This window comes from Acomys russatus, chromosome 13 (genome assembly GCF_903995435.1).
Source record: "Acomys russatus chromosome 13, mAcoRus1.1, whole genome shotgun sequence".
In the NCBI taxonomy this organism is placed as follows: Eukaryota; Metazoa; Chordata; class Mammalia; order Rodentia; family Muridae; genus Acomys; species Acomys russatus.
The window spans coordinates 50176563-50248651 of record NC_067149.1 but is presented as its reverse complement, the minus strand read 5'-3'; the positions used below and the strand labels follow the sequence as shown (position 1 = coordinate 50248651).

Here is a 72089-nt window from a genome sequence, read left to right as displayed (position 1 = left end):
TCATGGGACGTTTAAACAAACTTGCCTATATTTATAGTGAAATACCAGGATTCGTGGTGCCATCTGGAGTGGAGGCTTATCTGAAGCCACAAATCTGCTACCAGGCTATCCTTAGTGAGGCATCTGGAGGTCCACAAAGGTATTTATTAAAGCCATAAACTAACTTTAGCTTTTAAAACTATTTGAATCAAGTCAGAAATTCCATAATCAGGGACTAATTCATCTTAATAACAAACAGTACATCTACAACATGATCCTGTAGGAAGTTTGCTCAATGAGAGCTGGTCAATACCCAGAACATAACAGTTCATAGCAATGCCAGATGTATTTATCTACTTTTGGTTTTTCAAGACAGGGTTTCTCTGTGTAATCTTGACTGCCCTGGACTCGCTTTGTAGACTAGCCTGGCCATGAATGTAGTCTTGATTGTCCTGGATGTGCTTTGTAGACCAAGCTGGCCTTAGACTCACAATGATCCACCTGCCTCTGCCTCCCTGGGTACTGGGATTAAAGACATGCACCACCATGCCTGGCTCTAATGCCAGATTTTAGAGAGATGCAGCAAAGCACAATTGACAGGGTAGTCAGGGGTTGGAAGCAATTCTAGGGTACATCACAACACCGACCTTGCAAATATTGGATCACCCCCAGAGATCTCTCATGCCTACTGGACTTCCCCAAATCAATGTCTCCTGACAGCCTGTCAGAGGTTGGAAGCAGTTTGAGAGTGCATCATGGTATAAGGCCTTGCAAACACCAGATCACTTCGTAGACAGCCTACACGCCTAGTGAGCTCCCTTAACAGGGAGGCTCTTGGCATCTCTCCCTTTTTAATTAATTAAATGAAGAGTGTGAATTTCTCTCTGGGTGGAACGGACCATAGCTCCTAGTTGTCTGAAGATGACTGGAAGAATAAACAAAAGTAAGAGGATTAATCTCGTGATTTATTCTTAAGTTTATAGCTAGCCAGTTCCTTAGTGGAGGATCCGTGTATGAATGACTGATAGCACTAGTTTGAGAATGAGGTGTTTCCAAATTAATTGCAAGTTGTGAACCATTCCAAATGCCTCAAAGGTATGCCTGTATCTGGTCCCAGGACATGTCTGACCTAACAGACAACAGAGGAGTAACACAAATCTATCTATAATCAGCATGACATGAAGTAGTTAGACATGTCTTAAGATATAGAATCTGAGTTAGATGATGACTTCATCTAAGGCATTACTTTTATCTGTAAAACCTTGATCAATATATCCTACAATTGAGATGTAATATGAATAAATTAATAAAATATATATTAAAATGTATTCTGAGAAATCAGAGCTAAGGAAACATTTGAGTCAAAAAAATATATACACAATTAGCAGAGTGAGTCTGTTGAGCTAGAGAGGCAGCTGAAGCTGACTGGCATACAGATCCTATTATCCAGAATAAGGCCAGTAATCTCTTTGTTTGTAAAAAAAAATCATTAGTAATCCAACACAATGCATATGTAGTAAAGTTTTCATATCAAAGCTGTAAGAGAACATAAGGTGAAAGAAATTCAGATGAGAAAAGACATTAGGGCTTATAGTGGAACTTATACAACAGCCAAATAGCATTTTTATAGAAATGTTGCACATAGATCCATATATGTACCTTGTATTTCCTGAATATATAATAGCTGAAGCTGAAATAACACAAAATCAGAGTCCATCAGGATCATCAGGAACTGTGTCCTCAGTGTCTTTTTCTGCTGGGCTATCCAGTGATGGATGAGGTGGGCATAAAGAAGGCAACAAAGGGAAGTCTTCGAGCTGGAGAGGGGCATTCTTGGCATGTGTCTGGTCTGGGACTGGTCTGCTATGTTCAGTTGGTGGGTCTGGAACTCATGAAGATGGAGCAGTGTCCTGTGAAAACATAAACAAAAGTTCTCCCCTGCTGGATGTCCAATCCTTTCTATCACTTGGTTAGTGGTCACTTTACTTCATAAGATGTATAAGACATCATTTAAGTATGATGAAGAGATGAATATCTACAATCTCCGATTTGTAATTTTACATGTTTGTGTATTTAAGACCAATGAGCTTGCTCCACAAAAGCCCGTCTCTGTGGGTTACAGAGAGACCAGCGGAGTATGATGTGTTAAAGTCAGATATCAAGTTTTCAAAAGCCTCTGAAGTACAATCTGTAAGGTGTTTAAAGTTCTAGGCATATCCAAGATGACAAAACAGTAAAATAAATGCTGTTCCATAACCTTGAAAGCATCTCTAGATCAGGCAGAGATATGAATATATGAAAATAGGTATCCATACACATACCAGCAATCAAAGCAGTCTTTTTTGAAGCTGAACCATCAGTGTAAACCAGCACTGCTTTGGAAGGTAGTGGCCTAATTGTGTAAACTGTCATTTCTAGGTCTTTAAGATAAAACATTATGTTAATCTATAGTATAAAGAATAATGGATAGGGGTTTCTAATTTCTTGAATCCAAAAAGCTTTGTCACTTAAGGCAATACTTGTAGCTCCGGGTGGAGCCTGAGTAGCTGGCCTACCTGAAACCTGTTATGGGAGTAAAAGCAATTGAGCAATGCTCTGTCCTCAATGAATCTGAACTGTTTTTGCAGGGGGCTGAAAATAACCTTAATTTCTCCAATAAAGTCAGAATCAATTATCCCAAAGATCACATTTATTCCCTGCACAGAAGTAAAATTTTGCCCTGAGTCCTAATGTCCCTTAGGCAGGGGACCATAGACTCGTGCGGGTAGGCAAATGACAGACGAATCAGAACTTAATATTATTGTGGAGATGGCACAGACATCCAGTCCCACACTGTCTGGGGTTGCTCACTGCAGCTGCTGGATTGATCTTCACTGACAAAGGGATTGGTCGCTTGTGGCAGTTGCGTGACCTCAAATGTTTGAGGGACCTGAGGCAGGCCCCTGACTCAGCTTTCCAGTTTCAATGGTGGTTTTTTTATTATTAGGGTGTACAGCAATACTAGGTAAAGGAGTGCCATTTCTATGAAAATGAGACTAGCGTTCTCTTTGCCAGTGATATCCTCTCTGGCAGCGAGGGCATGACGAACCAGGCAGGTTTGGGTTTGTACCTTGAGTGGGATTAGAAGTATTAAGGTTAGTGAGATCTCTTGTCTCATTGGGACACTGTATGCTAACATGTCCAGGCTGGCCAAATGAATAGCATTTGTAGGTCATGCCTCCCTGATCAGACTTTCTGCTTTCTTGGGTAGCTGGAAATCGAGGACTTTGGAGAGCTGCTGAAATTGCTATAGTTTGGACGTAAGAGGGTGTGACTTCAGCAAGGCTTTAATAAAATAAGAAATGTTTCCAGATTTTTTTATTGGCCTCAGCAATGACTTGCAAGCAGGGTTAGCACTCTCAAAGACCAATCGTTTTATTTTTATTTTTTCTTTTTATTAATTTATTCTTGTTACATCTCAATGTTTATCCCATCCCTTGTATCCTCCCATTCCTCCCTCCCCCCACCCCATTTTCCCATTATTCCCTTCCCCTATGACTGTTCCTGAGGGGGATTACCTCCCCCTGTATATTCTCATAGGGTATCAAGTTTCTTCGTGGCAACCTGCTGTCCTTCCTCTGAGTGCCACCAGGTCTCCCACTCCAGGGGACATGGTCAAATGTGAGGCACCAGAGTACATGAGAAAGTCATATCACACTCTCCACTCAACTGTGGAGAATACTCTGACCATTGGCTAGATCTGGGAAGGGGTTTAAAGTTTACCTCCTGTATTGTCCTTGGCTGGTGCCTTAGTTTGAGCGGGACCCCTGGGCCCAAATCTGCCTATCATAATGTTCTACTTGTAGGTTTCTAGGACCCTCTGGAACCATTTATTTTGCTATTCTCCCATGCGTCTCTCATTTAGAGTCCCAATAGGATGCCCTTCCCTCTGTCCCAGTTTCCTGGTAAGTGAAGGCTTTTGTGGGACATGCCCCTTGGGCTAGTATGCAGATATAAATGAGTATATACCATTTGATTCTTTCTGCTTCTGGGTTAACTCACTCATTATGATCATTTCTAGCTCAATCCATTTATCCACAAATTTCGGGAATTCCTTGTTTTTAATAGCTGAGTAGTATTCCATAGTGTATATGTACCACGGTTTCTTTATCCACTCTTCTACTGAGGGACACTTAGGCTGTTTCCATGTTCTGGCTATTATGAATAAGGCTGCTATGAACATGGTTGAGCAAATTTTCTTGTGTGCTGGAGCATCTTCTGGGTATACTCCAAGGAGTGGAATAGCTGGGTCTTGAGGAAGCCCTATTCCCATTTTTCTGAGATAGCACCATATAGATTTCCAAAGTGGCTGTACTAGTTTGCATTCCCACCAGCAATGAAGGAGTGTTCCTCTCTCCCCACATCCTCGCCAGCATGTGGTGTCACTTGAATTTTTGATCTTAGCCATCCTGATGGGTGTAAGATGGAATCTCAGAGTTGTTTTGATTTGCATTTCCCTGATGACTAAGGAGGTTGAGCATTTCTTTAAGTGTTTCTCAGCCATTTGATATTCCTCTGTTGAGAATTCTCTGTTTAGTTCCAAGCCCAATTTCTCAATTGGGTTGTTTGGTTTGGTGGTGTTTAATTTCTTGAGTTCTTTATATATTTTTGATATTAGACTTTTGTCAGCTGTAGGGTTGGTGAAGATTTTTTTCCAGTCTGTAGGCTGTCGCCTTGTTCTCTTGACAGTGTCTCCTGCCTTACAGAAGCTTCTCAGCCTCATGAGGTCCCATTTATTAATGGTTGACATTAAGGCCTGGGCCGTTGGTGTTCTGTTCAGGAAGTTGTCTCCTGTGCCAATATGTTCCAGGCTCTTCCCCACTTTTTCCTCTAAGTGACTTAGTGTCTCTGGTTTTATGTTGAGGTCTTTAATCCACTTGGATTTGAGATTTGTGCAAGGTGACAAATATGGGTCCAGTTTCATTTTTTTACACATAGACCTATAGTTAGACCAACACCATTTGTTGAAGATGCTATTCTTTTTCCATTGAATGGATTTGGCTTCTTTGTCAAAAATCAAGTGACCATATGTGTGTGGATTCATATCTGGGTCTTTGATTCGATTCCACTGATCAACCAGCCTGTTGCTGTGCCAGTACCATGCTGTTTTAATTACTATTGCTTTATAGTACAGTTTGAGATCAGGTATGGAGATTCCTCCGGAGCACCTTTTATTGTACAAGATTTTTTTTAGCTATTCTGGGTTTTTTGTTTTTCCATATGAAGTTCAGAATTGAACTTTCAATGTCTTTAAAAAATTGTGTAGGTATTTTGATGGGGATTGCATTGAATCTGTAGATTACTTTTGGTAGGATGGCCATTTTTACTATGTTAATTCCCCGATCCATGAGCAAGGAAGATCATTCCATCTTCTCAGGTCATCTTCAATCTCTTTCTTCAGAGTGTTGAAATTTTTTTCATACAAGTCCTTCACTTGCTTAGTTAGGGTAACTCCTAGATATTTTATATTGCTTGTGGCTAATGTGAAGGGTGTGGTTTTCCTAATTTCTTCCTCTGCAAGCTTGTCATTTGTGTATAGGAAGGCTACAGACTTTTTTGAGTTAATTTTGTATCCAGCCAATTTGCTGAAGGTGTTTATCAGCTTTAGGAGTTCTCTGGTGGAGTTTTGAAGGTCATTTATATACACTATCATATCATCTGCAAATAGAGATAATTTGACTTCCTCCTTTCCCATTTGGATGCCGTTGATCTCCTTTTGTTGTCTTATTGCTCTGGCTAGAACTTCGAGTACTATATTGAAGAGATATGGAGAGAGTGGGCAGCCTTGCCTTGTTCCCGATTTTAGAGGAATTTTCTTGAGTATCTCACCATTTATTTTGATTTTGGCTATTGGCTTGCTGTATATAGCCTTTATTATGTTGAGGAAAGTGCCTTGTATCCCCGATCTCCCTAAAACTTTAAACATGAATGGGTGTTGAGTTTTATCAAATGCTTTCTCTGCATCCAAAGAGATGATCATGTGGTTTTTTATTTTCAGTTTGTTTATATGGTGGATTACATTGATGGATTTCCGTATATTAAACCATTCCTGCATGCCTGGAATGAAGCCTACTTGGTCATGATGAATGATATCTTTGATGTGTTCCTGTATTCGTTTTGCAAGTATTTTATTTAGTAATTTTGCATCTATGTTCATAAGAGATATTGGTCTGAAATTCTCTTTCTTTGTTGAGTCTTTGTGAGGTTTAGGTATCAATGAGACTATGGCCTCATAAAATGAATTTGGTAATGTTCCATCCATTTCTATCTTTTGGAGTAGCTTGAAGAGTATCGGTATTAGCTCTCCCTTGAAGGTTTGGTAGAATTCTGCACTGGGCTTTTTTGGGTTGGGAGACCATCGATGATTGCTTCTCTTTCTGTAGGGGATTTGGGACTATTTAGCTTGTTTATCTGTTCTTCATTCAACTTTGGCAAGTGAAATTGATCAAGAAAATCGTCCATTTCCCTTAGATTTTCAAATTTTGTGGCATATATGCCTTCAAAGTAGGATCTTATGATTCTTTGAATTTCTTCAGTGTCTGTTGTTATGTCTCCCTTTTCATTTCTGATTTTGTTGATTTCACTACTGTCTCTTTGCCTTTTAGTTAGTTTGGCTAACGGTCTGTCTATCTTGTTGATTTTCTCAAAGAACCAGCTTTTGGTTTTGTTGATTCTTTGGATTGTTTTCTTAGTTTCTAATTTGTTAATTTCAGCCCTGAGTTTGATTATTTCCAGGCGTCTACTCCTCTTGGGTGTTTCTGCTTCTTCTTTTTCTAGGGCTTCCAGTTGTGTCGTTAAGATGCTTATGTGCAATGTTTCCAATTTCTTTTTAAAGGTACTTAGTGCTATGAATTTTCCTCTTAGCACTGCTTTCAATGTATCCCAGAAATTTGGGTATGTTGTTTCTTCATTTTTATTGAATTTCAGAAACTCCTTGATTTCTTTTTTTATTTCTTCTCTGACCCAGGTGTCATTTAGCAGAGAGTTGTTTAGTTTCCACGTACGTGTAGGCTTTTTGTTATTTCTGTTGTTGTTGAATTGCAGCCTAAGAGCATGGTGATCTGATAAGATACAAGGTATTATTTCAATCCTCTTGTATCTATTGAGGCTTGCTTTGTGACCTACGATGTGATCAATTTTGGAGAAGGTTCCATGGGGTGCAGAGAAGAAGGTGTATTCTTTCTTGTTTGGGTGAAAGGTTCTATAGATATCTGTTAGATCCATTTGACCCATGGCATTGGTTAATGATGTTATTTCTCAGCTTAGTTTCTGTTTCACTGACTTATCCTTCAGTGAGAGTGGGGTGTTGAAGTCTCCCACTATTATTCTGTGGGGATCGATGTGTGGTTTAAGCTTTTTTAGGAGATCTTTTACAAATGTGGGTGCCCTTGTATTGGGAGCATAGATGTTCAGAATTGTGATGTCATCTTGGTTGACTTTACCTTTGATGAGTATGAAGTGTCCTTCCTCATCCCTTTTGATTAATTTTGGTTGAAAGTCTATTTTGTTCGATACTAAAATGGCTACGCCTGCTTGCTTCTTGTGACCATTTGCTTGGAATATTTTTTCCAACTTTTTACCCTGAGGTAATGCCTTTCATTATGGGTGAGATGTGTTTCTTGAATGCAGAAGATTGTTGGATCTTGTTTATGTACCCATTCAGTTAGTCTGTGTCTTTTTATTGGAGAATTGAGGCCATTGATGTTGAGAGATATTAATGACCAGTGACTGTTAAGAGTCTTAATTTTGATGTTGTTTCCAGTCGAGCGTTTGTGTAGTTGTGTTTTTGCCATGGGATAGTTATCTATTTCCTGGGTAGTTTTGGTTGTAGCTTGACCCTTTGGGATGGAGTTTTCCTACTAGTGCCTTCTGTAAAGCTGGGTTTGTGGATAGGTACTGTTTGAATTTGTTTTTGTCCTGGAATATTTTGTTTTCTCCATCAATGGTTATTGATAGTTTTGCTGGGTAAAGTAGTCTGGCCTGGCATCTGTGTTCTCTTAGGGTTTGCAGGATCTCTGTCCAGGCCCTTCTGGCTTTTATGGTTTCTGCTGAGAAGTCGAGTGTAATTCTGATAGGTTTACCATTAAATGTTATTTGGCCCTTTTCCCTTGCAGCTTTTAATATTTTTTCTTTGTTCTGCATGTTTTGTGTTTTGGTTATTATGTGGTGGGCAGTTTTTCTTTTCTGGTCAATTCTATTTGGTGTTCTTTAGGCCTCTTGTATGTTTATAGGCAGTTCTTTCTTTAGATTGGGGAAATTTTCTTCTATGATTTTGTTGAGAATAGTTTCTGGGCCCTGGAGTCTGATATCTTCTCTTTCTTCAATGCCTATTATCCTCAGATTTCTTCTTTTCATGGTGTCCTTAATCTCTTGGATGTTTTGTGTCAGGAGTTTTCCAGATTTGGCATTTTCTTTAATGGTTGATTCAAGATCTGTGATTGTATCTTCTAGCCCTGAGATTCGTTCTTCCATCTCTTGGATTCTGTTAGAAAAGCTCACCTCTGTGTTGCTCACTTTCTTCTCTGAGGTCTCACGTTCTCGTTTTTCTTCTGTCTGTGTGTTTATCATTGAATCCATTTTCATTTTCAGATCTTGAACTGATTTTTTTATTTCTTTCATCCGATTTTTGTATATTCCTGAGTTTCTTCCATTGCCTCTTTATAGGTCTTCAGAGCTTGAACCATTTTATTTCTTTCTTTCATCTGGTTGTTTGCATTTTCCTGCAATTTTTCCAGTTCCACTCTATGTGCTTCTTTTATGTCTCTCACCTGTTTGTCTGCGTCGTCCTGCATTTGATTACGAATTTTATTTGTTTCCTCCATTATCATCCTCATTACTAAGGATTTGAGGTCATTTTCTTGTATTTCCGTTGTATTTGAATTCTCTGGGTTGTTTTCTTTGGGAAAGCTGGAAACTGGAGACGCCATGTTGTTTTGGGTTTTTTTTGCGTATGCTTTTTCGCTCTCCTTTAGACATCTTGCCATCTTTGTTTTTGTTGGGTAGCTTCCAGAGTTGGATGGAGGGAGTCTGATGATAGATTCACTTGTTTTCTCATGATTTCCCTAGGCTGGGAGCCCAAAGCTTCACTGTTGTGGATGTTAGGAGGTTAGCCCTGTTCTGGTCTCTCACAGCCAGTGATCTTCAGCACCCTGTGCTGTGGGTCCTGCAATTGTTCTGGATCTCTGAATGAGCGTTGAATCAGACCAAGTTATCCACAGCCTTCTGTGTTCCCTGCCAAGTCCAGCCAGGAACACTGGGCCCGAACCACGGGCTGAAATCAGCTAGATTCTCAAGGCCTGAACCATCTGCCGAGCTCAGCTAGGGATTCTGGGCCCAAAATGCACACAGGGTCCAGCCAGAATTTTTGGGCTGGGACTACGCACCAAGCTCTGCTAGGGCTTTTGGCCCAAAGTGCATGCTGCGGTCAGTTATTGACTCAGGGCCCGAACTGTCCACTAATCTCAGCTAGGAATTCTGGATTCAAACTGCACACTGTGTCCAACCAGAGTCTTAGACCTGGTGGAACGGAGTGCTCTGTCCAGCCTGCGTCACAGCAGGAGAACTGCGGCTGCACTGAGTCAGTGCCGGTGTTGGAACTGAGCACTCTGCCCAGACTGTGTCACCGTAGGGGAGCTGTCGCTGAGCTGAGGTGGTGCCTAGGATGGAATTGAGCACTCCACCAAGCCTGCGCCACAGCAGGAGAACTGTGGCTGCTCTGAGTTAGCGCCAATGGCAGAACCAAGTGCTCCGCCCAGACTGTGTCACTGCAGGGGAGCTGCCGCTGAGCTGAGGTGGCGCCTAGGGTCGAACTGAGTGCTCGGCCAAGCCTGCGCCACAGCAGGAGAACTGTGGCTGCTCTGAGTTAGTGCTGGTGGTGGAACCAAGTGCTCCACCCAGACTGTGTCACCACAGGGGAGCTGCCGCTGAGCTGAGGTGGTGCCTAGGATGGAACTGAGCGCTCGGCCAAGCCTGGGCCACAGCAGTAGAACTGCAGCTGCTCTGAGTTAGCGCCAGTGGCGGAACCAAGTGCTCTGCCCAGACTGTGTCACTGCAGGGGAGCTGCCGCTGAGCTGAGGTGGCACTTAGGGTGGAACAGAGTGCTCCACTAAGCCTGCGCCACAGCAGGAGAAATGCGGCTGCTCTGAGTTAGTGCTGGTGGTGGAACCAAGTGCTCAGTCCAGACTGTGTCATCGCAGGGGAGCTGCCGCTGAGCTGAGGTGGCGCCTAGGGTGGAATTGAGCTCTCCACTAAGCCTGCGCCACAGTAGGGGAGCTGTGGCCAAAGCTGAGTTAGTGCCTCGGGCAGAATTGCTTGCTGGGCTGGGCCGGTACCCAGGACTCTGGGGCCGAACTGTCCACCGAGTCCAGTCTGGGTCCGAAGGCTCCATGCGACCCAAATCCTGTTCTGAGTCCCCTCTCCCGCATCAACTCCCACCAGCAACCACACCAATCGCCTCCACTGGAAGGCTGTGAGCTGCAAACCTCAGCCACCGCCACTGGTGCCGCTGGTGCTGCTACCTCTGCTGCTGCCGCTCCGATCAGAGAAAATCCACGCTCCTCCCGTGTGCAGGGGCATGCAGGTCCTCCGCACCCTGGTCCCTCTGAACCGTGGAGCACTCCCGCTGCCATGATTCTTGGACCTCGGTGTTCCTGGCTCAGAAATCTGTGCAATTCCCTGAATTGTTCACCGGAGCCTCCAAACGTGGTCCACACTGGTCGCCGCCATCTTGGATCTCGCCCCAATCGTTTCAAAAGGATATTTTTTGCTTCAGTGGTAGGAACCATTCTCCCCACCATTTCTGTTAGCTGACCAATAAATTCCTCAAAATGTTCCTCTGGTTTTGTTTTATACTAGAGAGATGTCTGGTACTTGTATCTCCCACAGGTATACATTCCATGCTTGTATAGCAGCAGCCATAACTCTCAGCAAAGCTTCTCCAGGCAATTTTAGCTGAGCAGATGCTCCAAACCATTCTCCCACATCCATAAGCATATCATATGTTAGTTCTCCCTCCGCCCCTTTTCCATTCATCTTAGACAATTCTCTTCAAACTGAGTCCTCATATTCAACTTTCCAAAGTAAAAAACTGCCTCCTCCTAAGCAGCCTTTAGCCACCTGGAACCAATCAAAAGGAGTCATCCATTAGAGGCTAAACCTTCCACAAGAGTGAGAGTGTATGGAGAAGTGGGTCCATAGGCAGATGTGGCCTGTGTTGTCTCCTTAAGTAGTTTAAATGGCGGAGCCTCCCATGAAGGCTCCTCCTTTCATTTATCATCTCCCATAATCACAGGAAAGCACCTCAGTGGTTCATCCTGTCATTGGGCCTGCTTAACAGCAGCAGAAAATCCCACAGGTCCTTTTGGCTTCTTCTTTTTTTTTTTAAGGGATCCTGGGGGTGGCTTATGACCAAATGCTGCAATGAAGACCACTTTGAGTTATGATGTATTTTAGTTTCCCTTTCTAAGTCAAGTTCTTCCTCTGAGGCCAAATTTTATTCTCCTGTTTCATCATTATCCTTCTGAACTGCTTTCCTGGTGCTCTTCTACTAACTGATAAAGAGCTGGGCTTCAACAAAAACAAAAATAACAAAAAGCCTACACACACATGGAAACTAAACAACTCTCTACTTAATGACACCTGGGTCAGGGAAGAAATAAAAGAAACTAAGGACTTCCTGAAATTCAATGAAAATGAAAGAACAACATAACCAAATTTGTGGGACACATGGAAAGTGGTGCTGAGAGGAAAATTCATAGCACTAAGTGCCTTTATAAAGAAATTGGAAACATCCCATATAAACAACTTAACGACACATCTGGAAGCTCTAGAAAAAAGAGAAGCAGAAACACCCAAGAGGAGTAGACGTCTGGAAATAATGAAACTCTGGGTTGAAATCAATAAATAGAAACAAAGAGAACAATTCATGGAATCAACAAAACCAGGAGCTGGTTCTTTGAGAAAATCAACAAGATAGACAAACCATTAGCCAAACTAACTAAAAGGCAGAGAGACACTATCCAAATCAACATAATCAGAAATGAAAAGGGAAACATAACAACAGGCACTGAAGAAATACAAAGAATCATAAGATCCTACTTCAAAGACATATATACCACAAATTTTGAAAATCTAAGGGAAATGGATGATTCTCTTGATTGATTCCACTTGCCAAAATTGAAACAACATCAGATAAACAAATTAAATAGTCCTATTTCTCCTACAGAAGTAGAAGCAGACTTTGATAGTCTCCCAACCAAATAAAGCCCAGGACAAGATGGTTTCAGCGCAGACCTTCAAAGAAGAGCTAATACCGATACTCTTCAAGCTACTACAAAAAAATAGAAATGGATAGAAGATTACCAAAACATTCTATGAGGCCATAGTCACATTGATACCTAAATCTCACAAAGACCCAACAAAAAAAGAGAGAGAGAGAATTTCAGACCAACTTCTCTTATGAACATAGACACAAAAATACTCAATAAAATACTTGCAAAACAAGTACAAGAACATATCAAAGATATCATTCACCATGACCAGGTAGGCTTCATTCCAGACATGCAGGGATGGTTTAATATATGGAAATCCATCAGTGTAATCCACCATATAAACAAACTTAAAGAAATCACATGATCATGTCCTTAGATGCAGAAAAAGCATTTGACAAAATCCAACACCCATTTATGTTTAACATTTTGGAGATATTGGGCATACAAGGCACATACCTAAACATAATAAAGGTTGTATACAGCAATCCAATAGCCAACATCAATTTAAGTGGAGAGATACTCAAGGAAATTCCTCTAAAATCGGGGACCAGACAAGGTTGCCCACTTTCTCTATATCTCTTCAATATAGTTCTTGAAGCTCTAGCCAGAGCAATAAGACAACAAAAGGAGATCAAGGGGATCCAAATGGGAAAGGAGGAAGTCAAATTATCCCTATTTGCAGATTATATGACACATAAGTGACCCCCAAAATTCCATCAGAGAACTCCTACAGCTGCTAAACACCTTCAGCAAATTGGGTGGATACAAAATTAACTCTGAAAAATTATACATCAGCTTCAAGGTCATATCAAAAGATCTTTCAAACCTATACATAGTATCCACCATATAAATAACTCAAGGATAGATATAATTTGGCTTCCGCTTCTCATCAGATGTAGAGAGGAACTTTGATTTCTTGTTCTAATTTCCTAATTCAAATATCTAATATTCTATGCCTCAGTTCATTTGTTAAGTTCCCTGTTACTAAATTACTCTACAAGATGAGACAGAGAAGAGGAGATTGTGGAACCCTGCTAGTAAGGACAAAATTTGGCATTTCTGGATAGCCCAGAGAGAAGTATAAAAACAATTGATTCTCTCAGCAGGGTCCCATCTTCCCCTGATCTTGAGAACCCCAGATCACCTAAGGAGCATTAACTAGCCCTCAGGGGCTTACCTGATGAGCAACTTGTGCAGAATGCACTTGAGGATTCCTGAAGATACCTACCTTATGCTAATAAGATGTCTTGGTGTCTTGGCTTTCAACCAATGACTTTTAATTTTACCTGGAGATTCTCCCCAACACATTGGATAAGTAAGTACTGCTTTTCCATTTGATGAGAGGGCTGTTTTGTTACATGTGGATTAAGTATCATTGGCACCACTAGTCAGGACGAATCAAACATATTCACTCTCAAAACCTCTCATGCTGCCCAAGGTTTCTAATGTCTCTGATTCGTGAAAATAAAGGCTCTCTCTCCCTCCCCTCCCTCTCCCTCTCTCCCTCCACTCCTCCTCTAGGATCATTTAGTCTGGAAAAGAATTACAACTGGTAATAGTATTCACAAGTATTCATTGGTATAGAAATTTGTATATTGATTCAAAAAAATTATTTATTTTGATACATTGCTATAGTATTGAAATTTAAGATTATTCTGCACACACACACACACACACACACACACACACACACTATATATATATATATATATATATATATATATATATATATATATACACTCTAATATGAGGTATTGTACCCATACCACTCAAATAGAAAAATAGAATACAATATTTACCTCCCATACCTTGAAAGTGCTATTGCAGGCTGTTTAGGATAAGTAAGTTAGACAAGTTAATTGCCAATTGATCGAATCATGGTCATGTCAATTACTAGTCTATTTATATCACAAGAATATATATCCTAGATGTAACAGATAGGTATGATCCTATAGACAGACAAGATAAAATACATGGATAAGGTCTTCAAATACCTCAGAGTCTTACAGAATATGGCACTTAAAGATAATTTTATTGTTTCAAGGATTCTTTGACAATAAGACAGGTAAATTCCTGGCAACACCCAGCCTACCTCAAAGAAGATGATGAACATCCAAGAACCACCTTATGGAGATGGCTTCAAATGTGGCAAACAAGCCAACAGGCAGAATGTCCTCATTTCAACCACTGACAGAATTCTGCGTAAAAATAGGCAAGCTTGGATGCAGGGAGAGTTGACGGCCAAACTCTGCCAAGACAGGGTAAGCAAGTCCTCAATCATTCCTGCCTCACAAATATGTCTGTCAGATATATTGTGCCAGAAGGCTGAAAATGATGCTTTAATATTATAGAGATTTCTGGGTGAGTGTTCAGATAGCAAACTGTCTCTGTCATTTTTTTTTTTCAATTTGGAAGCTGCTAACCTGTACTTCCTGTTTACTCAGGTAATTAATTTTATTCCTTCTCAAATCTCTGATGAGGTTGAAGACCAAATAGATTAGTTTTAATTAAGCTTAGTTGTTTAGGGCTTAAGGTATTTTTAGGTCTAGATAGATGTTTTAAGTTGACAGAAATGAGATATGATAGATATTGATTTACATTCAGAATTTTAGACTCACCAATATAGGAAAATGTTTTCTTCAAGGTTGTCAAACACAAATAGCCAAAACACTGTGAATGTAACATTAATGTAATTCCTGATTGTTTTGTAGTTCTTCTTGCTCTATGTAGTTTATTTTGTATATGTATAATGAAATAAATGCACAAGGGAAAGTATTTTTTAAAAAAAGAATCACCACTAGATGCCTGGGGCTTGACTGCTGGTCAGGTAGTGATGGCCAAACTGCCTTGGCAACTGCTGAAGTCTACTCCATCAAGGTGAACTGGGCACTGACCACCGGGCCTGTGTCTCACCATGCCTTCAGGCTCACCACACCTGTGTCTCACTGGACCTGCCTTCTGGCTGGTTTTGGGTGTCTGCCAGCATCCTATGCCGTGCTTAGCATGACAGTTTAACAAAGGGATGTAACACTTTAGGTATCATCATGAGCTTTTGGGATTTCTGAGTTTGCATGCTGTCTGAAATAACAATCTCATTTAAAAAGAGCTAACTGTGACACCCAGTGTAAAACTCCTTTCCTGGTGAGTGGTAGTTGTGGTTTCTCCTTCAAGAACCATAACTTCACTAGCATGGTGTAGTTGGCTAATGGTGCTCTGGCTTCCTTTTGTTGAAATATATTTAATTGCTGCTTCTATCTCATCAGTTGTGGTGATCAAGTTTAAATTGTCTACTTTATTTTAATTTAACTTTAGCAAGTCATAATCATCTAGATATTTGTTGATTAAATAAATCAAAAGGAGAAAATAAACTTTTAAAGCAATAAACAAAAGTCATATTACACTAGATATAATAAAATAAAAATCATAAGGAAATACTATTAAGAATTATATTACAATAAATTGAGTAATCCATAAAAGTTAGTAACTCATGTACATATATACCCTAATGCTGGGTGCTATAGGACATACCTGTAATTCTGGCATGTAAAAGAGCAGGAAAAGAGGATCCAGAGCTCAAAGTCATCATTGATTATTTAATATGTTCAAAGCCAGTTGGATTACATGTGAGACCATGTCAATAGGAAAGAGAGAAAGAGAGAAAGGAAGGGATGAATAAGGGAAGGAAGTAGGCAGAAAGAAGGAAAGGAAACAGAAATTATAATTTCGAAGACTTAATTAGAAATAGAAACTAGGAAAAAAAAACAGTGAGTAAGGAGTTTGAATGGTTTAAAAACTAATGTATGTAACACACACACACTGAGCTTCTGGTATGCTGTGGCTTCTTCATTAGAGAACCTAGCACACCCATCCTAGCTTTATTGTATCCGTGTTTTTCTATGTGAAACAACTCAAAGAAGGATTGGTACTAATGATCTCGCTTATAAATGATGTCTGAAAAGGTGAATCTCAGGGGTCAGAGTGAAAAATATGTGCTTGTAAAGGGCGGGGTGTTGTGATGTTGACATGTTGATGAAAGGGAGCAAACTGTCAGACAAAATATAAGTAAATACTGAGGACCCGAGGTTCATTAGAATGACAATATTTACCACCATCCTGTGTATCTGAATTTTCTTTAGAATATAAGTGTTCTTAACACACACACACACAAACACACACACACACACACACACACACACACACACACACACACACACACCTGTTGATCTTCCTGCTCACATGGAGCAGTATCCTGGGACTCAGGAGCCCAGGAACCACACAGATCTGAGAGAAAGCCTCCTGAGCAGAGGCATTGTTGCTCCCAGGAGAGGGTATCCCCAGCTGAGGGGAGGATCCTCAGCTCCATTCCACATCTTGGCTTCTTCCTTTTCTCTCTTCATTGTTTTTTGGTTTCTTCCAATAAGAGAGTCACATCAGGCAGCAAGTCACATAAAAGAGATTTATTGGGAAAGTGCAGGGTATAGAGGGACAGATCCAAGATTGGCTGCCCCTGTTCCCAGGAGAGGGCAGCAGGGAACTGAGCAAACACAGCCTTTATATAGGATTCTTAGGCCACGGAGCTCTCTAGGGCAGAAATTTCTGGGGTGTTGCTTGGTGAGATTTCAAGTCCTGAGCTAGTGGGAGCTTAGGGAACTGAGAGTTTTCCATTTCAGTGATTGGTGGCTTTTTGTTCAGACCTTTCACTTGAATTAGCATAATCTGGTCCTTTTGAGGGGCTGTAGATGACCTTTCTGATAGTTACAGAGGCTGGAAACACTGTTATGACAGTCAGGTCTTGTGAGGGGGGCTGGCTGCTGGAGCTTCTCAAGTAGGCTCCTAGCCACTTTCCTACCCTGAGAGTTTACAAAGATTCCAAAGTTTACAAAGGGAGTCCACAGAAGGGAAGCTTTTGCCAGCCACAGGAGTTTATGCAAATAGCCAACAGCAACTACCCTAAATATCAAAAGGACCTGTGAACGTGCTTTGGATAATTAGTTTATGGTAAGGCAGATTAAAAAAGAGAAACAACAGATAGAGAGAACATCTACAATTGTGTGACTCAATGAAACTTTGGGGGATTGTCAGCAAAGCTCCATGTGTACACAAAAGGGTCCCCTCGTAGTCCCTGGCACATGAAAAATTCTAAACAAAAGGTCATTTTATTATGAATAAAGTGGATGAATACACAAGTATTTGTGGACCTGTGTTTTCATTGGTATAAACCTTTGTAGATTCTTATCTTCTGTGGACACATGAATAACTTTCCAGATGTCCATGTAACATGGATAACAATGCAATCCCATGCACATGGAGAATGTGTGATTCATAAGTATATTTTCTTCATCTGACAAATTGAGTTTTCTTTCAAACTGCAAAAGGCATCATTCCAGCGCCAAAGAAAATGTCGATACCTCCAATAAGGTCGATCCCTCGAAAAATGTTGATCCTCCAAAACCAGTCGACTCTCTAATGTAACACATTGTTCCTCGTCATTGTTGGGCTCACCTTCATGCCAGAATCTGAAAGAGAGGAAAGAACATGGTTCCTACAATAATGCTTGAGGTTGGAATTTGTGAAATTCAGACTTACGTATGTACAAATCAAGCCTTCTCTGTCACCCATATCTGGCCTTTCCCTAGGTAAAAGTGCCCACAACACTCAATGTGATATTAGTGTGGCACTAAGCCATTCTTCCAGCACACACCCCACATGCTACTATTTCTTCATCCCTATGCCTTTGTACCAGGGCACAATCAACCTGTGGTGATTATTTATATGCTGAAAAGTTCTGTCCTTATTTCCATGTACTAATATAGTTTTCTTCTGAATGACAACAGAACTATATTAGAGACTGGACAACTAGATGAAATCTGTAGGTAACCTACTTATTTCTGTCATCAAAAGCAAATAATATATAATCCCAGATCCCTAGTTTCCCACTTTGAAAATTGAGAACAATAGCCTCACTATATATTTCTCACAACAGGTATGAGGATAGAATATGGAAACATACTAAAATATAAGAGTTTTAATTTATGTTTTTGTTTTGTTTTATTGGGATTTTTTTGGAGACAGGGGTTTTCAATGTCGACTTGGCTGTTCTGGTCTTGCTTTGTAGACCATGCTGGCCTTGAATTCTCAAAGATTCACCTATCTATGCCTCCCTCAAGTGCTGGGAACACAGGTCTGTGCCACTGTGCCCGGAGAGAGTTTCTAAATAATTACATAAATATGAGACACAAAAACATTATAATCGAGGGCTTCTGATATACGAGAAATAATCAGATGTGAACATGACATCAACTTTTATTAGAAAGAGAAAAATGAAGACTAGAGAGGTAGATCAGACATTAAGAGTGCTTGATCCTTTTCCAGAAAATGTGAGAATTCGGTTCCCAGCACCTGTATTGTCAAGGTCATACAGCTCCGTGGGAACCAATACCCATTTATGAGTTCTGTGGAAACCCAAAGCCATTGCAGATACTCACAATGGTACCCATATATACACACAAATAAAAATAAATTAAGTCCTATTTTTAAGGATATAGATGGGAGACTGACAGGATAATAAAATGCATCTATGTGTAAAGATGTTGATTGGGTGCCCTGTCTACTTATCATTGTACAGTCTTCAAACTCAATTTCCTCATCTCTACTGGGAACATCAATAATGTGTGTCTCACATAACTCCTGTAATTAGTAAATGGAGAGTAAAAGTAACTCCATCCCCAGCACTTATGCCAGGAGTGAGCTGTTTTAGCTTCATAACCGACAGCAGGAACACCCTAAATTCACCTCATGCTACAGGACCCAGGACCCCTCTAAGTGACTCTAGACTCACGTGGCACTCTTGTTGTATGATGTCTGATCAACCCATCGCCATTGTCTATCACCTTCATCCCGCAGCCCTATAAAATAAGCAGCAGAAGTATCCAGGATCCCGGTGATGAAATCCTAAGAGGGAAAAAATGATATATCTTTCAGCCTGGGTTGAGTGTTTCTTTTTCTGTTATATAATTTTTGTATAGATTTAAAATAATATTCTAATGAAACAAAATTATAGGGTTCAATATGATGCACATACGCAAATACATAATAATCAAATTCTAGTTCACCTCTTTAGGCCCTTAAATAATTTTCAAATTTCAAATAGAAGATTTACACCTCCCACCCCCAGGAGTACATATTTTCTCTGTCTGATCAGGACAAAAAGTCATTGCTCTTATTTTCATGACACTACAAACAATCTGTAACCATGATCATAATGGATTCTCATCTAAGACTCATTCTTGTCTTTTCTTCACCAACACCATTCTTGAAAGTTGTGCATGAAAGAAATTTACACATTTAGTCTTTTTCCATTTATAACTTCAGATATTTTTGTTTCTGATGGTTGGTTGTGACTCTCCTGATTTGATCCTGTTTCCCCACACCCTTCTCTGCTAGACAGTTGGTACTATAGGAAGCATTAGACTCCTGAAATCACAAACTGATCTCTCAGGCAGAGACATTCCATCCATCCTTCCACCCTTGTGTGTTGCATTTCTGATGTCACTGTTCCTTTGGGGCTGTTTAAGTCAGAAGTGAGGGCAAGGTGTAGAATACAAAGTCTAAAACAAAATGTTCTTCCTATCTGATGGAAAGCCTTCTTCCACAGCACCAACACCCATGCCAAAAAAAAATTTCTTCTTAGTAAAAAGAGGCAGACAGTAGGCTGGACTCAGGCCACACTCTCTCCCAGGATGCACCTGCTCTTCCTTGCTGTGGATCACCAGCAGATGAGCACCCATGCTGGAGCACTTTGCCTCACTCTCATTCCAAGATGCCAATGAGTCAGTCGAAGTAAAGTAGCAGTTGGAACCAAATGGCTTCCAATTCATTGGGCAACAGCTCCAGACTCTGTCTTTGGAGGGAAGAAGGAAATATAAGTGCAATGTAATAACATCATTTTTAAAATTGCTTGAACTAATTAGGGAATTGAATAAAGCCTGTATGGAATTACAGGAAGATGCACCCAAACAGATGAAGAAATTGAATAAATAGTGTAAAGAAATACAGGAAAATTCAATCAAACAGGAGAAAGAAAAGAATAAAACTATTCAAGACTTAAAGAGGTAATTAGAAGCAACAAAGAAAACATAAGATGAGGCAATCTTAGAGTTCAAAAACATAAGGAAGATAACAGGAACCACAGACACAAGCAACACCAACCAAATATAAAAGATGGAAGAAAGAATCTCAAGAGTGGAAAATACAATCCAAGTTATCGATACATCAATCAAAGGTAATGTTAAAACTAAAAAATTTCTGACACTAAATATCCAAGAAATCTGGAACAATATAAAAAGTTGAAACCTAATAATAGTAGGAATACAAAAAGGAGATGACTCCAGCCTCCAAGACCCAGAAAACATTTTTAAACAAAATCATAGAAGAAAACTTTCCCAACATAAGGAAAGAAATTCCCATAAACATAAAAAAAACCTACAGAGCTTAAAACAGATTAGACCAGAACAAAAAATCCTCCCACAACATAATAATCAAAACATTAAATGTATAGAACAAACAAATGAAAGCTGCAAGAGAAAAAGGCCAAGTCACATGTAAAGGCAAATCCATAAGTATAATACCTGACTTCTCAACAGAGACTATGAAAGCTAGAAGGGCCTGGATAGATATCATGCAAACACTAAGAGACCACAGATGCCAACATGGAAAACTATACCCAACAAAACTTTCAATCACCATAGATGGAGAAAACAATATGTTCCATGACAAAACCAAGTTTAATCAGTACCTAGTCACAAATCAAGCCCTATAGAAGGTACTGAAGGAAAACTCCAACTCAAGAATGCTAACTACACCCAGAAAAAATGAAAGAAATAAATGACTGCACATCCACAAATCCAAAGAAAGGAAAAACACACATACTCTACCACCACCAACATCAAAACCAAAGGAACTAATAACCACTGGTCTTTAATATCTCTCAACATCAATGGTCTTAACTCCCCAGTAAAAAGACACATGTAGACAGAATGAATGTGAAAACAAGACCTATCATTCTGCTGCATACAAGAACACACCCTCAGCAGTAAAGATAGACATTACCCCAGAGTAAACGGTTGGAAAACTGTATTCCAAGCAAATGGACCCAAGAAGCAAGCTGGGATAGCCATTACAGCATCCAGTAAAATGACTTTCAACCAAAATTAATCAAAGGAGATGGGGAAAAACACTTCATCCTCATCAAAGGAATAATATGCCAAGATGGTATCTCAATTCTGAACATCTACCATATTTTGGACCATATGGTGAACTTTTCCCACCTAAATTTGGGGGGAAATTAGGGTATGCATTTGACAAAATCCAACACTGATTCATATTAAAAGTCCTGGAGAGAGCAGAGAAAGAAGGAGAATGCCTAAACATAATAAAGGCAATATACCACAAGTCTAAGGCCAACATCAAACTAAACAGAGAGAAACTCAAATCAATTCCAGTGAAATCAGGGACAAGATAATGCTGTCCATTCTCTCTTTATCTCTTCCATATAGTACTTTAATTCCTAGCGGGAGAAATAAGGCAATTAAAGGAGATCAAAGGGATACAAATTGGAAAAGAAGCAGTCAAACTATCACTGTTTGCATATGATATGATAGTATACATAAATGACTCCCCTAAAAAAATCTATCAAGGAACTCCTATAGCTGACAAACACCTTCAGCAAAGTGTTTGGATACAAAATCACCTAAAAATAATCATTGTCTGTCCTGTATACAGGTGACAAACAGGCTGAGTAAGAAGTTACGGAAACTACACCCTTCACAATAGCCACAAACAATATAAAGCATTTTGGCATAAGTATGATGAAGAAAGTGAAAGGGCTGTATGAAAAAACTTTAAATCTCTGAAGAAAGAACTTGAAGAAGATTTCAGAAGATGGAAAGATCTCTCATGCTTGTAGACTGGGAGAATCAATATAGTCAAAATGGCCATCTTAACAAAAGAAATCTATAGTTTCTATGGAATCCCTATTAAAATACCTACACAATTCTTTACCAACCTTGAAAGATCAAATCTTAACTTCATATGGAAAAACAAAACAACAACAACAACAACAACAACAACAACAAACCAGAATAGCTAAAATAATCCTGAACAATAAAAGATCTTCTGGATGAGTCTCATATCTCAAGCTGTACCACAGAGCAATAGTAATAAAAATAACATAGTACTGGCATAGAAATGGGCTGGTTGTTTAATGGAATCAAATTGAAATCCCAGAAATCAACCCACACACTTTTAAATGCTTGGTTTTTTACAAAAAAGTTAAATCCATATATTGGAAAAATGACAGCATCTTAAACAAATGGTGCTGGCCTAACTGGATGTCTACATTTAGAAAAATGGAAATGGATACAATTCTATCACCCTGCACAAAACTGAAGTCCAAATGGATTAAAGACCTCAGCATAAAACCTGACACATTAAATCTGCTAGAAGTGTAGAAGAGCATTCAGCTCATTGTGCAGGAGACAACTTCCTGAACAGAACACCAACAGCTCAGATTATAAGATGAACAATTAATAAATGGGACATTATGAAACTGGAATGCTTCTGTAAGGCATATAACACTGTCAACAGAACAAAAGAACTGCCTAGAAACTGGGAGAAGATCTTCATCAATCCTACAGCTGAAAAAGGGCTAATATCCAAAATATATAAAGAACTCAAGAAATTAAACACCATCAAACCAAATAATCCAATTAAAACTGGAGTGTAGAACTAAACAGGGACTTCTTAACTGCTGAGAAACACTTAAAGAAATGCTCAACATCCCTAGTTATCAGGGAAATCCAACCCAAAATTCTGAGCTTCCATCTTACACGTATCCAAATGGCTAAGATCAAAAACTCAAGTGACAGAACATGATGGCGAGGGTTTGGAGAAAAGGGAAAACTCTTCCATTGCTGATACATGTGCAAACTTGTACAACCACCTTAGAAATCAATCATGCACTTTCTCAGGAAATTGGGAATAATTATACCTCAAGACCCAGTCCACTCCTGGGAATATACCTGAAAGATACTCGTACATATAACAAAGTCATTTGCTCACCTATGTTCATGAGACCTTTATTTGTAGTATCTAGAGTCTGGAAACAACATAGATGCCCCTCAACTGAAGAATGGATAAAGAAACTGTGGTATGTTTACACAATTGGAATACTACACAGCTATTAAAAATAAGGAAATCTGTCATTTTGTTCTGTTGACAGTGTCCTTCACATTGCTGAGGCTTTTCAGTTTCATAAGGTCCCATTTATTTATGGTTAATCTTATACCCATATGATGCTCCACCATATAACAAGGATATTTGCTCAACAATGTTCATAGCAGCCTTATTTGTAATAGTCAGAATCTGGAAACAACCTAGATGTTCCTCAACGGAAGAATGGATAAGGAAACTGTGTCACATCTACACAATGGAAAACTATTCAGCTATTAAAAACAAGGAAATCTTGAAATGTGTAGGCAAATTGATGGAACTGGAAAAGATCATCCTGAGTGAGGTAACCCAGACCCAGAAAGATACACATGGTATATACTCACTCATAATCGGACATTAACCACATAATACAGGATAACTACACTACAAAACAGAGGCAGAAGCATCAACCAAGGACCATGTATGATGTAGACCTAGACCCACTGTTTGGATGTGGTAGCACAGTCTCCTTGTGGATCCCACATGTGGAGAGTAAGGACTACTTCAGGCATGCACTCTGGCCACCAAACTTAGATCACTTTCCCCTGGCAAGATGGCCATGCCAGGCCACAGAGAAAGAGGTTACAGATAATACAGATGAAATTTGATAGGCTGAGGTCAGATAATAGGGGAAGAGGGCTCCCCTGTCTGGGTGCTAGGGGAGGGAGAGATAGGGGATGAGGGAGGGAGGGGGATCAGGAGGGAATGAGGAAGGGGCTACAATCAGGATGTGAAGAATTTAAACTGCAGAACAAGCAGGTAACTTATGTTGTTAATCCCACCATATGGGACTGGCTCTGAGACTGGCTGAAACGTGAAAGTCAAGGCATAGACAATGCTTCTTGTTGACTACGGAACCCCTATGAATTACTATTACATGCCATTCTTCCTATGGCACGAATGAAGATTTACACATGTCTTCTTTTCCTACTCACATAAAGAGCAGAAATCCAGCCTTAATTGTTCCATGCATCATGCACACCTTTTATACATTTATACCCTTAGGACTGTAGAATGGCCATCTTACCAAAAGAAATCTACAGATTGAATGAAATCCCTATCAAAATACATACACAATTCTTTACCAGCCTTGAAAGATCAATTCTTAGCTTCATATGGAAAAACAAAAACACCAGAATAACTAAAACAATCCTGTACATCTTCTAGATCTTCTAGAAGATTCTCCGTCCCATATCTCAAGCTGTACTATAGAGCAACAGTAATAAAAGCAACATGGTACTGGCATAGAAGAAGGCTGATTGATCAATGGAATTGAATTGAAGACCCAGAAATAAACCCTCACAAATTTAGACACTTGATTTTTTACAAAGAAGACAAATCCATACAATGGGGAAAAGGCAACATCTTAAACAAATGGTGCTGGCCTAACTGGATGTCTATATTTAGAAAAATGGAAATAGATACAATTTTATCACCCTGGACAACACTGAAGTCCAAATGGATTAAAGTCCTCAACATAAAACCAGACATACTAAGTCTATTAGAAGAAAAAGTATAGAAAAACCTTGAACTCTTTGGTGCAGGAGACATCTTCCTGAACAGAAAACCAACAGCTCAGGCTAAAAAAATGAACAATTAATAAATGGGACTTTTGAAACTGAAAAGCTTTTGTAAGGCAAATAACACTGTCAGCAGAACAAAATAAAAACTTTGAAACTTGGAGAAGATCTTCACCAACCCTATATCCAACAAAGGGCTAATATCCAAAATATATAAAGAACTCAAGAAATTAAACACCATCAAACCAAATAATCCAATTAAAACTGGAGTGTAGAACTAAACAGACTTTTTTATTATTAATTTATTCTTGTTACATCTCAATGGTTATCCCATCCCTTGTGTCCTCCCATTCTTCCCTCCCTCCCCTTTTCCCCTTATTCCCCTCCCCTATGACTGTTCCTGAGGGGGATTACCTCCCCCTGTATATGCTCATAGGGTATCAAGTCTCTTCTCGGTAACCTGCTGTCCTTCCTCTGAGTGCCACCAGGTCTCCCCCTCCAGGGGACATGGTCAAATGTGAGGCACCAGAGTACGTGAGAAAGTCATATCCCACTCTCCACTCAAGTGTGGAGACTGTTCTGACCATTGGCTAGATCTGGGTAGGGGTTTAAAGTTTACCTCCTGTATTGTCCTTGGCTGGTGCCTTAGTTTGAACAGGACCCCTGGGCCCAAATCTGCCTATCAAAACAGAGACTTCTTAATTGCTGAAAAACACTTAAAGAAATGCTCAACATCCCTAGTTGTCAGGGAAATGCAACTCAAATCTCTGAGCTTCCATCTTACCCCTAATCAAATGACTAAGATCAAAAACTCAAGTGACAGCACATGCTGATGAGGATTTGGAGAAAGGGGAGCATTCCTCCATTGCTGATGCATGTGCAAACTTGTACAACCACCTTGGAAATCAATCATGTGCTTTATCAGGAAATTGGGAATGATTCCACCTCAAGAATCAGCCCACTCCTGGGAATATACCTGAAAGATGCTGCACCATACAACATGGACATTTGCTCACCATAGCAGCTTTATTTGTAATAGCCAGAATCTGGAAACAACCTAGATGTCACTCAACCAAAGAATGGATAAAGAAATTGTGGTACATTTACATAATTGGAATACTACACAGCTATTAAAGATAAGGAAATCTTTAAGTTTTTAGGCAAATGGATGAAACTAGAAAAGATCATACTCAGTGAGGTAACACAGACTGAGAAAGACACACATGGTTTATATTAACTCATAAGTGGATATTAGACACAATACAGGGTAATAACATTACAACACAGAGACTGATGCACCAACTAAGAACCATATAAGATGTGAACCTTGACCCTCTGCTCAGATATAGTAGATAGGCAGCACTGTCTCCTTGTGGGTACCACAGTATGGAGTGTAGGGCCTACCTCTGACATGGACTGTGGAGCCCCAAAATTTGATCATTACCCGCTGGCAAGGCAGTCTTTCCTGGCAAGAGGAAGAGGATACAGGTAGTACAGATGAGACTTGATAGGCTGAAGTCACTTATTAGGGGCCATTTCTGAGCATGAGGACAGGAAGGGAGAGGGGATTATAGAAGGAGGGTGTGATGCAGAGGTGATGAGGGAGGGGGCTACAATAGGGATGTGAATAATTCAAACTGCAGAACAAGCAAGTAACTTATATTGCTAATCCTACTACATGGGGATAGCTCTGAGACTGGCAGAGACATGAATGTGTTGTGGTTAATTTACCAATAAGGGCCTCTAATGATGTTTAGTATTAGGCCTATAATTATTATTACAGCAGGATTTTCTAACCCTCTAACAATCAATAAAGACACAGACACCTGTTATATTTAGAAATAGCCCTACTTAACCTGGAGCAGGGCAGATAGTAATCCCCTAAACTACTTCCCATAGTGGGGCAGGTATCCCATGTCCCCATGTCATCTGCTTCTAAAAATTTCTATCAAGCTACATCCAATCTATAACCCCAAATACTTGCTAATTATCATCATCTGGACCAAATCTCCATCTACACTGGCCATGTGCTTCTCCTCCACCTAACTCATGATGGCACCACCTTCTTCTCTTCTCCTCTCCTCGGGTCTCTTTATCCCAAGATTCTCTCTGTCCCTCCAAGCCCTGGAACCCAGCCATGCCTATCCCATATGCCCTGGCCAGGTGTGATAGCCTTTTATTGGTCAAACAGGTTAGGCTCTTAAGCCTAACAGAGACAGCAAGATGTAATTAGCATCAAAATACATCAGACCAACCTCCAACATGAATGTCTATGCATAGACAATGCTTCTTGTTGGCTACAGAATTCTTGTGAATTATTATTAGATGCCATTCTTTGTATGGCATAAATGAAGAGTTGTAGATGTCTTTCTTCTGCGCATACAAAGAGCAGAGAAATAGCCTGAACTGTTCTGTGCATCACACACACCTCATACATTTATAATTTTAGTTCTATATGATGCTTGTGAGAAATTATATGATTTAAGAATAAAAGAATCAGACACTGAAGCTGGGTCAGACCTGACAGGATTAATTCCTCTCAGCATGCTGGGCACCGACATCCTAAATCCTTCCTATTCCAGCACCAACTGCTTCAGTTGCTGCTCCTCATCAGAATAGGACAGCTTCGAAGAAAGCTTCCAATTCCAGTGGGTCCAGCATTCCAGACTGTCCTACAGAGGACTCTAAGCCTGGAATTTCTCAACATTTAGAAACTAGACCACAGATGCTATTCCTAGCTTATTTAACCATTTTCCCAAACTTTATTTGGGCCCCTACAAAGGCATTATTCATCCCAAATCAGCCAGAAGAATTCTTAAGAGAATGATGTCCTATTTCCCTTTAGTAGAATTGGGTAGGTTTTAGGTTGCTTTCTTGGGTGATAGGTGTTTATTTTCATTGGGAATTGGTTGTAAGTTATTATTAGTCTTATTTAGAGAGAAAACAAGGTTAGATTCAGAGATGTCTCTCTTTTCCTTTCTCTTTCCTTCTTAGGTTTGGAGAGTGGGGTTGAAAAGAAAGAAGGGGCTATATGGAAATATATAGGGATGACAGGACAAAAAGTATATTAGAGAATCTACCCCTTAACTTAATGCCTCAATTGTTACTCACAAGGTTATTTTTAATTCGCTGGTATAGAATTTTGTATATTGATGCAAAATAAGTTTAATTTTGATACATCCACATAGAATTCAAATTTAAGCTTATTCTGCACACCTGTGTGTGTGTGTGTGTGTGTGTGTGTGTGTGTGAATACATATATATATTCTAGTTGAAGTATTGTACCCATACAACTCAATTATGATTTACTTCCAATAGTTTGAATTATGGTCGTATCAATTGCTAGTCTATTTTTATCACAAGAATATACATGCTATGTGCAACAGATATGATTCTATAGAAAGATAAAGAAAAATATAAGGTCTCAAAAAACCTCAGAGACATACAGAATGTGGCATTTAAAAATGTTTTTATTATTTCAAAGATTCATTGACAATGATAAAGGTTAGCTCCTAGCAACACCCAGCCTACCTTAAAGAAAATGATGGCCATCAAAGAACCTCTTTAAGGAGATGGTTTCAAATATGGCAAACAAGCTGTTGGGTAAAATGTCCTCATTTCAACCACCAACAAAAGTCTGCCTAAAAGAGGGCAGCTAGGATGCAGGCAAAGTCAACTTCCGAACTCTGCCAAGACAGGGTAAGCAAGTCCTCAATAGTTCCTGTCTCAAAATATGTCTGTCAGATATATTGGGACAGAAGGCTTAAGATGATGCCCCCATATTATAGACAGTTTTGGGTGACTGTTCAGACAGCAAACCATCTCTGTCATCTTCTCATTTGACTAAGGTAATTCATTTTAATCCTTCTCATGTCTCTGATGGGGTTGAAGACCAGATAGTTTAGTTTTACAATAAGCTTAGTTGTTTGAGGTTTAAGATATTTTTAGTGGATAAAGATGAGATATGATAGGTAGTTATTTACATTCAGAATTTTACACTCACCAAGATAGAAAAGATGTTTTCTTCAAGGTTGCCAAATACAAATAGCCAAAAAACTAAGAATATAACATTTATATAATTCTTGGTTGTTTCATAGTTCTTCTTGCTGTAGGTAGTTGATTGTGTATATGTATAATAATATAAATGTATTTGTAAAAAAATATTTAATAAATAAGAAAATCTAAAAGTTGCTTGCTTGCTGAGTCCACATGAAAACGGGGAGCCCCAACCTCTCCAGATACAAGGAAGAGCCTGTCACCCCTCTGATATCAAGGAATCCATATCTACCTCTATGGCCAGTAATGTCAGGGCCCATTTGTCCTTCTGAGATGCTGTCAGGAAGAGCCAGAAAAACAAGGTGTAAAGAACACTCAGACTCTGAGGATATAATGAGAAAAAGTCGGAAGATGGCAAGATCTCCCATGCTCATGCATCAGTAAGGTTAACATAGTAAAAATGGCCAACTTACTAAAAGCAATCTATTGATGAAATGCAAACTCCATCAAAATTTCAACACATTTACTTAAAGTCCTTGAAAAGACAATACTCAACTTCATATGCTAAAACAAACAAATGAGCAAACAAACAAAAAACAGAATAGCTAAAGCAGGCCTGTACAATAAAAGAACTTCAAGAGGTATCACCATCTCTGATAGCAAGCTGTATTACAGAGCTATAGTACTGAAAACTGAGTGGTATTTGCATAAAAAGACAGGTTGACCAATGGGGTCAAATTAAGGACTCAGATGTAAATCCATACATATATGGATGCCTGCATTTTTTATAAAGAAGCCAGAAATATACAATGGGGAAAAAAGTATCTTCAACAAGTGGTGCTGGTCTTACTGGATGTCTGCATGTAGAAGAATGCAAGTCCTCAAGTCCAAATAGACCTAAGATCTCAAAATAAAGCAATATAACCTAAACCTAATAGAAGAGAATGTGGGGAAGAGCCTTGAATGCATTGGCACAGGAGACAAGTTCCTGAGCAGAACACCAACAGCTAGGCACTAAGATTGATCATTAAAAAATGGGACCTCACGAAACTGAAAATGTTCTATAAGACAAAGGACATTGTCAAAAGGACAAAAATGGCAGCCTACAGAATGGGAAAAGATGTTCACCGACTCCCCATCTGATAGAGAGCTAAAATTGAAAATGTAGAAGATATCGGAGGATGCAAGATGTGAAGATATCGGAGGACCCAAGATGTGAAGATATCGGAGGATCCAAGATGGCGGCAAGCAGTGTGGACCGTGTTTGGAGGCTCCAGTGAACAATTCAGGGAATTGCACAGATTTCTGAGCCAGGAACACCGAGGTCCGAACATCACGGCAGCGGGAGTGCTCCACGGTTCGGAGGGACCAGGGTGCGGAGGAAGTGCATGCCCCTGCACACTGGAGGAGCATGGATTTTCTCTGATCTGAGCAGCAGCGGCAGAGACAGCAGCTCCAGCGGCACCAGCAGCGGTGGCTGAGGTTTGCACCTCATAGCCTTCCGGTGGAGTGATTGGTGTGGTGGCTGGTGGGAGTTGCTGCAGGAGAGGGGACTCGGGGAAGGATTTGGGTTGTGTGGAGCCTTCGGACCCAGACTGGACTCGGCGGACAGTTCAGCCCCAGAGTCCCGGGTACCGGCCCAGCCCAGCAAGCAATTCTGCCCGAGGCACTAACTCAGCTTCGGCCACAGCTCCCCTGCTGTGGCGCAGGCTTAGTTGAGCGCGCAGCTCCACACTAGGCAGCACCTCAGCTCAGCGGCAGCTCCCCTGCAGTGACACAGTCTGGACGGAGCACTTGGTTTCACCACAGGCACTAACTCAGAGCAGCCGCAGTTCTCCTGCTGTGGCGCAGGATTGGCCAAGCACTCAGTTCCACCCTAGGCACCACCTCAGCTCAGTGGCAGCTTCCCTGCAGTGACACAATCTGGGCGGAGCACTTGGTTCCACCATTGGCGCTAACTCAGAGCAGCTGCGGTTCTCCTGCTGTGGCGCAGGCTGGACAGAGCGCTCGGTTCCACCAGCTCTAAGACTCTGGTTGGACACAGTGTGCAGTTTGAATCCAGAATTCCTGGCTGAGATTGGTGGTCAGTTCGGGCCATGAGTCAATACCTGACCACAGCATGCACTTTGGGCCAAAAGCCCTAGCAGAGCTTGGTGCGTAGTCCCAGCCCAAAAATTCTGGCTGGACCCTGTGTGCATTTTGGGCCCAGAATCCCTAGCTGAGCTTGGCAGAAGGTTCAGGCCCTGAGAATCTAGCTGAGTTCAGCCCGTGGTTCGGGCCCAGTGTTCCTGGCTGGACTTGGCAGGGAACACAGAAGGCTGTGGATACCTTGGCCTGACCCAACGCTCATTCAGAGACTCAGATCAATTGCAGGATCCACAGCACAGGGGGGCTGTAGATCACTGGCTGTGAGAGACCAGAACAACAGGGCTAACCTCCTAACATCCACACCAGTGAAGCTTTGAGCTCGCAGATGAGGGAAATCATGAGAAAACAAGTGAATCTATGGTCAGACACCCTCCATCCAACTCTGGAAGCTACCCAACAAAAACAAAGATGGCAAGATGTCTAAAGGACAATGAAAAAGCATACGCAAAAAACCCCAAAACAACATGGCGTCTCCAGTTTCCAGCTATCCCAAAGAAAACAATCCAGAGAACTCAAATACAATGGAAATACAAGAAAATGACCTCAAATCCTTAGTAATGAGGATGATAATGAAGGAAACAAATAAAATTCGTAATCAAATGGAGGAAGACGCAGACAAACAGGTGAGAGACATAAAAGAAGCACATAGAGTGGAACTGGAAAAATTGCAGGGAAATGCAAACAACCAGATGAAAAAAATAAATAAAACAGTTCAAGCTCTGAAGACCTATAAAAAGGCAATGGAAGAAACTCAGGAATATACAAAAAATCAGATGAAAGAAATCAAAAAATCAGTTCAAGATCTGAAAATGAAAATGGATTCAATGATAAACACACAGACAGAAGAAAAACGAGAACGTGAGACCTCAGAGAAGAAAGTGAGCAACACAGAGGTGAGCTTTTCTAACAGAATCCAAGAGATGGAAGAACGAATCTCAGGGTTAGAAGATACAATCACAGATATTGAATCAATCATTAAAGAAAATGCCAAATCTGGAAAACTCCTGACACAAAACATCCAAGAGATTAAGGACACCATGAAAAGAAGAAATCTGAGGATAATAGGCATTGAAGAAAGAGAAGATATCAGACTCCAGGGCCCAGAAACTATTCTCAACAAAATCATAGAAGAAAATTTCCCCAATCTAAAGAAAGAACTGCCTATAAACATACAAGAGGCCTACAGAACACCAAATAGAATTGACCAGAAAAGAAAAACTGCCTGCCACATAATAATCAAACACAAAACATGCAGAACAACAAAAAAAAAAAAATATTAAAAGCTGCAAGGGAAAAGGGCCAAATAACATTTAATGGTAAACCTATCAGAATTACACCCGACTTCTCAGCAGAGACCATAAAAGCCAGAAGGGCCTGGACAGAGATCCTGCAAACCCTAAGAGAACACAGATGCCAGGCCAGACTACTTTACCCAGCAAAATTATCAATAACCATTGATGGAGAAAACAAAATATTCCAGGACAAAAACAAATTCAAACAGTACCTATCCACAAATCCAGCTTTACAGAAGGTACTAGAAGGAAAACTCCATCCCAAAGGGTCAAGCTACAACCAAAACTACCCAGGAAATAGATAACTATCCCATGGCAAAAACACAACTACACAAACGCTGGACTGAAAACAACATCAAAATTAAGACTCTTAACAGTCACTGGTCATTAATATCTCTCAACATCAATGGCCTCAATTCTCCAATAAAAAGACACAGACTAACTGAATGGGTACATAAACAAGATCCAACATTCTTCTGCATCCAAGAAACACATCTCACCCATAATGAAAGGCATTACCTCAGGGTAAAAGGTTGGAAAAAAATATTCCAAGCAAATGGTCACAAAAAGCAAGCAGGCGTAGCCATTTTAGTATCGAACAAAATAGACTTTCAACCAAAATTAATCAAAAGGGATGAGGAAGGACACTTCATACTCATCAAAGGTAAAGTCAACCAAGATGACATCACAATTCTGAACATCTATGCTCCCAATACAAGGGCACCCACATTTGTAAAAGATCTCCTAAAAAAGCTTAAACCACACATCGATCCCCACACAATAATAGTGGGAGACTTCAACACCCCACTCTCACTGAAGGATAAGTCAGTGAAACAGAAACTAAGCCGAGAAATAACATCATTAACCAATGCCATAGGTCAAATGGATCTAACAGATATCTATAGAACCTTTCACCCAAACAAGAAAGAATACACCTTCTTCTCTGCACCCCATGGAACCTTCTCCAAAATTGATCACATCGTAGATCACAAAGCAAGCCTCAATAGATACAAGAGGATTGAAATAATACCTTGTATCTTATCAGATCACCATGCTCTTAGGCTGCAATTCAACAACAACAGAAATAACAAAAAGCCTACACGTACATGGAAACTAAACAACTCTCTGCTAAATGACACCTGGGTCACAGAAGAAATAAAGAAATCAAGGAGTTTCTGAAATTCAATGAAAATGAAGAAACAACATACCCAAATTTGTGGGACACATTGAAAGCAGTGCTAAGAGGAAAATTCATAGCACTAAGTACCTTTAAAAAGAAATTGGAAACATCGCACATAAGCATCTTAACAACACAACTGGAAGCCCTAGAAAAAAAAGAAGCAGAAACACCCAAGAGGAGTAGACGCCTAGAAATAATCAAACTCAGGGCTGAAATTAACAAATTAGAAACTAGGAAAACAGTCCAAAGAATCAACAAAACCAAAAGTTAGTTCTTTGAGAAAATCAACAAGATAGACAGACCGTTAGCCAAACTAACTAAAAGGCAGAGAGACAGTATTGAAATCAACAAAATCAGAAATGAAAAGGGAGACATAAAAACAAACACTGAAGAAATTCAAAGAATCATAAGATCCTACTTTGAAGGCATATACACCACAAAATTTGAAAATCTAAGGGAAATGGACGATTTTCTTGATCAATTTCACTTGCCAAAGTTGAATGAAGAACAGATAAACAAGCTAAATAGTCCCATTTCCCCTACAGAAAGAGAAGCAATCATCGATGGTCTCCCAACCAAAAAAAGGCCCAGGGCCAGATGGTTTCAGTACAGAATTCTACCAGACCTTCAAGGGCGAGCTAATACCGATACTCTTCAAGCTATTCCAAAAGATAGAAATGGATGGAAAATTACCAAATTCATTCTATGAGGCCATAGTCTCATTGATACCTAAACCTCACAAAGACTCAACAAAGAAAGAGAATTTCAGACCAATTTCTCTTATGAACATAGATGCAAAAATACAAAATAAAATACTTGCAAAACGAATACAGGAGTACATCAAAGATATCATTCATCATGACCATGTAGGGTTCATTCCAGGCATGCAGGGATGGTTTAATATACGGAAATCCATCAATGTAATCCACCATATAAACAAACTGAAAATAAAAAACCACATGATCATCTCCTTGGATGCAGAGAAAGCATTTGATAAAATTTAACACCCATTCATGTTTAAAGTTTTAGAGAGATCGGGGATACAAGGCACTTTCCTCAACATAATAAAGGCTATATACAGCAAGCCAATAGCCAAAATCAAAGTAAATGGTGAGATACTCAAGGAAATTCCTCTAAAATCGGGAACAAGGCAAGGCTGCCCACTCTCTCCATATCTCTTCAATATAGTACTCGAAGTTCTAGCCAGAGCAATAAGACAACAAAAGGAGATCAAGGGTATCCAAATGGGAAAGGAGGAAGTCAAGTTATCCCTATTTGCAGATGATATGATAGTGTATATAAGTGACCCTCAAAATTCCACCAGAGAACTCCTAAAGCTGATAAACACCTTCAGCAAAGTGGCTGGATACAAAATTAACTCAAAAAAGTCTGTAGCCTTCCTATACACAAATGACAAGCTTTCAGAGGAAGAAATTAGGAAAACCACACCCTTCACATTAGCCACAAGCAATATAAAATATCTAGGAGTTACCCTAACTAAGCAAGTGAAGGACTTGTATGAAAAAAATTTCAACACTCTGAAGAAAGAGATTGAAGATGACCTGAGAAGATGGCATGATCTTCCTTGCTCATGGGTCAGGAGAATCAACATAGTAAAAATGGCCATCCTACCAAAAGCAATCTACAGATTGAATGCAATCCCTATCAAAATACCTATACAATTATTTAAAGACATTGAAAGGTCAATTCTGAATTTCATATGGAAAAACAAAAATCCCAGAATAGCTAAAACAATCTTGTACAATAAAAGGTGTTCTGGAGGAATCTCCATACCTGATCTCAAACTGTACTATAAAGCAATAGTAATTAAAACACCATGGTACTGGCACAGCAACAGGCTGGTTGATCAGTGGAATTGAATCGAAGACCCAGATATGAATCCACACACATATGGTCACTTGATTTTTGACAAAGAAGCCAAATCCATTCAATGGGAAAAGGATAGCATCTTCAACAAATGGTGCTGGTCTAACTGGAGGTCTATGTGTAAAAAAATGAAACTGGACCCATATTTGTCACCTTGCACAAAACTCAAATCCAAGTGGATTAAAGACCTCAACATAAAACCAGAGACACTAAGCCACTTAGAGGAAAAAGTGGGAAAGAGCCTGGAACATATTGGCACAGGAGACAACTTCCTGAACAGAACACCAATGGCCCACGCCTTAATGTCAACCATTAATAAATGGGACCTCATGAGGCTGAGAAGCTTCTGTAAGGCAGGAGACACTGTCAAGAGAACAAGGCGACAGCCTACAGACTAGCAAAAAATCTTCACCCACCCTACATCTGACAAAGGTCTAATATCCAAAATATATAAATAACTCAAGAAATTAAACACCACCAAACCGAATAACCCAATAGAGAAATGGGGCTTGGAACTAAACAGAGAATTCTCAACAGAGGAGTATCAAATGGCTGAGAAACACTTAAAGAAATGCTCAACCTCCTTAGTCATCAGGGAAATGCAAATCAAAACAACTCTGAGATTCCATCTTACACCCATCAGAATGGCTAAGATCAAAAACTCAAGCGACACCACATGCTGGCGAGGATGTGGGGAGAGAGGAACACTCCTTCATTGCTGGTGGGAATGCAAACTAGTACAGCCACTTTGGAAATCTATCTGGTGCTATCTCAGAAAAATGGGAATAGGGCTTCCTCAAGACCCAGCTATTCCACTCCTTGGAATATACCCAGAAGATGCTCCAGCACACAACAAGAAAATTTACTCAACCATGTTCATAGCAGCCTTATTCATAATAGCCAGAACATGGAAACAGCCTAAGTGTCCCTCAATAGAAGAGTGGATAAAGAAACTGTGGTACATATACACTATGGAATACTACTCAGCTACTAAAAACAAGGAATTCCTAAAATTGTGGATAAATGGATTGAACTAGAAATGATCATAATGAGTGAGTTAAACCAGAAGCAGAAAGAATCAAATGGTATATACTCACTTATATCTGCATACTAGCCCAAGGGGCATGTCCCACGAAAGCCTTCACTTACCAGGAAACTGGGACAGAGGGGAAGGCATCCTATTGGGACTCTAAATGAGAGACGCATGGGAGAATAGCAAAATAAAAGGATACAGAGGGTCCTAGAAATCTACAAGTAGAACAATATGATAGGCAGATTTGGGCCCAGGGGTCCCGCTCAAACTAAGGCACCAGCCAAGGACAATACAGGAGGTAAACTTTAAACCCCTTCCCAGATCTAGCCAATGGTCAAAATATTCTCCACAGTTGAGTGGAGAGTGTGATATGACATTCTCACGTACTCTGGTGCCTCACATTTGACCATGTCCCCTGGATGGGGAGACCTGGTGGCACTCAGAGGAAGGACAGATGGTAGCCAAGAAGAGACTTGATACCCTATGAGAATATATAGGGGGAGGTAATCCCCCTCAGGAACAGTCATAGGGGAGGGGAATAATGGGAAAATGGGGGGGGGGGAATGCGAGGATACAAGGGATGGGATAAACATTGAGATGTAACAAGAATAAATTAATAAAAAAAAGAAGAAAAAAGAAACAAACAAACAAACAAAAGAAAATGTACAGGAATGCAAACTAGTACAACCACTTTGGAAAGCTATCTGGCGCTTTCTCAGAAAAATGGGAATAGGGCTTCCTCAAGACCCAGCTATCCCACTCCTTGGAATATACCCAGAAAATGCCCTGCCACACAACAGGGACATATGCTCAACCATGTTCATAGCTGCTTTATACATAATAGACAGAACATGGAAACAGCCTAAGTGTCCCTCAGTAGAAGAATGGACTAAGAAACTGTGGTACATTTACATGATGGAATACTACTCAGCTATTAAAAACAAGAAATTCCCAAAATTTGTGGACAAATGGATTGATCTAGAAATTATCATAATGAGTGAGTTCACCCAGAAGCAAAAAGAGACAAACAGTTTATACTCACTTATATCAAAACACTAGTCCAAGGGATATGTACCATGAAAAACTTTACTTACCAAGAAAGAGGGTCAGAGGAGAGGACATCCTATTGAGACTTTAGGCGAGAGAAGCATGGAAGAATGGGGAAATAGTAGGACCCACAGGGTCCTGGAAACCTACAAGAAGAACTTTGATGGGCAGATCTGGGTCCTGGGGTCCTTCTCAAACTATGGCACCACCCAAGGAGAATATAGGCAGTAAACTTCGAACCCCTACCAAGACCTAGCCGACGAACATGATATTCTCCACCGTTGAGTGGAGAGTGAGATCTGACTCTCACACGAACTCTGGTGCCCCTTTTCTGACCACGTCCCCTGGATGGGGAGGCCTGGCGGCACTCAGAGGAAGGATAGCAAGTTACCAAGAAGAGACTCGATACTCTAAGAGCATATATAGGGGGAGGAGGTCTCCCTCAATCACAGACATAGGGGAGGAGAGAAGGGGGGAAGTGGGAGGGAGGGAAGAATGGGAGGAAACAGGGGAAGGGCTAACAATCGAGATGTAATATGAATAAATTAATAAAAAATAAAATGTATATAAAAACAACAACAATAAAACCTTAGGAAAAAAGTATCAAAAAGCCAAATAAGCCAAATAAAACATGGGGTACAGATCTAAACAGAGAATTCGCAACAGACGAACCTCAAATGGCTGAAAAACACTTAAAATGTTCAACACCCTTACCCATCAGGGAAATGCAAATCAAAACTACTTTGAGATTCCATGTTATACCTGTCAGAATAGTTTAGATGAAAAACACAAATGCAGCTCACGTTGGCAAGGATGTGGGGCAAGGGAACACTCCTCCATTGATAGAGGGTATGAAAGTTTGTACAGCCACTTTGGAAATAAATGTCTTGGCTCTTCAGAAATTTAGGAATTGATCTAACTCAAGACTCAGTTAAACCACTCATGGACATATACCCATGGGCTGCTCCATCCTACCACAAAAACACCTGCTCAACTATGTTCATAGTGGTTTGATTTGTGATAGCTAGAAACTGAAAACAACCTACTTGTGCCTCAACTGAAGAACGGAGATAAAGAAAATTTGGTCCACTTACACAATGGAATATTATTAAGCTATTTTAAAATTGACATCATGAAATCTGCAGGTAAATGGATGAAGCAGGAAAAAAATCTGAGTGAGATAATCTAGACCTACAAGGACAAACATGGTATGTATTCAGTTATAAGTGGATAAAAGCTGTTAATTAAAAGGTAACCATGCTACAATCCACTGACCCAGAGAGGCTAAATATGAAGAAGGAACACATGGTTCTTCCTGGGAAGATTTTGTGGGTGGATTGGGGACTGGTGGATATGGGAACAGAAGGAATCAAGTTGGGGAAAAGTGAGTACCAAGAGAGATAACTGGAATTGGTTTTTTTGTTGGGGTGGGAGGAAATATGGAAGCCTAGTGAAGTAGAAATTCCCTGTAATCTATGAGGATGACCCTAGTGAAGACTCCTAATAATGGGTAAAATGGAACCAGATATGGCCATCTACTGTAACTAGGCAGGCTTTCAGTGTTGGGACAGAGACTCTAACCCATCCACAAAACGTTGACCTATAATTTGTCCTGCCAACAAGATGTGCTGGAGAATGTCTGGACAGAACTTGTGGGAGTAACCAACAAATGGCTGGTGCAACTTAAGGTCCAAGCCACAAGAGGGAGCCCATGTCCAACCCTGCCTGGATGACCAGGAATTGGAGGCTGGTTAGACCAGAGACCTAGGATACAACCAAATATAACAGGCAAAAAAGTAAAATAAAATAAGATAAAATTAAAAAGTCAATGAAATGAGTCCTAATGATATTCTGCTGTACTCATAGATTAGTACCAATTATCATCAGAGAGGTGCCATCTAGCCACTGATGGGAGCAGATGCAGAGACACACAGCCTAACATTACACAGAGGATGAACAATTGTAGGAGCCAGAGGAGTCAAGTACACCAGGATAACAGGACCCACAGAATCAACTAAGTAGGGCTTATAGGGACTCACAGAGACTAAAGTGACGATCATGAAGCTTGCATGGATCTGTGCTGGGTCCTCTGCATATCCGGTATGTTTATCTAGTTGGTGTTCTTGTGAGACTCCTAAAAATGGGAGTGGGTGTTATTTGCATGCTCTTGGGAGCCTTTTTCTCCTACTGGGTTGCCCTGTCCAGCCTTGATATGGGGGTTTGTGCCCATTGTTACTGTAATTTGTTATGGCTTGTTCGGAGGATATTCCTAGGAGGCATGTTCTTATTTAAAGGGAAACTGAGGAGAAGTAGATTTAGAGGACAGGACTGAGAGGACTGGCTGGAGGGGACACGGTGGTCACGATGTAATATATGAGAAAAGAATAAATTGGGGAGAGAGAGAGAGAGAGAGAGAGAGAGAGAGAGAGAGAGAGAGAGAGAGAGGAAAGGAGGAAGGGAGGGAGAGACAGAGACAGAGATGAAGCGGGGCAGGAGTGGAGGTGCCAGATTTCTTTGGATGCATGACATTCTACAGACAGCAATCAAACTCTTAGGAACATTAATTCTTATCTTCTATTGGTGTAATGTGTTTAATGCAGTACAATTCTTTGTGAGTTACATCTTTTATAGGTTTTTTTTTTAACATTTTTAAAATTAATTTATTCATATTACATCTTGATTGTTAGCCCTTCCCTTGTTTCCTCCTATTCCTCCCTCCGTCCCACTTCCCCCCTTCTCCCCTCCCCTATGTCTGTGATTGAGGGAGACCTCCTCCCCCTATATATGCTCTTAGAGTATCGAGTCTCTTCTTGGTAACTTGCTATCCTTCCTCTGAGTGCCGCCAGGCCTCCCCATCCAGGGGACGTGGTCAGAAATGGGGCACCAGAGTTTGTGTGAGAGTCAAACCTCACTCTCCACTCAACGGTGGAGAAATGGGGCTTGGAACTAAACAGAGAATTCTCAACAGAGGAATATCAAATGGCCGAGAAACACTTAAAGAAATGCTCATCTTCGTTAGTCATCAGAGAAATGCAAATCAAAATGACACTGAGATTCCATCTTACACACATCAGAATGGCTAAGATCAAAAACTCAAATGACACCACATGTTGGCGAGGATGTGGAGAGAGAGGAACACTCTTTTATAGGTTTTTTTCTTCAAGAAGTTGAGAGAACTTTTGAAAATAAGGTGTAAGAAAACAGAACCAAACCAGAATTTCATGATAGAATTATGGCTTTCTATTTTCTACTTAGTGGTACAGAGATCTGCCCCATTTGGATTACCTAAGTAGACAGAGCCTGACTACAATTTCGTTCCCCACAATCAATGGAATCCTCAGCCTTCTGGCTTTAAACCACAGCTACTTCCATAACTCATAGAAATATGGGTCATTTAAAAGGTAGGATGATCCTAGGGTCATCCTCAAACTAAGGCACCAGCCAAGGAGAATATAGGCAATAAATTTCGAACTCCTTCCAAGACCTAGCCGACGAACAGGATATTCTCCACTGTTGAGTGAAGAGTGAGATCTGACTCTCACACGAACTCTGGTGCCCCCTTTCTGACCACGTCCCCTGGATGGGGAGGCCTGGTGGCACTCAGAGGAAGGATAGCAAGTTATCAAGAAGAGACTCGATACTCTAAGAGCATATATAGGGGGAGGAGGTCTCCCTCAATCACAGACATAGGGGAGGGGAGAAGGGGGGAAGTGGGAGGGAGGGAGGAATAGGAGGAAACAAGGGAAGGGCTAACAATCAATATGTAATATGAATAAATTAATAAAAAAAGAGAGAGAAAAAGAAAAAAAACAAAAAATAAAATAAAAGGTAGGATGAGCCCATTATCATCACGGTAAAGGAAGGGAGTGAGCCACACCCTTCAATCTTAATGTAAGATGACAATGCTAACTCTAGGGGGAGATAAAGCAGAGATAGATACTCACATTTAAGGGTGAGTATCTATCTTCTCTTTGGGAGGAAAGGGGTTAGCTAATCCTGAGTGGCTCTAGATTATGTTAGAAAGCGAAATATTAAGAAATCTATTTACAGAGCATAGTGTTCTTCCCTAAACCCTCCTTAATTCCACTGACTTCCTCCTCCCTCGACCACACTCTCACTCTCCCAGTGTCAAAGTGACTGGCCTCTCCCTTTGGAACTGTGTATCTTCACTTTCCTCCCTGTCCCTTTGTCCTCCTTACCCCATCCCTTTTGCCTCCTTCTTTCACTAACACCAATTTTGAAACGGATCATCATTAATATCCCAGGGCACTTGTTAGCCACGTTGCTGTTGGACTTGAGGCCAGTTCTTTTCCCACTCAGCTCCTGAGACACAGCTATGTCCTGGTTTTGCCTCACCTTTTGCCATCACTTCTTGTTGTCTTCTATAATCTCTTCTTCTTCCATCCACCCCTTTAAAATATAACACTTCCTACAGTCCTGTCATTATGCTTCCTCCTCTTATAAAATCTTCCCAAGTGCTGTCATGTACTGCTATGGTCTTGCCTGTTGCCTATATGTGTGAGATTTTGAGGCCAGAGAATGCAAACATACCAGGTTTGGCCTATTACACTTAATGTCAAATGAACACTTACCAACCTAAACCCATGGCATCATATATTATCTACTTCTTTGAGTAACTTCATGGTTGCTGAATCTGCACCTTCATAATATTAAAGTCTCACTTTACTTCTTGGATCCCTTGATCTCTAGATCATCAGGCATCTACTTTGCTGACCCTACATTCTTTGCACTCAAAGCTGCTTCTCTCATGGTCTCCAGACATTTAACTCATTATCAGATTATAAAGTAGCCCACTATTTTCAGGGTGTTGTAAAAGCACCAACTATAGCCTAAGTTTGACCATATCCGTTCTCCACATGAAATGTTGTGATGTTTCTCCATGGCTGTGATGCTTTGTCAAAAACTGACCACAGTTTTTAGCTTCTGTAGTCACACACCATTGTAATGTGATTTTGCCACATTCCCAGTTTTAAAAAAAAAAAAAAAGAAGCAAAGTCATCTTGTGACCTGGCCAAGAGAATGTGGAAAATCGTTCCTGATCTGAATTATTATCAAGTTAAATTCTTTAAGAGGCCTGAGTTGTGGTCACCTTCGATCTTGGAAGTCTGCAAGCTGCATGTAAACAAACCCAGGCCATCCTAAGGAATCACAGAAAGGTGTGTCATACAGTTAGTCATTCCCGCTGGCCTCCTCTTCGTCAGAAGCTAAGCTGCCTGCAGTGGTAACTGACACATACTCATGCCTAAGTTCAGCTAGGACCAGAGGAGCCTCTCAGTGGAGCTAAGCCTGAATGTCAAACCACAGGAGCAGAAGATAAGTAAGTAGTTTTCACAGTTCATTAAACTTATACTGACTTATTAAGTAGAAAACCATACTTGACAAATAAATATTATTTAGGAGAAAGAACTGTTTTTCATAATGGGGCATAGCACATGCTGTGCATTCTGATTATGTCTACCTAGGAAAGTGTCATTTCTCCTTCACTCAGCACTGTGTGCCTCAATCATTCATGCTTCAGTTTCACACCTCTGAGACAGTCTTTGTAACCACACTTCTAGTTGTTGCTTCTTCTAAAACATCTGTCTCAGGACAACCCTTCCTGGACAATGTTGCAAACAATAGCTTATTTTTTCTTCATTTTTTTTCTGAAACAGATTCTTTACATAGGTCAGGCTAGTTCCACACTCACTGTCCTCCTGTATCAACATCATGAGTAGTTGGGATAATAGGAGTGTGCCGTTGCACATGGTTCATTGACACCGGTTCATTGGCTTTCCTCTAAATTACTTGAAAACAGAGTCTGTGTTCTCCTTGTATGTTATTTGATAAACTTTCTGACATACAGTAAATGGCTATTACTTTATTCTGGGTGATCATGTGAAATGTCTTAAATATACCAGTTTTCATGCATTTTTAATTTCTCATAAAGTCTCAAATCTTTGATGAAGGAAACTGACTCATTTGTTCAGTTGGCTTCTAGATTCTTCAAGATCCTGGGCTGGACAGAAGTTACTAGGAATTAGGTGAAGAACACTTCTTGGAGAATTTCCTTCTAGCTCCTTCTTGTCCACAAGCTCACCCCAAAATGGAGGAGCTCGTGCACACATGCAGCTCGTATGCACACACAGGCTGTATGCACACACAGCTAGACTTCTTGATGCCAATGAGAACACCCCACAGAATTCACTCCAGAACCACACACAGAGACTCAAGAATGTTCTTCAGTTTCTCTGGCAGCAGGCACGGCTTTGTGTTGAGCAGTGGGTCTCCATTAGAGCTGGGACTGGGACTGAGTAGTAAGGCAGGGATGGGGCATTGAGGTTAGTGTCCGGGGTGCACTTAGAGACTAGAAGAGGTGCAGAACCAGTGGTCTATCAGATGTTCTGGCATCCAATGTATCCCCTGGTCCAGCAGTGAGTATCACCCTGAGTTTATCTACTGTTCTTCTGGCTGATGTGACCTGGACTTGAGCAGGGGATAGTCTCTGTATTTGGGGGAGGGGACAAGGCAAAGTGCTGTTTTTGGAGGAGGCATGGTGGAGAATTGTGTCCTTGAGAGTGTTCCATCAGCAAGCTGCCTACCTGTTTTTATAGGTGGCATGGCCTGCATTGAGTAGGGGATGGCCACCTGAGTTGTGTGATATTGCTAACAGATTGTGAGGTGGGATTTACCGAGAAGTGGAGTCCACATGTATGTTTACATCAGACCAGAAATTTATGTATGCATGTATGTATGTATGTATGTATGTATGTATGTATGTATGTATGTCTTCATTTATCTACACAAATCTTGTTTTTGAAAAGAGTTCTATTCTTCTTATATCTTCTCACCTTCTGCTTGGTTCTAAACTTTTCTGCACCATAGTGGATGTAAACATGTTTTTGTTTTGATCCCATTTGTTGTTTCTCTTCTCAGGATAGATAGATAGATAGATAGATAGATAGATAGATAGATAGATAGATAGATAGATAGATACATAGATACATAGATACATAGATACATAGATACATAGATAGATATGTATTCTATATTATATGATAAGGAAAATAATTAATTTCTTAAAGAAATCAAGAAAAAGACAAACAAAACACATATATGCTTAACACACACACATACCACCACCACCACCACCACCACCACCCAAAACAAATACACATATACACCCTCCACACACCTGACACCAAGCAGGTGAGATTGGGATGGCTTGTGTGAAGTTCAGACAGTCTTCTATTGGGATTGTCCATCGTAAACTGGTAAATCACTGTGAAGAAAGAAGCAAATGAACATCCATATGGCCAACCTTGGAGCCTCATGTCCTCTACCTACACCAAGCCAGTGCACTTCCTACATACACCCGCCCCAACTTCTCCGGGAAAATCTACTGAAGACTAGACTAAATTATTGCTGCTTTGTATGCATTTATATCACTCATATCTATATCTCCTCATTTGTTCTTCCTCTTCCCTACTATAACAACAGTTTTATTTTCTGGGGAAAACATTCCATCTTCTGCATCAATTAATCACAAAGCCCTGCATCAGGGAACTGTCACATGTGCTGTATGGTTCTCTGTTGATTTCCCAATGTCTGATCTCCTTTGTCTGAACAATTTTGGGGGAAGAATAATGGATATGTTAACATATCTTAGCATTCCTGATTGCAGGTAGGAGTACTTTAAGTATCTGTAGACTTTTAAAGGGGCTGGATATGGTTAAGATACATTGTACATAAGTATGAAAGTTTCTGTTGAAGATGCTATCATTTTTCCATTGAATAGATTTGACTTCTTTGTCAAAAATCAAGTGACCAAATAAATACAAATTATTTTTAAAATTAGCATTTTGTTCATAAGTGTGCACATTAACCATGTTAACAAAAACAGATTCTTTATTACTTTTAGCAAATGTTTATATTTCGTGTTTTGGGTGGTGCATGTCTGTTTCTTCTTGAGCAGTAATGTAACTATCCTTAGCTACCACAGCCTGCCCTCCTAGGCCTGACTGTGCCAGCCAGCACAGATCTTGATTTGGTGAAAATGATGTCTTTGTTTCATCACTGTGCCTCCTGGACTGTTCAGTAACTATTGTGATCATCTCCACAGCAAATAGGGAAACAGGCTGTAGACTGCAAAGAACATCATCAATATTTCTCACACACTAGACTTCTGATATGGCTTTATAGGCAGATGAAACAGCAGAAATATTTTATTTCCTCAATCTTCACTATTTAATTTGGTTACATTTTCCTCTCAAATTGAGACACAAAATCCCCTATGAGTCACAGACTTTCACCTTTGAACCTTATAGAATCAATTAGAGTTGCACCCCCAATAAGGACATGCTTTGACCAGAGAATGTGATTAGTGGTAAATCTGATGCTGAAAGGCTCTGTCACAGTTGATGGTTATAAATGGCATGTGCTGTGTATGTGTGTGTGTGTGTGTGTGTGTGTGTGTGTGAGAGAGAGAGAGAGAGAGAGAGAGAGAGAGAGAGAGAGAGACAGAGACAGAGAGACAGAGACAGAGACAGAGAGACAGAAAAAAAGAGGTGGAGAGAGACAGAGAGAGTTCAAGGTTTGGTATCTTCCTCCCCAACTATACACATTATTTTTTGAAGAAAGGTCTCTCACTGACTAGAGAGACATATATGCTTGTCAGCAGTGGTTACAGATAAGCTTCCTTTATGTAGCTTTTTTATGCTAGTATCTGAGTGCAGTTGCTCATACGTATGCAGCAAACACCAAAAGAGTCATCTCCCCATCTCAGAACATGTTAAATCTTGATAAATGCCTTCTCTATATAAAATGAGAGGGATATATGGTTTGCCTTGCATTCTGTTGTTGAGATGTTTCATGTTTATGGATATTTGTCTATTGGCTTATCTTTGCATCCCTGGTATAAATTCAACTTGATAAAAGTGAATAATTTTTTTAATACACTGGTAAAAATAAAATAAAATAAATGGCATGTGCTAACAAGGCTAGGTGAAGGAACCTTAGAAATCTCAGTGTTGAAAGAGAGAAAGAAAACAATGAAGAAGAGAAGTAAAAAAAAAAATACAAAACAAACAAACAAGCAAATATGGTATTGCATGTAAGGTCTGACCAGTTAATGGGATTCAAAAAACCAACACCAGCAGGAAAGGTGGCTCACACCTTTAATCCAGGCACATGGGAGGCAGAAGCAGGATGATCTCTGTGAGGTTGAGGCCAGCATGGTCCACAGAGAGAGTTCCAAGACAAGGACTTCACATAGAAACCCTGTCTCAAAAAGACAAAACCAAACAAAGCAAAGTAAAACAAAACAAAACAGCACCTGGGAGTCTCTGTGGAAGAGAGACAAGAAAGTGCCTGAAAGAGACACCAGGATCTGGACTCAGAGGGGCCTGTACAAACTGAACCAATGAAGGAAAATTACATCTAGACCCCCTGCTCAGATCTAGACAGTGGACAGTTCATTCTCCATGGTTGTGGGGAGAGTGGGCATGGCCTCTGACATGAACTCTGGTGCTCCCAATCTGATCACTTCCCCTTGATGGGGAGGCCTGGCAGCACACAGAGGGAGGGGAAGCAGGCTATCTGGGTTAGATATCATAGGCTGTGATCATATGGTGGAGGAGAAGATCTACTTCTGTCAGAATTCTAGGGGAGGGGAATGGTGTGGGAGTGTGAGGGAGGGTGGGAACAGGCAGATAGAGGTCAGAAGACAACAATCGGGATATAATCTGAATAAATCATAATAAAATTTTTATTTTTTTTCTTTTTTTTTTTATTTTTTATTAATTTATTCTTGTTACATCTCAATGTTTATCCCATCCCTTGTATCCTCCCATTCCTCCCCCGCCCCATTTTCTCATTATTCCCCTCCCCTATGACTGTTCCTGAGGGGGATTATGTCCCCCAAAATTTTTTAAAAAATAAAAATAAAAAAAGAGACACCCATCAGTGAAGAACTTACCCACGCAGCTCATGATAAAACAGGTGCTGAGGAGTAAAATGGAAATCACAGCAACTGACCAGAGCCTTAGGGTCCAGCAGACTCCCTTCACTGTGGGATAGCAAGTAGACATAGTCACCACAGACCAAATGCTTAGAATGACAAACCAGACAAAATGGTTAGAGTAATTAGAAACTTAGAGTAGGAAAAGCTGTGAAAGGCCTAGAATAAATGACCAAGTCAAGTCTGAATGCATGTGCATGCACGCACGCACACACACACACACACACACACATACACACACACACACACACACACACAGAGAGAGAGAGAGAGAGAGAGAGAGAGAGAGAGAGAGAGAGAGAGAGAGAGAGAGAGATTGAATCTAGAAAATATTAATCCCCAGGCACCTGTAATTCCCATGTCTTTATACTTGCTTCTTAAGTATCAACATTTTAACATTGATGTTCTACCTTTTTAGATCCTCTTTGAATAGTTGCTTTCTTGTTTTTCAAAGGGCTTCTGGTGCTAAGATATTTACTTCCTTTAAACTCCTGTGGGTCTGCTGTCTTGCTCCATTCTATCGTTCAGCCTGACCGCTTATCTGTGTCTTTACCCCAGGTAAACACTCATCCCATCACATACTTTCACTGTGGCCTCTGAACTGAGACAGGAATGCTCACCGCACCTTGAGGCTGGCTCTCCTCCACCATTATTTAGGTCTGTGTTCAGAAGTTCAAGGGCTTCTTGTGTCTTTGTCTCGCTGATATGAATCAGGGGCCTGTCTTCTTTCAAAGAGACCAGAGCTCTACACACTCTGAGCTAAATGCACCAGAAATAGGCAGAAGTCCCAGTAGGAACTGGTGTCCAGTGATTAAAGGCACTAACAGAGTATTTAGAAGTCTTTTCAAGAAAGGGGAAATTAAGAAACATGCCTAAAATTGTTCCTGGAAACTCTGACAAAAGTATTCTCATCATTTGTTCAGTTCCTAATTTGGAACTTTTTCCCACCTCAAAACACGGTTCTCTGTGAATGTAATGTAAAGAAATTGTGACTTACAAAATTTTATGTGGTTTATTTAGTTAGTATAAGGTTTTATTTATATATTGAACAGGGTTCTAGTAAGCAATAAAAAGTCTGATTTAATGGCTGGAATTTAGATATTATGAATTTATGTAGTAAATAATAAGAAGTCCATAGAGGTCTGGGAGATGGAAAAGTGGTTGGAGGCCTTGAAAGCATGAGGACCTGAGACTGATGCCCAGAACCTACCTAGAAATGTCATGTGTGATGATACATGTTTGTAATCCCAGATCTGGGAAAGCAGAGACAGATGGATCCCTGGGAGCTTCTTGTCAGGCATCCCAGCTTTTAATTGATGTTCCCCAGACCTATGAGAGACCCTGCCTTAAAGGAAGTGGATGGTGTTCTTGAGATTTATAGCCAAGGTTTTCTGAAATGGAAATAAAAGAAAGACTTGACTGCTCACAACTGGTTGAAATATTGATTATAGATATAAGGGAGATTAGAGACAGAAGCATCAGGAATGATTTAGAGTGAACCAGGCCATAGCTAGTGGTTCAGGGGAGGTCATGAGAGCCAGTGGCAACGAGGCCAGGAGTGAGCCAAAAGAACGGGATAGCAAAAGGACCACATAGCCACAATGGCGGGGTTGTGTATGGATGAGACGTTGTGAGAAGGGCCCATCTCAGTCCATGGGCTAGAGAGTTTAGGGTAGGGGTGGGGTATATCAGCTAGGATGTCTCTGTAACAGGTACTGACAATGCTGAGAGAGGCTGGTGAATAGCATCTGCTTCGATATGTTAGTTGGCACCTCAGTTAGCTGTTTGTCTCAGGTTGGAGATCCATCAGTCCTCATCCCTCCCTTCACATATGTACACACATGAATAAGCACATACATATATACATTTTAAAAACAAGAGACATGAGCATTATTCAGGAGTGGTATTATAAAATGGAAATGGTACTGTGATGTACATTTGCTGCATTATGGCTCCTTTGAATGAGAGGAAACTGGTATTTAATTATGATTATTGTGCCTATACTTTGACAGTGCTAATTCTATTTTGAACTCCATCTTGTTATACAACCTCTAAGGCAAATAACAGATCTAACATCTTGACCACACATTAGCCATCATATTGATGATTGTAGGTCAATATGCACAGGAGACTGATGGGATCTGGGCCTTTTAGATATGATTTTTCCTTAGACTATAGTCACCAGTGTGTCAGATTGACATGTGTGACAGATACATCTCCTGACTCTACAATTTTCTCTCAACTATCTATGTGCATGCTCTGTTGAAACAAATGTGTCCTTTTCTTCAGTGCTGATGACCTACAAGCCATCATGGAAGAGACTGATCTCCATAATCATCCATAGGATTTTAGTCATGAGTGCACAGTTCATTCATTACTAATGCTGTGTGCTCAAGTAGTTTTCTTGTACCTAGTCTTGCCTATATGCTTACACTCCTTTCTTTTACTTTTACATGTTCTGCCTTTGTCTTTCTAAGAAGAGCATCATGACAGTTGGATCTGGGACCAGTGGGGATCTGCTCAAACTCCTGCACCAACCAAAAGCAATCCATGCAGTAAACATTGAACTCCTACTCAGATCTAGGCAATGGACAGGACATTCTCCATAGTTGTGTGGAGAGAAGGGACTAACTCTGACCTGAACTCCGTTGCCCCATATTTTACCACTTCCTCTTGGTGGGGGAGGCCTGGTAGCACTCAGAGAAAGTATAAGCCAGCTACCAAGATGAGACTTGATAGCCTATGACCATATAGTTGGGGAGGAGGTCCCCCTCGGTCATCGATCTAGGGGAGGGGAATAGGGTGAAAGTGAGAGGGAGGGAAGAATGGGAGGATACAAGTGATGGGATAACAATTGAGATGTAATCTGAATAAATTAATAAAATAAAATGTAAAAAGAAAGAAATTGGTTGATTTATGCACTGTTTTCATGTGGGTCCCAACTTGTCATTTGATTAGAGGGTAAAGAGACTGCTCATTTGACAGGAATTATAATCCGTGAGCTTGCAATAGACAGAAAACAGACTGACATTGTTGGTAGTATGACAAAATTTGACTTATATTGGGCAAAAGTGGATTAGTAACATTTTGTGAGTTCTTTCATTATTTTGGTAACATTTAATGAGTTCTGTCATTAGGCTAAGGGAATTGAAAAATGAAAAGAAATCAGAGGCAAGCCTTATAAAGTGTGTTATTACTCCCTCCTCACACACTTTCTCTGGAACGTTCCCTTCACTATCATCACCATCACCTCCACATTCATAAGGAAGCAGTCTTCATCTGGATACCTATGATACTGGGACACAGAACATATAAGTACATGTGGCCCTTATCCGTGGTTTTAGCACAGAATTTCTAAAAGCCTTTTTATCATAGGACATTTTCTGTGGTGATTTTTTATGGGGATGTTCTAAATTTCAAAAATAGTCTCACAGCAGTAAATATAAAATTAACTCTTCCAGTGCCTAAGATTGTTTCAAAATAGGGCCAACTATGTGATCAGACAGCGGAAACCCAAACTCCCACATCTTCGGAACGAGGAAAGAGTGAAGACTGAGTTCAGTCACTAGTAACCAATTACAGACCCACAGAGAGAAATCAAAGTGAGATTGAGCTCAATGCAACTTTTCAAGTAAGAGCACAGGCGTGGGTATAGGTAATGATAGGATGAATTTAGTAATTTTAAAAGTCCCTAAACCATTTCCCCATGGTTGTTTGGTAAAAGAAGGAAGAAGTGGTTGTTTCCACCAATGCATTACCAACTGTTTCACTTCCCCTTCTGGATGAAGAAGTACAAACTATGGTGTTGAGTTGACTGACTGTCCAGGAAGAGAAAACATTCTCCTAAGCTATCCACAGGCAAACTGCCTTATGCTTTCCCACCCATCTCCAGCATGCGCTCCCCTAACTGATTTCTGTCTTGACTACTATCAGCCTGCACTTTAGTCTCTACTCCCTTATTTCCAGATTATGGAGGAATACCTTTTTAAAAAGAATTCTGAGACTTCCAAGATGGCAGCAGACAAGGCTTACCATATCTGAGTGGTGGAAGATCAGAGACTGTGGTTGTGGTAACCTAGCAGTTGACTCCAAAACACTGACATTGGTGTTTTCTGGCTGAGAGGTGACATTGCTGAGTTGGAGATACAGAGTTCCAGGCCCCCCTGCAGCTGACCCCCAGGTCCAGGAGTCATGCAAGGTCCTGGACTCACAGTGCCCTGTGCTTTCTGCCTATAGGCACAAGGGTCCCATATTCCAGCAACCAGACCTGGGGTTCTCCCCACTTCCCCAAGACCAGCTCATAGATACTGAGGTTAATATCCCAACACCACCCCATGATTCTACTGGTCTCCTGGTGGAGTCCAGCTGAACAATAAGAGTATACAGGGTCCTGGGTCCAAGATGGCAGAGCTCAGCTGAATCTGGGTGCCTGGAGCTCAGTGCCTGCTTGGCTAGCAAGTGGCTGTGTAGCTGAATCCATAACACCAGTGCCTATTTGCTGTGCCATTGACTCCATAAGGATGTCTGCTCATGAACTGCCTGACCTGCTTGACCCACCTGGGACACAGCCATCAGAGAGGTGAGGTGTATGTGGGACCCAATCTCAGTTGTCTGTCATCCTAAGGAGGCCTGTGGGTGGCCAGAGAAACAATCAGCTCAGAGTCCTCTCTGCCTACTCCTAATTTGCCTAACCTACCGGGGATACAGCCACCAGAGAGGGGAGATGTATGTGGGACCAAACCCCTACTGTCCACCATCCCAAGCAAGCCAGTGGATGGCCCAAGCATGCAGCTTAGAGTACTATCTGCTGACTCCTGATCTGCCTGATCCACCAGGGACACAGCCAAGTGGTGAGCTGTATCTGGAATCAAACCCTATTGTCTGAGATCTGCCAATCAGAATAAAAGCAGATGTCTCAACAGAACTTTAAAGGCCAGGAGACATTGTAATTATATATTTTAAGCTCCAAAAATCAACTGCAAAGATACTACAATGCCCATCAAAGCTATCTGTCACAACAGAAAGGGAAAGAAAGACTCACCATGAAAAAGAACAGACTGAAGAAATTCATGACAGTAAGACAGCTTTATAGAGGATACCTTGGACTAAAGTATGTTCTATCATCATCCATGAGACCATGGGAAAGAATAAATCATACTTGGGGGGGTTCCAAGATGGCGTCAACCAGTATACACTGTATCTGGTCTACTGCACAGAGACCAGGGACTTGAACAGAGCCACAGACTGCTGGATCTAGAGAACTGTAGGTGAGTGGAGTCCCAAACTCCTCAGAACACTAGTGGACCTGGCCCTGGGACAAGCAACAGCCCAGAGGTCCTGAACCCACTCCCCAGATGCCTGAATGAAACCCACCTGTAGGCTGCAGCTGGCCTATAAAGCACAAACTCACTGTGTGGGGTGGTGGTACACTGGAGCCCTGGCCTCATGAGTCTCAGGGAATAGGGTGAAACTGCCCTTGGATCCCTCCACCCACCCCATGCCAAATTGCAGAGGACCCCCAGGCCAAGTGGAAACACAGGTGGCAGGGCCCACCAAAAATAGCTGGAGTGGGTGTGCAGCTTAAGGGCCAACCTGGGCCAACCTGGGCCCAATCTAGAGCCAGACACAATGGACTGAGCCTCCAAACAGGGGCAGTTAGAATCCAGCTTGGTCTGCTCCCACAGGTCTTGTAGGATCTCCCACATTCTTGAGAGAGGCTGGACAACCCTGCAGTGTCTAAACACTGATGTAAACGGTGACTACAGCTCAGAGGATCTGTGGGCGGCCCGGGGTACAGGGTCGTGATAGTGCAGGCACCTTGGAGACAGAGCTAAAAGGCAGCTACAGCTCAGAAAATCTGATCCAGCTGGGGTTTTGGCTACAAAGTGGCAGGAAAGACTGGTAGCTGGGACCAACCTATGCAACCAGAGAGCTTGTGCGCTAACCTTGTTCTAGGTCCCAAAACAGCTAATCTGAATTACAGCAGTAAAGTGAAAGGGTCCAGACAGAAACTGACTTCTGCTGACTCAGTCCAGAGCCTAAGGTGTAGAGAAAAATCCAGGAGTGGAAACCAGATCACCTGCCTGTTCCAGGGAAATACTCCTTGATCCTCATAGGCAAGGGTACGCAACCTATAATCATTCACTAACTATCCACTCTCAACCAGTGAAGGACACCAGAAGTTACCTCCCAACATCAGAGACACCAAAATGACAAGAGGACAGTGAAAGAACGCAAAAAAAAAAAAAAAAAAAAAAAAAAAAAAACACCAGCTTGGCATCTCCAGATCCCAGAAATCTCAATGAAAGCAACCCTGAGAACCCAAACACAATCGAAATACAAGAAAATGACCTCAAGTCCTTAGTAAGGAAGATGATAATGGAAGAAACAAATAAAAACTCTAAACAACTGCAGGAGGATGCAATTAAGCAGGTTGAAGACACAGAAGAGTCATACAGAGAGGCACTGGAAGAATTTCAGAAAAATACAAACAACCAGACGAAGGAAATCATTAAAACAGTTCAAGATCTGAAGATAAAAATGGAAGCCATGATAAAGAAACACACAGAAGAAAAACTTGATTGAGAGGCCTCAGAGAAGGAAGCAAGCATCACAGAGGCGACCTTATCTAACAGAATCCAAGAAATGGAAAATGAATATGAGGACTTGAAGATACAATTGTAGAACTCGAAACAACCATCAAAGAAGATGCTAAATCTGAAAAGTTCCTGACACAGAACATCCAAGAAATTAAGGACACCATGAAAAGATGAAACTTGAGAATAACAGGTATTGAGGAAAGAGAGGACACTTGACTCCACAGCCCAGAAAATATATTTCACAAAATCATAGAAGAAAATTTCCCCAATGTGAAGAAGGAGATGCATATGAGCATGCAAGAGACCTACAGAGCACCAAATAGAATAGACCGGAAAAGAAAATCTTCCCACCACATAATAATAAGAACACAAAATATACAGAACAAGGAAAAATATTAAAAGCAGCAAGAGAAAAAGGCCGAGTAACATATGATGGCAAACCTATCAGAATTATACCCAACTTCTCAGCAGAGACCATGAAAGCCAGAAGGGTCTGGACAGAGGTCTTGCAAACCCAAAGAGAACACAGATGCCAGGTCAAACTACTATACCCAGCGAAACTATCAATAGCCTTTGATGGACAAAACAAGATATTCCATGACAAAAACAAATTCAAACAGTACCTAGCCACAAATCTGGCTTTACAGAAATTACTAGAAGGAAAACTCCTTGCCAAAGGGTCAAATTACAACCAAAATCACATAGAAAATAGATAACTACACCATGCAAAATAACAACCTCACAAACTATCGACTACAACAAAGAGCAAAAATGAAGGGACTTAACAGTCACTGGTCATTAATATCTCTCAACATCAATGGTCTCAATTCTCCAATAAAAAGATACAGACTAACTGAATGGATGCCGAAACATGACACAATATTCTTCTGCATTCAAGAAACACATCTCACCCACAAGGACAGACATTACCTCAGAGTAAAAGGTTGGGGAAAATATTCCAAGCAAATGATCACAAGAAGCAAGCTGGTGTAGCCATTCTAATATCTAATAAAATAGACTTTCAACCAAAATTAATCAAAAGAGATGAAGATGATCACTTCATACTCATCAAAGGTAAAGTCAACCAAGAAGACGTCACAATTCTAAACATCTATGCTGCTAATACAAGGGCACCCACATTTATAAAAGAACTATTAACAAAGCTTAAACCACTCATTGATCCCCATACATTAATAGTGGGAGACCTCAACACCCCATTTTCTGAAAGATAGGTTTTTGAAACAGAAACTAAGCCAAGAAATAACTTCTTTAACCAATGTCATGAATCAAATGGATCTAACAGATATCTACAGAACTTTTCACCCAAACTCAAAGAATTATACCTTCTTCTCAGCACCCCATGGAATGTTCTCTAAAATTGATCACATAGTAGGTCACAAAGCAAGCCTCAACAGATACAAGAAAATTGAAATAATACCTTGTATCCTATCAGATCACCATCATCTAAGACTGGACTTCAACAGCAACAGAAATAACAAAACGCCTACACACACATGGAAACTAAACAACTCTCTACTTAATGACACCTGGGTCAGGGAAGAAATAAAGGAAGAAATAAAGGACTTCTTGAAATTCAATGAAAATGAAGGAACAACATACCCAAATTTGTGGGACACAATGAAAGCAGCACTAAGACAAAAATTCATAACACTAAGCACATTTAGAAAGAAAGTGGAGACACCCCACACAAACAACTTAACGACACATCTGGAAACCCTAGGGAAAAAAGAAGAAACACCCAAGAGGAGTAGATGGCTGGAAGTAATCTAACTCAGGGCTGAAATCAATAAGTTAGAAACAAAGAGAACAATTCACAGAATCAACAAAACCAGGAGCTGGTTCTTTGAGAAAATCAACAAGATAGACAACTGTTAGCCAAGCTAACTAAAAGACTGAGAAACACTATCCAAATCAACAAAATCAGAAATGAAAAGGGAGACATAACAACAGACACTGAAGAAATACAAAGAATCATAAGAACTTACTTCAAAAGCATTTATGTCACAAAATTTGAAAATGTAAGGGAAATGGACAATTTTCTTGACTGATTCCATTTGCCAAAATTGAATCAAAATCAGATAAACAAATAGCCCTATTTCGCCTATAGAAATAGAAGCAATCATTGATAGTCTCCCAACAACAACAACAAAAAGCCCAGGGCCAGATGGCTTCAGCACAGAATTCTACCAGACCTTCAAACATGAGCTAATACCAATACTCTTCAAACTACTCCAAAAGATAGAAATGGATGGAACATTACCAAATTCTTTCTACGAGGCCATAGTCATGTTGATACCTAAACCCCATAAAGACCCAACAAAAAAAGAGAATTTCAGGCCAATATCTCTTATGAACATTGATGGAAAAATACTCAATAAAATACTTGCGAAACAAATACAAGAACATATCAAAGACATCATTCGCCATGACCAGGTAGACTTCATTCCAGGCATGCAGGGATGGGTTAACATACAGAAATCCATCAATGTAACCAATCCATCATATGAACAAATTGAAAGTGAAAAACCACATGATCATCTCCTTACATGCAGAAAAAGCATTTCACAAAATCCAACACCCATTCCTGTTTAAAGTTCTGGAGAGATTGGAAATACAAGGCACATACCTAAACATAATAAAGGCTATATACACCAAGCCAATAGCCAACATCAAATTAAATGGAGAGATACTCAAGGAAAATCCTCTAAAATCGGGGACCAGGCAAGGCTTCCCACTTGCTCCATATCTCTTCAATATAGTTCTTGAAGTTCTAGCCAGAGCAATAAGACAGCAAAAGGAGATCAAAGGGAGCCAAATGGGAAAGGAAGAAGTCAAATTATCCCTATTTGTAGATGATATGATAGTGTACATAAGTGACCTCCAAAATACAGCTAATAAACACCTTCAGCAAATTGGCTGGATACAAAATTAACTCAAAAAAGACAGTAGCCTTTCTATATACAATGACAAACATGCAGAGGAAGAAATTAAAAAATCTACACCCGAGGATCCAAGATGGCGGCGAGCAGTGTGGACCGCGTTTGGAGGCTCCAGTGAACAATTCAGGGAATTGCACAGATTTCTGAGCCAGGAACACCGAGGTCCGAACATCACGGCAGCGGGAGTGCTCCATGGTTCGGAGGGAACAGGGTGTGGAGGACCTGCGTGCCCCTGCACACGGGAGGAGCGTGGTTTTTCTCAGATCGGAGCGGCAGCGGCAGAGGCAGCAGCACCAGTGGCACCAGCAGCGGCGGCTGGGGTTTGCAGCTCATAGCCTTCCGGTGGAGGCGATTGGTGTGGTGGCTGGTGGGAATTGCTGCGGGAGAGGGGACTCGGGGCAGGATTTGGGTCGCGTGGAGCCTTTGGACCCAGACTGGACTCGGCGGACAGTTCGGCCCCAGAGTCCCGGGTACTGGCCCGGCCCAGCAAGCAATTTTGCCTGAGGCACTAACTCAGTGTGGCCACAGCTCCCCTGCTGTGGCGCAGGCTTATTTGAGCTCGCAGCTCAACACTAGGCACCACCTCTGCTCAGCGGCAGCTCCCCTGCGGTGACACAGTCTGGGCGGAGCACTTGGTTTCACCACAGGCGCTAACTCAGAGCAGCTGCAGTTCTCCTGCTGTGGCGCAGGCTTGGTGACGTGCTCAGTTCCATCCTAGGCACCACCTCAGCTCAGTGGCAGCTCCCCTGCGGTGACACAGTCTGGGCGGAGCACTTGTTCCACCACTGGCGCTAACTCAGAGCAGCCGCAGTTCTCCTGCTGTGGCACAGGCTGGACAGAGCTCTCGGTTCCACCAGCTCTAGGACTCTGGTTGGACACAGTGTGCAGTTTGAATCCAGAATTCCTGGCTGAGATTGGTGGTCAGTTCGGGCCCTGAGTCAATAACTGACCACAGCACGCACTTGGGGCCAAAAGGCCCTAGCGGAGCTTGGTGCATAGTCCCAGCCCAAAAATTCTGGCTGGACCCTGTGTGCATTTTGGGCCCAAAATCCCTAGCTGAGCTTGGCAGACGGTTCAGGCCCTGAGAATCTAGCTGAGTTCTGCCCATGGTTCGGTCCCAGTGCTCCTGGCTGGACTTGGCAGGGAACACAGAAGGCTGTGGATACCTTGGCCTGACCCAACGCTCATTCAGAGACCCAGAACAATTGCAGGATCCACAGCAGAGGGGGGCTGAGGATCACTGGCTGTGAGAGACCAGAACAACAGGGCTAACCTCCTAACATCCACACCAGTGAAGCTTTGAGCTCGCAGCCTAGGGAAATCATGAGAAAACAAGTGAATCTATCGTCAGACACCCTCCATTCAACTCTGGAAGCTACCCAACAAAAACAAAGACGGCAAGATGTCTAAAGGACAATGAAAAAGCATACGCAAAAAACCCCAAAACAACATGGCGTCTCCAGTTTCCAGCTATCCCAAAGAAAACAATCCAGAGAACTCAAATACAATGGAAATACAAGAAAATGACCTCAAATCCTTAGTAATGAGGATGATAATGGAGGAAACAAATAAAATTTGTAATCAAATGCAGGAAGACGCAGACAAACAGGTGAGAGACATAAAAGAAGCACATAGAGTGGAACTGAAAAAATTGCAGGAAAATGCAAGAAAACGGTTCAAGCTCTGAAGACCTATAAAGAGGCAATGAAAGAAACTCAGAAATATACAAAAAATCAGATGAAAAAAATTAAAAAATCAGTTCAAGATCTGAAAATGAAAATGGATTCAATGATAAACACACAGACAGAAAAAAAACGAGAACGTGAGACCTCAGAGAAGAAGGCAAGCAACACAGAGGTGAGCTTTTCTAACAGAATCCAAGAGATGGAAGAACGAATCTCAGGGCTAGAAGATACAATCACAGATATTGAATCAACCATTAAAGAAAATGCCAAATCTGGAAAACTCCTGACACAAAACATCCAAGAAATTAAGGACACCATGAAAAGAAGAAATCTGCGGATAATAGGCATTGAAGAAAGAGAAGACATCAGACTCCAGGGCCCAGAAACTATTCTCAACAAAATCATAGAAGAAAATTTTCCCAATCTAAAGAAAGAGATGCCTATAAACATACAAGAGGCCTACAGAACACCAAATAGAATTGACCAGAAAAGAAAAACTGCCCGCCACATAATACTCAAAACACAAAACATGCAGAACAAAGAAAAAATATTAAAAGCTGCAAGGGAAAAGGGCCAAATAACATTTAATGGTAAACCTATCAGAATTACACCCGACTTCTCAGCAGAGACCATAAAAGCCAGAAGGGCCTGGACAGAGATCCTGCAAACCCTAAGAGAACACAGATGCCAGGCCAGACTACTTTACCCAGCAAAATTATCAATAACCATTGATGGAGAAAACAAAATATTCCAGGACAAAAACAAATTCAAACAGTACCTATCCACAAACCCAGCTTTACAGAAGGTACTAGAAGGAAAACTCCATCCCAAAGGGTCAAGCTACAACCAAAACTACCCAGGAAATAGATAACTATCCCATGGCAAAAACACAACTACACAAACGCTGGACTGGAAACAACATCAAAATTAAGACTCTTAATAGTCACTGGTCATTAATATCTCTCAACATCAATGGCCTCAATTCTCAAATAAAAAGACACAGACTAACTGAATGGGTACATAAACAAGACCCAACATTCTTCTGCATCCAAGAAACACATCTCACCCATAATGAAAGGCATTACCTCAGGGTAAAAGGTTGGAAAAAATATTCCAAGCAAATGGTCACAAGAAGCAAGCAGGCGTAGCCATTTTAGTATCGAACAAAATAGACTTTCAACCAAAATTAATCAAAAGGGATGAGGAAGGACACTTCATACTCATCAAAGGTAAAGTCAACCAAGATGACATCACAATTCTGAACATCTATGCTCCCAATACAAGGGCACCCACATTTGTAAAAGATCTCCTAAAAAGGCTTAAACCACACATCGATCCCCACACAATAATAGTGGGAGACTTCAACACCCCACTCTCACTGAAGGATAAGTCATTGAAACAGAAACTAAGCCGAGAAATAACATCATTAACCAATGCCATGGGTCAAATGGATCTAACAGATATCTATAGAACCTTTCACCCAAACAAGAAAGAATACACCTTCTTCTCTGCACCCCATGGAACCTTCTCCAAAATTGATCACATCGTAGGTCACAAAGCAAGCCTCAATAGATACAAGAGGATTGAAATAATACCTTGTATCCTATCAGATCACCATGCTATTAGGCTGCAATTCAACAACAACAGAAATAACAAAAAGCCTACACGTACGTGGAAACTAAACAACTCTCTGCTAAATGACACCTGGGTCAGGGGAGAAATAAAGAAAGAAATCAAGGAGTTTCTGAAAGTCAATGAAAATGAAGAAACAACATACCCAAATTTGTGGGATACATTGAAAGCAGTGCTAAGAGGAAAATTCATAGCACTGAGTGCCTTTAAAAAGAAATTGGAAACATCGCACATAAGCATCTTAACAACACAACTGGAAGCCCTAGAAAAAAAAAGAAGCAGAAACACCTAAGAGGAGTAGATGCCTGGAAATAATCAAACTCAGGGCTGAAATTAACAAATTAGAAACTAAGAAAACAGTCCAAAGAATCAACAAAACCAAAAGCTGGTTCTTTGAGAAAATCAACAAGATAGACAGACCATTAGCCAAACTAACTAAAAGGCGGAGAGACAGTATTGAAATCAACAAAATCAGAAATGAAAAGGGAGACATAACAACAGACACTGAAGAAATTCAAAGAATCATAAGATCCTACTTTGAAGGCATATACGCCACAAAATTAGAAAATCTAGGGGAAATGGACGATTTTCTTGAACAATTTCACTTGCCAAAGTTGAATGAAGAACAGATAAACAAGCTAAATAGTCCCATTTTCCCTACAGAAATAGAAGCAATCATCGATGGTCTCCCAACCAAAAAAAGCCCAGGGCCAGATGGTTTCAGTGCTGAATTCTACCAGACCTTTAAGGGCGAGCTAATACCGATACTCTTCAAGCTACTCCAAAAGATAGAAATGGATGGAAAATTACCAAATTCATTCTATGAGGCCATAGTCTCATTGATACCTAAACCTCACAAAGACTCAACAAAGAAAGAGAATTTCAGACCAATTTCTCTTATGAACATAGATGCAAAAATACAAAATAAAATACTTGCAAAACGAATACAGGAGCACATCAAAGATATCATTCATCACGACCAAGTAGGCTTCATTCCAGGCATGCAGAGATGGTTTAATATACGGAAATCCATCAGTGTAATCCACCATATAAACAAACAGAAAATAAAAAACCACATGATCATCTCCTTGGATGCAGAGAAAGCATTTGATAAAATTCAACACCCATTCATGTTTAAAGTTTTAGAGAGATCGGGGATACAAGGCACTTTCCTCAACATAATAAAGGCTATATACAGCAAGCCAATAGCCAAAATCAAAGTAAATGGTGAGATACTCAAGGAAATTCCTCTAAAATCGGGAACAAGGCAAGGCTGCCCACTCTCTCCGTATCTCTTCAATATAGTACTCGAAGTTCTAGCCAGAGCAATAAGACAACAAAAGGAGATCAAGGGTATCCAAATGGGAAAGGAGGAAGTCAAATTATCCCTCTTTGCAGATGATGTGATAGTGTACATAAGTGACCCTCAAAACTCCACCAGAGAACTCCTAAAGCTGATAAACACCTTCAGCAAAGTGGCTGGATACAAAATTAACTCAAAAAAGTCTGTAGCCTTCCTATACACAAATGACAAGCTTGCAGAGGAAGAAATTAGGAAAACCACACCCTTCACATTAGCCACAAGCAATATAAAATATCTAGGAGTCACCCTAACTAAGCAAGTGAAGGACTTGTATGAAAAAAATTTCAAAACTCTGAAGAAAGAGATTGAAGATGACCTGAGAAGATGGCATGATCTTCCTTGCTCATGGATTTGGAGAATTAACATAGTAAAAATGGCCATCCTACCAAAAGCAATCTACAGATTCAATGCAATCCCTATCAAAATAACTACACAATTTTTTAAAGACATTGAAAGTTCAATTCTGAACTTCATATGGAAAAACAAAAAACCCAGAATAGCTAAAATAATCTTGTACAATAAAAGGTGCTCTGGAGGAATCTCCATACCTGATCTCAAACTGTACTATAAAGCAATAGTAATTAAAACAGCATGGTACTGGCACAGCAACAGGCTGGTTGATCAGTGGAATCGAATTGAAGACCCAGATATGAATGCACACACATATGGTCACTTGATTTTTGACAAAGAAGCCAAATCCATTCAATGGAAAAAGGATAGCATCTTCAACAAATGGTGCTGGTCTAACTGGAGGTCTATGTGTAAAAAAATGAAACTGGACCCATATTTGTCACCTTGCACAAAACTCAAATCCAAGTGGATTAAAGACCTCAACATAAAACCAGAGACACTAAGCCACTTAGAAGAAAAAGTGGAAAGAGCCTGGAACATATTGGCACAGGAGACAACTTCCTGAACAGAACACCAACGGCCCAGGCCTTAATGTCAACCATTAATAAATGGGACCTCATGAGGCTGAGAAGCTTCTGTAAGGCAGGAGACACTGTCAAGAGAACAAAGCGACAGCCTACAGACTGGGAAAAAATCTTCACCAACCCTACATCTGACAAAGGTCTAATATCCAAAATATATAAAGAACTCAAGAAATTAAACACCACCAAACCGAATAACCCAATAGAGAAATGGGGCTTGGAACTAAACAGAGAATTCTCAACAGAGGAGTATCAAATGGCTGAGAAACACTTAAAGAAATGCTCAACCTCCTTAGTCAACAGGGAAATGCAAATCAAAACAACTCTGAGATTCCATCTTACACCCATCAGAATGGCTAAGATCAAAAACTCAAGCGACACCACATGCTGGCGAGGATGTGGGGAGAGAGGAACACTCCTTCATTGCTGGTGGGAATGCAAACTAGTACAGCCACTTTGGAAATCTATCTGGTGCTATCTCAGAAAAATGGGAATGGGCTTCCTCAAGACCCAGCTATTCCACTCCTTGGAATATACCCAGAAGATGCTCCAGCACACAACAAGAAAATTTACTCAACCATGTTCATAGCAGCCTTATTCATAATAGCCAGAACATGGAAACAGCCTAAGTGTCCCTCAGTAGAAGAGTGGATAAAGAAACTGTGGTACATATACACTATGGAATACTACTCAGCTATTAAAAACAAGGAATTCCCAAAATTTGTGGATAAATGGATTGAGCTAGAAATGATCGTAATGAGTGAGTTAACCCAGAAGCAGAAAGAATCAAATGGTATATACTCACTTATATCTGCATACTAGCCCAAGGGGCATGTCCCATGAAAGCCTTCACTTACCAGGAAACTGGGACAGAGGGGAAGGCATCCTATTGGGACTCTAAATGAGAGATGCATGGGAGAACAGCAAAATAAAAGGATACAGAGGGTCCTAGAAATCTACAAGTAGAACAATATGATAGGCAGATTTGGGCCCAGGGGTCCCGCTCAAACTAAGGCACCAGCCAAGGACAATACAGGAGGTAAACTTTAAACCCCTTCCCAGATCTAGCCAATGGTCAGAATATTCTCCACAGTTGAGTGGAGAGTGTGATACGACTTTCTCACATATTCTGGTGCCTCCCCCTGAAGGGGGAGACCTGGTGGCACTCAGAGGAAGGACAGCAAGTAGCTAAGAAGAGACTTGATACCCTATGAGAATATATAGGGGGACGTAATCCCCCTCAGGAACAGTCATAGGGGAGGGGAATAATGGGCTAATGGGGGGGGAGGAATGGGAGGATACAAGGGATGGGATAAACATTGAGATGTAACAAGAATAAATTAATAAAAAAAAAAAAGAAATCTACACCCTTCACAATAGCCACAAGCCATATAAAATATTTATGAGTAACTCTAACCAAGCAAGTGGAGGACTTGTCTGAAAATACTTTACATCTCTGAAGAACGAGATTGATCATGACATCAGAAGATAGAGGGATCTCCCTTGTTTGTGGATAGGGAGAATTAACATAGTAAAAAGGGCCATCTTAGCAAAAGCAATTTACAGATTCAATGCAATTCCTATCAAAATGCCTACAAAATATTTTGAAGATATAGAAAGATCAATTCTCAACTTCATATGGAGAAACAAAAAGCCCAGAATAGCAAAAACAATCCTATACCATAAAAGATCCTCCAGAGGAATCGTTATACCTGATCTCAAGCTGTACTACAGAGCAACAGTAATTAAAACAGCATGGTACTAGCACAGCAAAAGCAATGGAATTGAATTGAAGACCCAGAGATGAATCCACACACATTTGGTCACTTGATTTTTGACAAAGAAGCTAAATCCATTCAATGGAAAAACGATAGCATCTTCAACAAATGGTGCTGGTTTAACTGGATGTCTACATGTAGAAAAATGCAACTAGACCTCTATTTGTCACCATCCACAAAACTCAAGTCCAAGTGGATTAAAAACCTCAACATAAAACCAGAGACATTAAATCGGTTAGAGGACAAAGTGGGGAAGAGCCTGCAAAACACTGGCACAGGAGACAACTTCCTGAACAGAACACCAACAGCCCAGGCCTTAACATCAACAGCCTCTCGTGAGGCTGAGAAGCTTCTGTAAGGCAGGTGACACTGTCAAGAGAACAGAGCAACAGCCTACAGACTGGGAAAAGATCTTAACCAATCTTTCATCTGACAAAAGTCTAATATCCAAAATATATAAAGAACTCAAAAAATTAAACACAACCAAACCAAATAACCCAATAGAGAAATGGGGATCAGAATTGAACAGAGAATTCTCAACAGAGGAATATCAAATGGCTGAGAAACACTTAAACAAATGCTTGACCTCCTTAGTCATCAGAGAAATGCAAATCAAAACGACACTGAGATTCCATCTTACACCCATCAGAATGGCTAAGATCAATAACTCAACTGATACCACATGCTGGCGTGGATGTGGAGGAAGAACAACACTCCTTCATTGCTGGTGGGAATGCAAACTAGTACAACCACTTTGGAAATCTATCTGGTGCTTTCTCAGAAAAATGGGAATAGGGCTTCCTCAAGGCCCAGCTATTCCACTCCTTGGAATATACCCAGAAGATGCACTACCACACAACAGAGACATGTTCATAACTGCCTTATTCATAATAGCCAGAACATGGAAACAGCTGACGTGTCCCTCAGTAGAAGAATGGATAAAGAAACTGTGGTACATTTACACTATGGAATACTACTCAGCTATTAAAATCAAAGAATTTCCGAAATTTGTGGACAAATGGATTGAACTAGAAATTATCATAATGAGTGAGTTCACCCAGAAGCAAAAAGAGTTAAATGGTATATACTCACTTATATCAAGACACTAGCCCAAGGGGTACGTCCCCATGGAAAACTTTACCTATCAGGAAAGTGGGTCAGAGGGGAGGACATGTTATTGAGACTTTAGGTGTGAGAAGCCTGGGAGAATGAGGAAATAGAAGGATCCAGAGGGTTGTGGAAAACTACAAGCGGGTCTGGGCCCTGGGGTCCTCCTCAAACTATGGCACCAGCCAATGAAAATATAGGCAGTAAACTTCAAACCCCTACCCAGACTAGTCAATGGACAGGATATTCTCCACCATTAAGTGGAGAAGGAGATCTGACTTTCACACAAACTCTGGTGCCCCATATTTGATCATGTCCCTTGGATGGGGATGCCTGGTAGCACTCAGAGGAAAGATAATAGATTATCAAGAAGAGACTCGATACCCTATGAGTATATACAGGGGGAGGAGGTCCCCCTCAGTCACAGACATAGGGGAAGGGAATGGGGGGGGGGGGGAATCGGGAGGTAGGGAGGAATGGGAGGATACAAGGGATGGGCTAACAACTGAGATGTAATATGAATAAATTAATAATAAAAAGGAAATAATCAAAATTTTATTATAAATAAGGATTGAAAATTAAGAAATTCACAACTTAATAATTCAGAGGTAAAATAAAAATATATGAAATTGTATCACAAAAAAATAAAATAATATTCTAATGAAACAAAACTATGGGCTTCTGTATGATGCACATATGCAAACACATAATAATCAAATCCTAGTTCATCTCTCTAGGCCCTTAAATATTTTTCAGATTTCAAGTAGAAGAATCATGCCTCCCACCCCCAAGAGTACACATTTCCTCTGGCTTATCAGGACAAAAAAATCATCACTCATATTTTCATGACACTGCAAACAATCTGTAACCATGATCATAATAAATTCTCATCTCAGACTCACTCCCCTCTTTTCCTCACAACACCTTTCTTGAAAGTTGTGCATGAGAGAATTTTACACATTTAGTCACTTTCCATTTATAACTTCAGATATTTTATTTCTTATGGTTGGTTGTGACTCTTCCAATTTGATCTTGTTAACCTACGATGTCCTCTGTTAGGCAGTTGGTACTACAGGAAGCATTAGACTGCTGATATCACAAACTGGTATTTCAGACAGAAACCTTTCATTCTTCCTTCTACCCTTGTGTGTTGCATTTCTGATGCCTCTGTTCCTTGGGGGATGTTTAAGTCTGAAGTGAGAGCAAGGTGTAGAATGTAAAGGGTGAAACAACCATTTCTTCCTATCTGATGGAAATCCTTCTGCCACAGCACCAACACTGATGACAACAAAATTTTCTCTTAGTAAAGAGAGGATGACATCAGTCTGGTCTCAGTCTCCACTCTTTCCCTGGATGCACCTGAACTTCCTGGCTATGGATCATCAGAAGATGAGCACCCATGATGGAAGAATTCTTCTCACTCTCAATCTAAGATGCCAACAAGTCAGTTGAAGTAAAGTAGCAGTTGGAACCAAATGGCTTCCAATTATTTGGGCAACAGCTCCAGACTTTGTCTTTGGGGGAAAAAGGAAATGTAAGTGCAATGTAATAAAATCATTTTAAAAGTTGCTTGAACAGATGAAGAAATTGAATAGATGCTATAAAGAATTACAGGAAAATACATTGAAACAGATGAAAGAATTGAATAAATCCTATAAAGAATTATAGGAAAATTCAATCAAATGGAAGAAAGAAGTGAATAAAACTATTTAAGGCCTAAAAAGGAACTTAAAAGCAACAAAGAAAGGATAAGCTTGAGGAACCTTAGAGTTGGAAAATATAGGGAAGAGAACAAGAACTACAGACGCAAGCAACACCAACAAAATACAAAAGATGGAAGAGAGAATCTCAAGAGTGGAAGATACAATCAAAGTTATCAATATCTCAATCAAAGAAAATGCTAAAATTTAAAAGTTTCTGACATAAAACACCCAAGAAATCTGGGACAATATAAGAAAACCAAACCTAAGAATAATAGGAATAGAAAAAGGAGAAGACTCCAAGCTCCAAGGCCCAGAAAACATTTTCAACAAAATTATAGAAGAAAACTTTCCCAACATAAAGAAAGAAATGTCCATAAATATATAAGAAGCTTACAGAAATCCAAACAGATGGGACCAGAAAAGAAAATCTTTCCAACACATAATGATCAAAACATTAAATTTACAGAACAAAGGAAGAATATTAAAAGCTGCAAAAGAAAAAGGCCAAGTCATATCTAAAGGCAAACCCATGAGTGTTACACCTGATTTCTCAATAGAGACTATGAAAGCTAGAAGGGCCTGGACAGATATTATGCAAACACTAAGAGACCACAGATGCCAACCTAGACTACTATATCCAGCAAAATGGTCAATCAATCACCATAGATAGAGAAAACAGATATTTCATGACCAAAACAAGTTTAATCAGTACCTAGTCACAAATCCAGCCCTGCAGAGAGCACTAGAAGAAAAACTGCAACGCAAAGAGGCTAAGTACACCCAGGAAAACACAGGAAATAAATAACTCCACATCCACAAATCTTAAAGAAAGGAAACAAACACATACTCTACCACCACCAACATCAAAATAAAACGAACTAGCAACCACTGATCATTAATATCTCTTAACAACAATGGCCTCAATTGCTAAGTAGAAAGACACATGCAGATAGAATGGATCTGAAAACAGGATCCATCATTCTGCTGCATACAAGAAACACACCTCAGCAATAAAGATAGACATTACCTCAGAGTAAAGGGTTGGAAAACTGTATTCCAACTAAATGGATCCAAAAGGCAAGCTGGAGCAGCCATTCTAGTATCTAATAAAATAGACTTTCAACCAAAACTAATAAAAATAGATGGGGATGGACACTTCATTCATCCTCATCAAAGGAAAATACACCAATTTGATGTCTCAATTCTGATAATCTCTGCTCCAAATGCAGAAGCACCCACATTCATAAAAGAAATGTTACTAAAATTTAAATTACACATTGAATGCCACACATTGATAGTGGGAGACTTCAACACCCCACTCTCCCCAATAAACATATCATGAAGACAGAAACTAAATGAAGAAAGAAAGAAACTATTACACATCATGAACATTTCACTCAAACACAAAAGAATACACCTTCTTTCAGTGCCTCATGGAACCGTCTCCAAAATTGACCATACTCTTGGTCACAAAAGAAATCTCAACAGACACAAGAAAATCAAAATAACCCCTTCCATCTTATCATGACACCATGGATTAAAGATGGATAAAAGATACAACCAAAAGCCTACAGACTCGTGGAAACTGAGAAACTTCCTACTCACTTACCTCTGGGAAAGGAACAAAATAAAAAGAGAGATTAAAAACTTCCTAGAATTCGATGAAAGTGAAGGCACAACATACCCAAACTTATGGGAGACAATGAAAGCAGTGCTAAAGGGAAAGTTTATAGCAATAACTGCCTTTATAAAGAAACTGGAGAGATCCCATACTAGCAACTTAACAGCACACCTGAAAGCTCTAGAACAAAAGGAAGCAGACATACCCAAGAGGAGTAGACAGCTAGAAATCATCAACTTCAGGGATAAAATCAATATGTTAGAAACAAAGAAAACAATCGAAAGAATCAATGAAACCAAGATCTAATTCTTTGAAAACACCAATAAGATAGATAAATCTGTAGCCAAACTAACTAAAAGGCATAGGAAGAGTATTCAAATCACCAAAATCAGAAATGAAAAGGCAGACAAAGCAACAGACTCTGAGGAATCCAAAGAATCATCAGGTCTTATTTCAAAAGCCTTTATGCCACAAAATTTGAAAACCTAAATAAATTGGACAGCTCTCTTGATAGCTATCAATTAATAAAATTGAATCTAGATCAAGTAAACAAATTGAATAGAAGTTATCAAAAGTCTCCAACAAAAACAGTCCAGGGCTAGATGGATTCAGAGCGTAACTCTACCAGACCTTCAGAGAACAGCTAATACCAATTCTCTTCAAACTATTCTGCAAAATAGAATCAGAAGGAACATTACCACACTTATTCTATAATATCTCAGTCACCTTGATACATAAACCACAGAAAGACTCAACAAAGAAAGAGAGTTTCAGACCAATTTTTCTTATGAACATTGATGCAGAAATACTTAATATAATACTTGCAAACCAAATTCAAGTACACATCATAAATATCATCCAACATGACCAAGCAGGATTCATCCCAGGCATGTAGGGGCAGTTTAATATATGGAAATTTATCAATGTAATTCATCATATAAACAAAATGAAAGGAAAAAATATGATCATCTCCTTAGATGCTGAAAAGCCTTTGAGAAAATTCAACATTCTTTCATCTTAAAAGTCCTGGAGAGAGAGCATAGATACAAGGTACATACCTAAACATAATAAAGGCAATATACAACAAGCCTATAGCCAACATCAAATTAAACAGAGAGAGATTTAATCAATTCCACTGAAATCAGGGACAAGACAAGGCTGTCCATTCTCTCTATATCTTTTCAATGTAGTACTCGAAGTCCTAGCTACAGCAAAAAGACAACTAAAGAAGATCAAGGGGATACAAATCAGAAAAGAAGAAGTTAAACTATCATTATTTACAGATGATATGATAGTATACAAAAATGACCTCAAAAATTCTATCAAGGAACTCCTACAACTGATAAACACCTTCAGTAAACTGGCTGGATACAAAATCAACTCGAAAAACTCAGTAGTCCTCCTGTATACAAATGACAAACAGGCAGACAAAGAAGTTAGGGAAACTACACCCTTCAAAATAGCCACAAATAATATAATGTATCTTGGTGTAACTCTAAGCAACAAAGTGAAAGACTTGTATGAAAAAGACATCAAATATCTCAAGAAGGAATTTGAAGATTTCAGAAGATGGAAAGGTCCCCCATGCTCATGGATTGGGAGAATCAACATAGTAAAAATAGCCATCTTACCAAAAGCAAATCTACAGATTCAATGCAATTCCTATCATAATACCTAGACAATTCTTTACCAGCCTTGAAAGATCAATTCTCAATTTCATATGGAAAACCAAAGACCCACAATAGCTAAAATGATTGTGTACAATAAAAGATCTGGAATAATCTCCATCCCAGATCTCAAGCTGTACTATAGAGCAACACTAATAAATACAGCATGGTACTTGCACAGAAATAGGCTGGTTAATCAATGAAATAAAATGGAATACCCAGGAGTAAACCTACACACCTATGGACACTTGATTTTTTACAAAGTAGCCAAATTCATACAATGGAAAAAAGATAGCATCTTCAACAAATGGTGCTGGTCTTGCTGGTCTACGGGTAGAAAAACACAAACATATCCAATTCTATCACTCTGCATGAAACTGAAGTGCAAATGGATTAAAGACCTCAACATAAAACCAGACACCCTATATATGTTAGAATAAAAGGTGGGGATGAGCCTTGAACTCATTGGCACAGGAGACAACGTCCTGAACAGAACACCAACAGCCCAGGCTCAAAGGTCAACAATTAATAAATGGGACCTGTTGAAACTGAAAAGCTTCTGTAAGGCAAAGGAAACAGTCAACAGAACAAATCTACATCCTACAGACTAGGAAAAAATCTTCACCACCCTACTTCTGACAAAGGGCTAATATCCAAAATAGATAAAGAACTCAAGAAATTAAACACCACCAAATGAAATAATCCAATTGAGAAATGGGGTTCAGGACTAAACAGAGAATCCTCAACAGAAGAATGTCAAAAGGCTAAGAAACACTTAAAGAAATGCTCAACGCCCTTAGTCATCAAAAGAAATGCAAATCAAAACAACTCTGAGATTCCATTTTACACCCATCAGAATAGCTAAGACCAAAAACTCAAGTGACACTACATGCTGGTGAGGTGGAGAGAGAAGAACACTCCTTCATTGCTGGTGGGAGTGCAAACTTGTGCAACCATTTTGGAAATCAATCTGGCATTTTCTCAGAAAACTGGAAATAGGAATGCCTCAAGACCCAGCTATTCTGCTCCTTGGAATATACCCAAAAGATGCTCCACCACACAACAAGGACATACGCTCAACCATGTTCATAGCAACCTTATTCATAATAGTCAGAATCTGGAAACAACCTAGATGTCCCTCAAAGAATGTATAAAGAAACTGTGGTACATTTATACTGTGAAATACTACTCAGCTATTCAAAACAAGGAAATCTTGAAATTTGCGGGCAAATGGAGGGATCTAGAGATAATCATCCTGAGTGAGGGAACTCAGACCCAGACAGACACACATGACATATTCTCACTCATAAGTGGATGTTAGCCACTTAATTCAGGTTAACCACATTACAATACAGAGACTGATGAG

General features: G+C 40.4%; 1 protein-coding gene and 1 pseudogene across 1 annotated transcript; both read right to left on the bottom strand.

Annotated features, from left to right (window-relative positions):
- Nucleotides 1-17553: 17553 nt before the first annotated feature.
- Nucleotides 17554-48531, bottom strand: LOC127197416 (C-type lectin domain family 6 member A-like). Its single transcript, XM_051155312.1, has 5 exons — nt 48297-48531; nt 47635-47719; nt 20033-20187; nt 19126-19238; nt 17554-17803 (listed from the first exon to the last, which is right to left on the bottom strand). Exons 1-5 carry the CDS (start codon nt 48324-48326, stop codon nt 17608-17610), a joined length of 579 nt encoding a protein of 192 aa, XP_051011269.1. The 5' UTR covers nt 48327-48531; the 3' UTR covers nt 17554-17607.
- An 18521-nt stretch (nt 48532-67052) lies between these two features.
- The window catches only part of LOC127197678 (C-type lectin domain family 6 member A-like), a 12575-nt pseudogene continuing 7538 nt past the window's right edge, over nt 67053-72089 (bottom strand).

Coding starts and splice junctions, on each gene's coding strand:
- LOC127197416 (XM_051155312.1), bottom strand. CDS start 48,326: ATGGTGGAGGAGAGCCAGCCTCAAGGTGCG. Junction 20,188..47,634: donor TTTTATCATGAGCTGCGTGG/GTAAGTTCTTCA, acceptor TTCCCTCCAAAG/ACAGAGTCTGGAGCTGTTGC. Junction 17,804..19,125: donor TCATACAACAAGAGTGCCAC/GTGAGTCTAGAG, acceptor CCTCTCTTTCAG/ATTCTGGCATGAAGGTGAGC.